At 46.2% G+C, this 72,089-nt stretch overlaps 2 protein-coding genes and 1 long non-coding RNA gene across 3 annotated transcripts; all 3 read right to left on the bottom strand.

The window, feature by feature from the left end:
• Nucleotides 1-25,718: 25,718 nt before the first annotated feature.
• On the bottom strand, nucleotides 25,719-27,248 carry LOC121545685. Its single transcript, XR_005996284.2, has 2 exons — nucleotides 27,066-27,248; nucleotides 25,719-27,028 (listed from the first exon to the last, which is right to left on the bottom strand). It is a non-coding gene; the product is annotated as an uncharacterized LOC121545685 (long non-coding RNA).
• Nucleotides 27,249-27,616: 368 nt separating this feature from the next.
• Nucleotides 27,617-51,145, bottom strand: LOC121545677 (coiled-coil domain-containing protein 69-like). The gene is made up of 9 exons (XM_041856430.2): nucleotides 51,041-51,145; nucleotides 43,143-43,209; nucleotides 41,348-41,532; nucleotides 32,553-32,640; nucleotides 32,263-32,336; nucleotides 32,026-32,127; nucleotides 31,567-31,686; nucleotides 29,543-29,640; nucleotides 27,617-28,927 (listed from the first exon to the last, which is right to left on the bottom strand). Exons 1-9 carry the CDS (start codon nucleotides 51,059-51,061, stop codon nucleotides 28,759-28,761), a joined length of 924 nt encoding a protein of 307 aa, XP_041712364.1. The 5' UTR covers nucleotides 51,062-51,145; the 3' UTR covers nucleotides 27,617-28,758.
• A 10,035-nt stretch (nucleotides 51,146-61,180) lies between these two features.
• Nucleotides 61,181-69,327, bottom strand: LOC121538819 (ganglioside GM2 activator-like). Its single transcript, XM_041846990.2, has 5 exons — nucleotides 68,893-69,327; nucleotides 68,635-68,787; nucleotides 63,815-63,997; nucleotides 62,608-62,769; nucleotides 61,181-62,169 (listed from the first exon to the last, which is right to left on the bottom strand). Exons 1-4 carry the CDS (start codon nucleotides 68,989-68,991, stop codon nucleotides 62,611-62,613), a joined length of 594 nt encoding a protein of 197 aa, XP_041702924.1. The 5' UTR covers nucleotides 68,992-69,327; the 3' UTR covers nucleotides 61,181-62,169; nucleotides 62,608-62,610.
• Nucleotides 69,328-72,089: the final 2,762 nt, after the last annotated feature.

Genomic DNA, 72,089 nt, shown 5'->3' with positions numbered 1-72,089 from the left:
CACCTCTCTACAGTAGGTCTGTGGTCCCCTCCACCTCTCTACAGTAGGTCTGTGGTCCCCTCCACCTCTCTACAGTAGGTCTGTGGTCCCCTCCACCCTCTCTACAGTAGGTCTGTGGTCCCCTCCACCCTCCACGTCTCTACAGTAGGTCTGTGGTCCCCTCTACCCTCCACGTCTCTACAGTAGGTCTGTGGTCCCCTCCACCTCTCTACAGTAGGTCTGTGGTCCCCTCCACGTCTCTACAGTAGGTCTGTGGTCCCCTCCACCTCTCTACAGTAGGTCTGTGGTCCCCTCCACCTCTCTACAGTAGGTCTGTGGTCCCCTCCACCTCTCTACAGTAGGTCTGTTGTCCCCTCCACCTCTCTACAGTAGGTCTGTGGTCCCCTCCATCTCTCTACAGTAGGTCTGTGGTCCCCTCCACCCTCCACGTCTCTACAGTAGGTCTGTGGTCCCCTCCACGCTCTCTACAGTGGGTCTGTGGTCCCCTCCACCTCTCTACAGTAGGTCTGTGGTCCCCTCCACCCTCCACGTCTCTACAGTAGGTCTGTGGTCCCCCTCCACGTCTCTACAGTGGGTCTGTGGTCCCTCCACCTCTCTACAGTAGGTCTGTGGTCCCTCCACGTCTCTACAGTAGGTCTGTGGTCCCCTCCACCTCTCTAAGGTAGGTCTGTGGTCCCCTCCACCTCTCTACAGTAGGTCTGTGGTCCCCTCCACCTCTCTACAGTAGGTCTGTGGTCCCCTCCACCTCTCTACAGTAGGTCTGTGGTCCCCTCCACCTCTCTACAGTAGGTCTGTGGTCCCCTCCACCCTCCACGTCTCTACAGTAGGTCTGTGGTCCCCTCTACCCTCCACGTCTCTACAGTAGGTCTGTGGTCCCCTCCACCTCTCTACAGTAGGTCTGTGGTCCCCTCCACCTCTCTACAGTAGGTCTGTGGTCCCCACTCCACCTCTCTACAGTAGGTCTGTGGTCCCCTCCACCCCCGTCTCTACAGTAGGTCTGTGGTCCCCCTCCACGTCTCTACAGTAGGTCTGTGGTCCCCTCCACATCTCTACAGTAGGTCTGTGGTCCCCTCCACCTCTCTACAGTAGGTCTGTGGTCCCCTCCACCCTCTCTACAGTAGGTCTGTGGTCCCCTCCACCTCCACCTCTCTACAGTAGGTCTGTGGTCCCCTCCACCTCTCTACAGTAGGTCTGTGGTCCCCTCCACCTCTCTACAGGTAGGTCTGTGGTCCCCTCCACCTCTCTACAGTAGGTCTGTGGTCCCCTCCACCTCTCTACAGTAGGTCTGTGGTCCCCTCCACCCTCCACCTCTCTACACTAGGTCTGTGGTCCCCTCCACCTCTCTACAGTAGGTCTGTGGTCCCCTCCACCTCTCTACAGTAGGTCTGTGGTCCCCTCCACCTCTCTACAGTAGGTCTGTGGTCCCCTCCACCTCTCTACAGTAGGTCTGTGGTCCCCCACACTGTAGCAGTCACACCTGGAGAGAGGAGACTCTGACGCTGAAGCAGCTCTCCTATGTGTGAAGCCTACTGTATTAGGATAATTGTGACCCATGGGCACTGTGTGAAGGCTTGGTATAATTATCCCTGTAATTGTCTCGTTTTTTGTAAAGTGCCAGATCATTTAATTCAGGATTAACACTTCTCACCTCCAACGGCTGAAGGTTTAGTCAAGCTCACCCCTGATTCCCTGTGGGGCTGTGAGGGACTCAACAAGGTTGCGCGCCAAATGGCATCCTATTTCACTATGTAGTGCACTGCTTTTGACCAGGGCCCGAATGTCTCTCTCTCTCTCTCTCTCTCTCTCTCTCTCTCTCTCTCTCTCTCTCTCTCTCTCTCTCTCTCTCTCTCTCTCTCTCTCTCTCTCTCTCTCTCTCTCTGATTGACACAGCTAAAGGGGAAGAAATCACTCTCCCATCTGTGGCTTCAGTCTGTGTGGAGTCTGTAGACTATAGCTTGCCACGGATACCGGCAAATGCACGCACGCACACACACACACACACATTCACACACCATTACCACATTCCATTACTATGGTTTCTGTTTAGCGTTGCTGATGTTTGCAGAGAGAGTCGACAGAGTTGCTTTCATTTCAGCCGGAGTCAGTTCTCACATGCTTGATTCCTTAATCCTCCCTGTGTTTGCAGACGTGACGGGCGTGATGACTTCCCACTGTCTGTGCTCAATAGGGCCTGCTGGTTTCTAGTGAGGCTTGTAGCGTAACCACAAATGAAAGCATTATACTGAGCCGGATCTCACAGCTCTCTCCTCTGACCTTTGTTTTACTGTGCTCATCCAAGGTGAAGCAGCCAGCCAGACACCCAATCAAAATCCAACAGCTATGACAGGAAACTAGGAGGTGGTGTGTGTTGTATTGTCTCCGCCCCATCTCAACCTGTTTGTCTAACCTGTCTGCCTGTCACAGTGTAATAGTTCATTACTGTTGGCATTACTTCAGTGTCAAGATGAGGGCAAGGACAATGCAGTCTAACCGACAGCTCAATTTGTTGTCAGATCATTTAGTAGACAGTAGCAAATCAAGATATCACACATCCTTATCCCAACAAATGACTAAATGATGATGAGGGTATCATACAGCCAGAGAGACATACTGACAGATGATGATGAGGGTATCATACAGCCAGAGAGTTGTACTGACAGATGATGATGAGGGTATCATACAGCCAGAGAGTTGTACTGACAGATGATGATGAGGGTATCATACAGCCAGAGAGCTGTACTGACAGATGATGATGAGGGTATCATAAAGCCAGAGAGTTATACTGACAGATGATGATGAGGGTATCATAAAGCCAGAGAGTTGTACTGACAGATGATGATGAGGGTATCATACAGCCAGAGAGTTGTACTGACAGATGATGATGAGGGTATCATACAGCCAGAGAGTTGTACTGACAGATGATGATGAGGGTATCATACAGCCAGAGAGTTGTACTGACAGATGATGATGAGGGTATCATACAGCCAGAGAGTTGGACTGACAGATGATGATGAGGGTATCATACAGCCAGAGAGTTGTACTGACAGATGATGATGAGGGTATCATACAGCCAGAGAGTTGTACTGACAGATGATGATGAGGGTATCATACAGCCAGAGAGTTGTACTGACAGATGATGATGAGGGTATCATACAGCCAGAGAGTTGTACTGACAGATGATGATGAGGGTATCATACAGCCAGAGAGTTGTACTGACAGATGATGATGAGGGTATCATACAGCCAGAGAGTTGTACTGACAGATGATGATGAGGGTATCATACAGCCAGAGAGTTGTACTGACAGATGATGATGAGGGTATCAAACAGCCAGAGAGTTGTACTGACAGATGATGATGAGGGTATCATACAGCCAGAGAGACGTACTGACAGATGATGATGAGGGTATCATACAGCCAGAGAGTTGTACTGACAGATGATGATGAGGGTATCATACAGCCAGAGAGTTGTACTGACAGATGATGATGAGGGTATCATACAGCCAGAGAGTTGTACTGACAGATGATGATGAGGGTATCATACAGCCAGAGAGTTGTACTGACAGATGATGATGAGGGTATCATACAGCCAGAGAGTTGTACTGACAGATGATGATGAGGGTATCATACAGCCAGAGAGTTGTACTGACAGATGATGATGAGGGTATCATACAGCCAGAGAGTTGTACTGACAGATGATCACTCTCAGGTTCCATCCGTTGCTGTCGTGTCACCCATCACTATGTTACTATCTCTTTACTTGACATATGTACAGTTTCTGCCGTCATACGTTGCTTCATTGGCCATTAGGAACCATCCAAGTTACAACTGACATTTTCCTTTTGGGATGGTGAATGTGATCCTGTCTAAATGCATACTTAGAACCTCCACTAGTCAATCAACGTGACAAATGATGTCTCGGCTCATAGAGTAAAAACACACACGTTTGCATCCCAAATGGCACCCTATTTCCTATGTAGTGCACTACTTTAAACCAGGGCCCATAGGGTCCTGGTCAAACGTAGGGAATAGGGTGCCATTTGGAAAGCACACAGTAACCAACGTGTGCTTCTACTGGTGTCTCTTGATCTTAGATGAGGCGCTATTGACTTTCAAAACGTCATTTGGACCACGACTGGGTGCAGTTGAAAGGAGCTACAGCAGCATCACTGATGGGTTTTAAAGTGCTCCATTTTCAGCTGCCGTCACAGAATATGCAAATGTTGAGTGGCATCAGCCGATGTTTAAACAAATGCATTGTCGTCATGTCTCGTTAAGAACTGCTGCATGGGATCAACATCCTCTCAACCCAATGTCTTTCTGCTGCATGGGGTCAATATAATCTCAACCCAATGTCTTTCTGCTAGTTGGGATCAATATAATCTCAACCCAATGTCTTTCTGCTGGATGGGATCAACATCCTCTCAACCCAATGTCTTTCTGCTGGATGGGGTCAACATCCTCTCAACCCAATGTCTTTCTGCTGGATGGGGTCAACATCCTCTCAACCCAATATCTTTCTGCTGGATGGGGTCAATATAATCTCAACCCAATGTCTTTCTGCTGGATGGGGTCAATATAATCTCAACCCAATGTCTTTCTGCTGGATGGGGTCAATATAATCTCAACCCATGTCTTTCTGCTGGATGGGATCAATATAATCTCAACCCAATGTCTTTCTGCTGCATGGGGTCAATATAATCTCAACCCAATGTCTTTCTGCTGCATGGGGTCAATATAATCTCAACCCAATGTCTTTCTGCTAGATGGGATCAATATAATCTCAACCCAATGTCTTTCTGCTGGATGGGATCAACATCCTCTCAACCCAATGTCTTTCTGCTGGATGGGGTCAACATCCTCTCAACCCAATGTCTTTCTGCTGGATGGGGTCAACATCCTCTCAACCCAATATCTTTCTGCTGGATGGGGTCAATATAATCTCAACCCAATGTCTTTCTGCTGGATGGGGTCAATATAATCTCAACCCAATGTCTTTCTGCTGGATGGGGTCAATATAATCTCAACCCATGTCTTTCTGCTGGATGGGATCAATATAATCTCAACCCAATGTCTTTCTGCTGCATGGGGTCAATATAATCTCAACCCAATGTCTTTCTGCTGCATGGGGTCAATATAATCTCAACCCAATGTCTTTCTGCTGCATGGGGTCAATATAATCTCAACCCAATGTCTTTCTGCTGGATGGGGTCAATATAATCTGAACCCAATGTCTTTCTGCTGCATGGGGTCAATATAATCTCAACCCAATGTCTTTCTGCTGCATGGGGTCAACATCCTCTCAACCCAATGTCTTTCTGCTGGATGGGGTCAATATAATCTCAACCCAATGTCTTTCTGCTGCATGGGGTCAACATCCTCTCAACCCAATGTCTTTCTGCTGCATGGGGTCAACATCCTCTCAACCCAATGTCTTTCTGCTGCATGGGGTCAATATATTCTACTATCATGGTATATAAATGTTGAGGTCTTAAATTCTTCAATTTAGATAGCATATACAGTGGGACGCGAGATCAAATACAACACCAATATGTTCTTATCATTGTAAATACAATACCGAGATGTTCTTATCATTGTAAATACAATACTAAGATGATCCAATCATTGTAAATACAATACCAAGATGTTCCTATCATTGTAAATACAATACCAAGATGATCCTATCATTGTACAGTGGCTTGTGAAAGTATTCACCCCCCTTGGCATTTTTCCTATTTTGTTGCCTTACAACCTGGAATTAAAATTGATTTTTTTGGTGGTTTGTATCATTTGATTTACACAACATGCCTACCACTTTGAAGATGCAAAATATTTTTTGGGTGAAACAAACAAGAAATAAGACAAAAAAACAGAAAACTTCAGCGTGCATAACTATTCACCCCCCAAAAGTCAATACTTTGTAGAGCCACCTTTTGCAGCAATTACAGCTGCAAGTATCTTGGGGTATGTCTCTATAAGCTTGGCACATCTAGCCACTGGGATTTTTGCCCATTCTTCAAGGCAAAACTGCTCCAGCTCCTTCAAGTTGGATGGGTTCCGCTGGAGTACAACAATCTTTAAGTCATACCACAGATTCTCAATTGGATTGAGGTCTGGGCTTTGACTAGGCCATTCCAAGACATTTAAATGTTTCCCCTTAAACCACTCGAGTGTTGCTTTAGCAGTATGCTTAGGGTCATTGTCCTGCTGGAAGGTGAACCTCCGTCCCAGTCTCAAATCTCTGGCAGACTGAAACAGGTTTCCCTCAAGAATTTCCCTGTATTTAGCGCCATCCATCATTCCTTCAATTCTGACCAGTTTCCCAGTCCCTGCCGATGAAAAACATCCCCACAGCATGATGCTGCCACCATGATGCTGGTGTTCTCGGGGTAATGGGAGGTGTAGCGTTTTCCTTGATGGCCAAAAAGCTCAATTTTAGTCTCATCTGACCAGAGTACATTCTTCCATATTTGGTGAGTCTCCCACATGCCTTTTGGCGAACACCAAACGTGTTTGCTTATTTTTTTCTTTAAGCAATGGCTTTTTTCTGGCCACTCTTCTGTAAAGCCCAGCTCTGTGGAGTGTATGGCTTAAAGTGGTCCTATGGACAGATACTCCAATCTCCGCTGTGGAGCTTTGCAGCTCCTTCAGGGTTATCTTTGGTCTCTTTGTTGCCTCTCTGATGAATGCCCTCCTTGCCTGGTCCGTGAGTTTTGGTGGGCGGCCCTCTCTTGGCAGGTTTGTTGTGGTGCCATATTCTTTCCATTTTTTAATAATGGATTTAATGGTGCTCTGTGGGATGTTCAAAGTTTCGTATATTTTTTTATAACCCAACCCTGATCTGTACTTCTCCACAACTTTGTCCCTGACCTGTTTGGAGAGCTCCTTGGTCTTCATGGTGCCCCTTGCTTAGTGGTGTTGCAGACTCTGGGGCCTTTCAGAACAGGTGTAAATATACTGAGATCATGTGACAGATCATGTGACACTAATTATGTGACTTCTGAAGGTAATAGGTTGCACCAGATCTTATTTAGGGGCTTCATAGCAAAGGGGGTGAATACATATGCACGCACCACTTTTCCATTATTTATTTTCTAGAATTTTTTGAAATAAGTTCTTTTTTTCATTTCACTTCACCAATTTGGACTATTTTGTGTATGTCCATTACATGAAATCCAAATAAAAATCCATTTAAATTACAGGTTGTAATGCAACAAACTAAGAAAAACGCCAAGGGGGATGAATACTTTTGCAAGGCACTGTAAATACAATACCAAGATGATCATTGTAAATACTTCCTAAGTATGACGTGTGTAATGCAATCCTCCATTTAGACTAGTACCTTGGAATTAGCCGGTTGCTCAACCATGTCACCATGTTATCTTAACTAAGCTGACAAGTGAGAAGTCTGGGAGAAAACGATGATTGAGCCTTGAGCAAGAGAATGGAGACATGTGTTTTCTTCTCAAGCTAATCTGTCAGTTATGAATTGTCAGACGCCAAACCACCTGACATTGAAGGGTTTTTAAGTTTAAACATTACTTGCTAAATAGCCGATAGTCTGTTGATGTTGAGGTAAATAGTGCAAGTTTGGGCCTGGGATGAGAGCTTGACAAGCCAGCCAAAGTATTCATGATACAACTGTATTTAAGACAATCTCAGTGTGACTAAGATCCCTTCTGGCTAAATAACATCTAGGTTTCCGTGAAATCTGTGGCTGGATTTATTCAGCAGTCATTTCACGTTTGACCAAACGTCAGAGCTTTGGCGTCATACAATTAACAACAGCGGAGATTTAACAAAGTGAGAAAATGCCTTAATCATTCCCAATCTTCCTCAGAGTTATGATTCTACAATGAAACTACGCCACTAGACGAGAATTTGAATACATACATCCTAATAGAATGCTTCATTCTAGGTAGTGTGGTCTTTGGAACAGAGTTCCAGTCTATCTAAAGGTATACTGGGGTGGCAGGTAGCTTAGTGGGTAAGAGCGTTGTGCCAGTAACCGAAAGGTTGCTGGTTCTAATCCCCGAGCCGACTAGGTGAACAATCTGTCGATGTGCCCTTGAGCAAGGCACTTAACCCTAATTGCTCATATAAGTTGCTCTGGATAAGAGTGTCTGCTAAATGACGTAAATGTAATACTGTTGCTTCATTAAGACAGATGAATGACAGGTGTGATCAAAAGCTAGGTTCAACAAAGTCTCAAGTCAACATCATTTGTGGTAAATGTTTTATTGTGTTCATTGATGCCTAAATGACATCTTGTTATCCCGTTCTGTCAAAAGGTTTTGACACAATGATTTTCTTTGGGTTGGGTTCACTCCAGAACACAGTTTAGTGTTGGTCTAGATAGATGATTGACACCTGGCATACTACCATCTCTGCTAAAGGTTCTAAAAACATGCTATTGACTCACAACATGGCATCTTAGGGCAGAGTTAGACACACCAAGGTATTGGTGTTAGTGTACACCAGCAAGTTTTCCAACCAGAGCCTGTTGAATAAAGTATGCAGATCTGCCCACAATGTCGAAATCTACATTAACAACAAGATATTATGCTAGTGGTTGTGACGAGTATTGAGTATACGAAGAAGCAGGATGCAGATGCAGGAATTAACAAAGTAAAAGGTTTACTTAACAATGAGAAAGAGAATAAAAAGAGTGCATAAACGACACAACAATGATGTTCTCCAGGAAAGCTTTCCACACTCGGGAGGTGAATTGGGGGCCACGGTCTGAGACGATGTCCTCTGGAAGTCCATAGTGCTGGAAGACCTGCTGGAACAGGACGTCAGCGACCTGGAGAGAAGGAAGGAAGGCCAGTTAGTGGCAAAAAACAGCATGATTTTGAGAACCGATCTACGACCACTATGACTGTGGTGAAGCCGTCAGACCGTGGGAGGTCGGTGACAAAGTCTATGGACAGGTGTGACCAATGTCTCTGAGGCACTGGTAGGGGAACTAGTTTGCCTGCTGGGGCAGGCGTTGACATAGCGAGAGACATCAGAAGCCAAGGTGGGCCACCAGTATTTTTGTGCTAGAGAATGCAGGGTGCGTGTAATACCAGAGTGCCCTGTCGTAAGGGTAGTGTGCGCCCAGATCTGCAGGTGGTCACGGACACTGGTGGGTACATACACACGCCCCGGAGGGGCGTTGGCAGGCGCTGGGTCCTCCTGAGCCGCCAGGCGGATGTCTTTGTCCACAGCCCAAACGACAGGAGCAACGATGAGAGACGGGGGGGCAGGATAGGACCCCCCAGATCCTTCCTCTCTCCGGTATGGTGCATCCTGGAGAGTGCGTCGGCTTTCACATTCTGGGATCCTTGGCGGTAGGACATAATTAATTGAAAGCTAGTAAGAATTTGGGCCCACCTGGCTTGACGAGAGTTCATCCGTTTCGCTGCCCGTATGTGCTCCAAATTCTGGTGGTGCGCCCTCCAGCCAGTGTCTCCATTCCTCCAGAGCGAGGACCACCGCCAACAGCTCCCTGTCTCCAACTCCATAGTTCCTCTCTGCGGGGGTAAGCTTTTTCGAGAAAAAGTCACAGGGATACATTTTCTCTGGCTTACCGTGCCGCTGGGAGAGGACCGCACCCACGCCCTCCTCTGATACGTCCACCTCCAGGATGAAAGGACAAGATGGATCTGGGCATTTTAGGATGGGTGCTGTGGTGGACCTCTCCTTCAGCCTCTTGAAGGCAGCGTCAGCCTCAGGGTTCCAGGCCAGCTTCAAAGACCTACCCTTAAGGAGAGAGGTGAGCGGGGCGACTATGGAGCTGAAGGACCTGATGAATTTGGCGAAGCCCAGGAAGCTCTGTAGGCCCTTGATGATGGTGGGGACTGGCCATGACCTGACGACGTCTGTCTTCGCTCTTTCCATGAACACCCCCTGAGGACTGATCCTGTTTCCCAGGAAGGAGATGGCCTGTTGGTGGAATTCACATTTCTCCCCCTTCACCAACAGGCTGTGTTCCTGGAGGCGGAGTAGGACAGCTCGGACGTCCCTGACGTGCTCCTCGAACGTAGCCGAGTAGATCAGGATATCGTCGATGTACACCACCACCTGTCTACTCAGCATGTCTCGGAACACGTCATTGACGAAGGACTGGAACACAGAAGGTGCGTTGGCTAGGCCGCAGGGCATGACACAGTGTTCATAGTGGCCTGAGGTAGTGCTGAATGCCGTCTTCCACTTGTCTCCTTCCCGGATTCGGATCAGGTTGTAGGCACTCCTCAGGTCCAACTTGGTAAAGTACCGGGCCCCTCGTAGCTGCTCGATGCCCGACGGAACCAGAGGGAGGGGGTACCGGTACTTGGTGGTGACTGCGTTCAGCCTCCTGTAGTCAATGCACGGCCTCAGTCCTCCGTCTTTTTTGGCCACGAAGAGGAAGCTGGCGGAGGCAGGAGAGGTAGAGCATCTGATGAACCACTGTTTCAGTGTCTCCGCCACATACTTCTCCATGGCCTCAGTCTCCGCCATGGAAAGGGGGTAAATGCGACTCGTCGGGGGGTGTTGTCCCTCCAGCAGGTCAATGGCGTAGTCCCAGGGAGACACGTAGCCTTTGATGAAGAGAAGACATCGGAGAGATCTGCGTACTCACATGGAATGTTGGGCTGGAGGGAAGACTCCGGACTCTCCACTGACGTGGAACAACAAACCACCGGCAGGCAGGTCTTCCGGCATGAGGTGGACCAGGCTGTGATCCTCTTGGTGATCCAATTTTTGGTGGGGTTGTGTAGTCTGAGCCAGGGCAATCCCAAGACGATCCGGTGAAGAGGTGACGTGACGATGTGGAACGACAGCTCCTCGTGGTGCTCAGGTAGTGTGGGAATGGTGGTGGTAATGGGGAGAGTGACGTGCATAATGGTGCCTGATCCAAGTGGTTTATTGTCCAGCGAGGTGACGTGTAGCGGAGAAGGCAGGACACAGACGCAGGAATTAACAAGGTAAAGGTTTACTTAACAATGCAGGTGCGCTGGAGGTGATTAGGGTGCGTTGGGTTTCCATTCCTGTGTTTGCCGAGGTGGTGTGTTCAGACCGGTGGCTCAGTAGACTGGCGAATCAGAGTGCTGGATGGGAGCAACGGGAGGAGACGTGACAGTGGTTCCCAAACTGTGGATCACATATATTTTTCAATAACAGCCTATAATCTTTGAGAATTTACAATCAACAAAATAAAAGCTAGACAATCAGGCCCCCATTTATGTTTTTATAATGTTTGAGCATAAAGAACACAGCATTAGCCATGTCAAAATGTGTAGAATTGTAGGGAATTGGCTGTAAAACTGCAACATTTTATCTCAGCAAACATGGCAAAATGTATAGAATTGTAGGACATTGGATTTAAAACTGCAACATTTTCTTTCAGCTCCATGGCAGGATGTGTAGAATTGCAGAAGGTTAGCTTTCAAACTGCAAAATTGTTCATTCGCTGCCAAGATAATATTTTCTACTTTGTTTTTTTTCCACCGCTCAACTCAAAAGACACCCCAGGTGGGGGGAACCCCTGCATTATGCTAACATAACATTTGTATCTGTTTTGATTAGTGGCAAGTGGCATCCATAGTCTATATCAGATATGTGTATCCTGAGGTACATGTGATCGCTACTACATGAATTTAGGGATGCTAGCTAGGTTTCCATCCAATTGGCGAAAGAGTTTCATGCGAATATTCAAATTCTGCATAAAAATAATATGTGCATTTTCCCACCAGACATGTGTTTCCATCAAATTGACTTGTTACGGATAAAAATCAGTGATGACGTAGTGCACACAAAAGTATGACTTTACTCAGATAAAAACGGTGAATGTAATTGTGGTTATTGTCACTGAAATATGTTGATTGGGCACAACAACAGTAAAAATGCATCTCAAATGGCACCCTATTCCCTATATAGTGCACTACTTTTGAACAGGACTCATAGCGCTCTGATCAAAAGTAGTGCATTATGTAGGGAATAGGGTGCAATTTGGGATGTAGTAATCTGTCTAAAAATAACAACCACGGGTAAATAGACTTCTTAGGAAAATATTTGAAACCACATCATGTCGCAACTGGCATATGCTTCAGTAAATGTCATGCGGCCTGCCTCCCCCTCCAATACCTTTCACTACAATCATCAACTCGTCACTGTAAAATACCTGTCATTAAAGCGTAAAGGTATGAAGAAAGACCCACCTACCTACAACCTAGTTTCTGTTGCTGTCTCTGCACTATTGGGTCACTTCCATACTTCTGTAAAACCACACCGCCTCTAATGGACCAGCTGGAGGTGCTGTCTGTGGCTGCGTCTCAAATGGTAACCTATTACCTGTATAGTGACTACTCTTGACCACTGCCCTATGGGCCCTGATCAAAAGTAGTGCACTACATAGGGAATAGGGTGCCATTTGGGGCACAATCATGTGTCTGTGGATTTATAGGAAAGTGTCTGACTGTTAAATACATCATTATTTACACATTTCCTTCCTGACTGATACTACCTCTCTCTCTCCACACAGCTAGGCCTGGAGCAGGGAGCAGGGGGCAGGGAGCAGGGGGCAGGGGACAGGGGGCAGGGAGCAGGGGGCTGGGGGCAGGGGGCAGGGGGCAGGGAGCAGGGGGCTGGGGGCAGGGGGCAGGGGGCAGGGGACAGGGGGCAGGGAGCAGGGGGCTGGGGGCAGGGGGCAGGGGGCTGGGGGCAGGGGGCTGGTGCAGGGAGCAGGGGGCAGGGGGCTGAGAGCAGGGGGCAGGGGGCTGGTGCAGGGGCACGGGACTGGGGCGGAGAGCAGGGGGCAGGGAGCAGGGGGCAGGGAGCAGGGGGCAGGGGGCTGGTGCAGGGGCACGGGACTGGGGGCGGAGAGCAGGGGGCATGGGGCAGGGGGCAGGGGGCAGGGGGCTGGTGCAGGGAGCAGGGGGGCAGGGGCTGGTGCAGGGGCACGGGGCTGGGGCGGAGAGCAGGGGGAAGGGAGCAGGGGGAAGGGGGGAAGGGGGCAGGGAGCAGGGGGCAGGGGGCAGAGAGCAGGGGGCAGGGGGAAGGGAGCAGGGGGCAGGGGGGAAGGGAGCAGGGCGGGGGCAGGGGGAAGGGGAAGGGAGCAGGGGGCATGGGGCACAGGGGCTGGAGCAGGGGGCAGGGGAGCAGGGGGAAGGGAGCAGGGGGCTGGGACTGGGGCGGAGAGCAGGGGGCAGGGGGCAGGGGGCTGGGACTGGGGCGGAGAGCAGGGGGCAGGGGGCAGGGGGCATGGGGCTGGGGCGGAGAGCAGGGGGCAGTGGGCAGGGAGCTGGGGCAGAGAGCAGGGGGCAGTGGGCAGGGGGCACGGGGCTGGGGCGGAGAGCAGTCACTGATGGTGCGCGTGTTTGTGTTGTGCGTGTTGGAGGGCGGAGAGCAGAGGGACTGGCTGGGAGAGAGGCCTTATCTGATCCAGACCACTTTGGGAAGGGAAGAGACACCTGTGGAATTCTGCAACGATATATTACCACCTAAGTAGCCATAAACCCAGAGTTAGTGTCATACCTGACTGGGCAATCTGTGACGGCTTCAGGCATCATCCCCTCAGCTCCTCAGAGTGTAGAAGAGGGTTTTTATGTGGCAGACGTGAGGAAGCTGCTTAGTTTAAATGGCATTTAGACAAACAGTCAAATGCATATTTTACAAATAAATACTGGACTGAGAGACAGGAACATTATGCAAGAGACCTATTAAAAAAAATTATGGTAACACATTCTTGTACATTATAACTATAATGAATAACTATTGTGCTGCAGTTGTCATGGCGCCTTGTGGGAGGCTAGGCAGAGAGCTCGTGGCAATTCTGTACATTTTTAATCATATTTAAGAATTTCTATGTAGATAGTTTTACATAATTTTTTTTTTTCAATAGCTAAATGAGTGCAGATCATGTCTTATATCATGAATTGGATTCCTGCCTGTAAATGTATGAAAATCAGTGTTGTCAACAAGCTAGCTAATGCTAGCTAGCCGGTGTGTGTTTTCATTTGAATTACAGTGGCTTGCGAAAGTATTCACCCCCCTTGGCATTTTCCCTATTTTGTCGCTTTACAACCTGGAATTAAAATTGATTTTTTCGGGGTTTGTATCATTTGATTTACACAACATGCCTACCACTTTGAAGGTGCAAAATATTTTTACTTGTGAAACAAACAAGAAATAAGACAAAAAAACTGAAAACTTGAGCGTGCATAACTATTCACCCCCCAAAAGTCTATACTTTGTAGAGCCACCTTTTACAGCAATTACAGCTGCAAGTATCTTGGGGTATGTCTCTATAAGCTTGGCACATCTAGCCACTGGGATTTTTGCCCATTCTTCAAGGCAAAACTGCTCCAGCTCCTTCAAGTTGGATGGGTTCCGCTGGTGTACAACAATCTTTAAGTCATACCACAGATTCTCAATTGGATTGAGGTCTGGGCTTTGACTAGGCCATTCCAAGACATTTAAATGTTTCCCCTTAAACCACTCGAGTGTTGCTTTAGCAGTATGCTTAGGTTCATTGTCCTGCTGGAAGGTGAACCTCCGTCCCAGTCTCAAATCCCTGGCAGACCGAAACAGGTTTCCCTCAAGAATTTCCCTGTATTTAGAGCCATCCATCATTCCTTCAATTCTGACCAGTTTTCCTTCAGGGTTATCTTTGGTCTCTTTGTTGCCTCTCTGATTAATGCCCTCCTTGCCTGGTCCGTGAGTTTTGGTGGGCGGCCCTCTCTTGGCAGGTTTGTTGTGGTGCCATATTCTTTCCAATTTTTAATAATGGATTTAATGGTGCTCCGTGGGATGTTCAAAGTTTCAAATATTTTTTTATAACCCTGATCTGTACTTCTCCACAACTTTGTCCCTGACCTGTTTGGAGAGCTCCTTGGTCTTCATGGTGCCGCTTGCTTGATGGTGCCCCTTGCTTAGTGGTGTTGCGGACTCTGGGGCCTTTTAGAACAGGTGTATATATACTGAGATCATGTGACACTTAGATTGCACACAGGTGGACTTCATTTAACTAATTATGTGACTTCTGGAGGTAATTGGTTGCACCAGATCTTATTTAGGGGCTTCATAGCAAAGGGGGTGAATACATATGCACGCACCACTTTTCCGTTATTTATTTAGTAGAATTTTTTGAAACAAGTAATTTTTTTCATTTCACTTCACCAATTTGGACTATTTTGTGTATGTCCATTAAATTATATCCAAATAAAAATCTGTTTAAATTACAGGTTGTATTGCAACAAAATAGGAAAAACGCCAAGGGGGATGAATACTTTTGCAAGGCGCTGTACACCTACTGACTTGGGGTTGGTTTTCACCAACAGTGATCCAAGATGAGGCTATGCATGTAGAGTTGGAAGCTTTTCCATTGCCCAGGAGGATACTTCTAAAGTAAGGAGTGGGCTGTACTCTGCGGGGAGCTCAAACTTCATCACAGTGTGTCAATACAGAGAATCTGCAGAGGGGGGAGACGCCCTGATGACATCGAGCTTCCTGCCTGCCCTTGGACATGCTGACCGGACCACCACCTCCGACCACCATCTCCATCTAGCTATGAGCTTCCAGATCCTCTCGTATCCGCGGCTGCCCATCTGGAGGATTCAAGAAGCACTCAAACAGACTTGATCTAGCTGATCTGGCTACTGTTGTAGCCTATATATATATATCTTATTGTTTCTTGTTGTGTATTATTCTTAACAAGAGCTTTGAGATTGTGTCTGTAATGAAAAGTGATAATATAAGTTTAATAAGTTATTTATTATTATTATTAGAACATTATTTTAATGCATTGTAACACTTGCCATGAGCGTTGTCTTATGATAATCTCATAATGATTTTGACTAAATAACAGCTATTTGGAGTAAGTCAAACATGCTCTGTTCTACTATTCATTCTCTATGGGCCTGTCTCCTGCTACCAGTCTCTATGGGCCTGTCTCCTGCTACCAGTCTCTATGGGCCAGTCTCCTGCTACCAGTCTCTATGGGCCAGTCTCCTGCTACCAGTCTCTATGGGCCAGTCTCCTGCTACCAGTCTCTATGGGCCAGTCTCCTACTACCAGTCTCCTGCTACCAGTCTCTATGGGCCTGTCTCCTGCTACCAGTCTCTATGGGCCAGTCTCCTGCTACCAGTCTCTATGGGCCTATCTCCTGCTACCAGTCTCTATGGGCCTATCTCCTGCTACCAGTCTCTATGGGCCAGTCTCCTACTACCAGTCTCTATGGGCCAGTATCCTGCTACCAGTCTCTATGGGCCAGTCTCCTGCTACCAGTCTCTATGGGCCTGTCTCCTGCTACCAGTCTCTATGGGCCAGTCTCCTACTACCAGTCTCCTGCTACCAGTCTATATGGGCCTGTCTCCTACTACCAGTCTCTATGGGCCAGTCTCCTGCTACCAGTCTCTATGGGCCTGTCTCCTGCTACCAGTCTCTATGGGCCAGTCTCCTGCTACCAGTCTCTATGGGCCAGTCTCCTGCTACCAGTCTCTATGGGCCAGTCTCCTACTACCAGTCTCTATGGGCCAGTCTCCTGCTACCAGTCTCTATGGGCCAGTCTCCACTACTACCAGTCTCCTGCTACCAGTCTCTATGGGCCTGTCTCCTGCTACCAGTCTCTATGGGCCAGTCTCCTGCTACCAGTCTCTATGGGCCTGTCTCCTGCTACCAGTCTCTATGGGCCTGTCTCCTGCTACCAGTCTCTATGGGCCTGTCTCCTACTACCAGTCTCTATGGGCCTGTCTCCTGCTACCAGTCTCTATGGGCCTGTCTCCTGCTACCAGTCTCTATGGGCCTGTCTCCTGCTACCAGTCTCTATGGGCCTGTCTCCTACTACCAGTCTCTATGGGCCAGTCTCCTACTACCAGTCTCTATGGGCCTGTCTCCTACTACCAGTCTCTATGGGCCTGTCTCCTACTACCAGTCTCTATGGGCCGTCTCCTGCTACCAGTCTCTATGGGCCTGTCTCCTACTACCAGTCTCTATGGGCCTGTCTCCTGCTACCAGTCTCTATGGGCCTGTTCTCTACATCTCTATGGGCCAGTCTCCTACTACCAGTCTCTATGGGCCTGTCTCCTGCTACCAGTCTCTATGGGCCTGTCTCCTACTACCAGTCTCTATGGGCCTGTCTCCTGCTACCAGTCTCTATGGGCCTGTCTCCTACTACCAGTCTCTATGGGCCTGTCTCCTGCTACCAGTCTCTATGGGCCAGTCTCCTGCTACCAGTCTCTATGGGCCAGTCTCCTGCTACCAGTCTCTATGGGCCAGTCTCCTACTACCAGTCTCTATGGGCCAGTCTCCTGCTACCAGTCTCTATGGGCCAGTCTCCTACTACCAGTCTCCTGCTACCAGTCTCTATGGGCCTGTCTCCTGCTACCAGTCTCTATGGGCCAGTCTCCTGCTACCAGTCTCTATGGGCCAGTCTCCTACTACCAGTCTCTATGGGCCAGTCTCCTGCTACCAGTCTCTATGGGCCAGTCTCCTACTACCAGTCTCCTGCTACCAGTCTCTATGGGCCTGTCTCCTGCTACCAGTCTCTATGGGCCAGTCTCCTGCTACCAGTCTCTATGGGCCTATCTCCTGCTACCAGTCTCTATGGGCCTATCTCCTGCTACCAGTCTCTATGGGCCAGTCTCCTACTACCAGTCTCTATGGGCCAGTATCCTGCTACCAGTCTCTATGGGCCAGTCTCCTGCTACCAGTCTCTATGGGCCTGTCTCCTGCTACCAGTCTCTATGGGCCAGTCTCCTACTACCAGTCTCCTGCTACCAGTCTATATGGGCCTGTCTCCTACTACCAGTCTCTATGGGCCAGTCTCCTGCTACCAGTCTCTATGGGCCTGTCTCCTGCTACCAGTCTCTATGGGCCAGTCTCCTGCTACCAGTCTCTATGGGCCAGTCTCCTGCTACCAGTCTCTATGGGCCAGTCTCCTACTACCAGTCTCTATGGGCCAGTCTCCTGCTACCAGTCTCTATGGGCCAGTCTCCTACTACCAGTCTCCTGCTACCAGTCTCTATGGGCCTGTCTCCTGCTACCAGTCTCTATGGGCCAGTCTCCTGCTACCAGTCTCTATGGGCCTATCTCCTGCTACCAGTCTCTATGGGCCTATCTCCTGCTACCAGTCTCTATGGGCCAGTCTCCTACTACCAGTCTCTATGGGCCAGTATCCTGCTACCAGTCTCTATGGGCCAGTCTCCTGCTACCAGTCTCTATGGGCCTGTCTCCTGCTACCAGTCTCTATGGGCCAGTCTCCTGCTACCAGTCTCTATGGGCCAGTCTCCTGCTACCAGTCTCTATGGGCCTGTCTCCTGCTACCAGTCTCTATGGGCCTGTCTCCTACTACCAGTCTCTATGGGCCTGTCTCCTGCTACCAGTCTCTATGGGCCTGTCTCCTACTACCAGTCTCTATGGGCCTGTCTCCTGCTACCAGTCTCTATGGGCCTATCTCCTGCTACCAGTCTCTATGGGCCAGTCTCCTACTCCACTCTATCAGTATCCTGCTACCAGTCTCTATGGGCCAGTCTCCTGCTACCAGTCTCTATGGGCCTGTCTCCTGCTACCAGTCTCTATGGGCCAGTCTCCTGCTACCAGTCTCTATGGGCCAGTCTCCTACTACCAGTCTCTATGGGCCAGTCTCCTGCTACCAGTCTCTATGGGCCAGTCTCCTGCTACCAGTCTCTATGGGCCTGTCTCCTGCTACCAGTCTCTATGGGCCTGTCTCCTACTACCAGTCTCTATGGGCCTGTCTCCTGCTACCAGTCTCTATGGGCCAGTCTCCTGCTACCAGTCTCTATGGGCCTGTCTCCTACTACCAGTCTCTATGGGCCTGTCTCCTGCTACCAGTCTCTATGGGCCTGTCTCCTGCTACCAGTCTCTATGGGCCTGTCTCCTGCTACCAGTCTCTATGGGCCTGTCTCCTACTACCAGTCGCTATGGGCCTGTCTCCTACTACCAGTCTCTATGGGCCAGTCTCCTACTACCAGTCTCTATGGGCCAGTCTCCTACTACCAGTCTCTACGGCCTGTCTCCTACTACCAGTCTCTATGGGCCAGTCTCCTGCTACCAGTCTCTATGGGCCTGTCTCCTACTACCAGTCTCTATGGGCCTGTCTCCTACTACCAGTCTCTATGGGCCTGTCTCCTACTACCAGTCTCTATGGGCCAGTCTCCTACTACCAGTCTCTATGGGCCAGTCTCCTACTACCAGTCTCTATGGGCCTGTCTCCTACTACCAGTCTCTATGGGCCTGTCTCCTGCTACCAGTCTCTATGGGCCAGTCTCCTGCTACCAGTCTCTATGGGCCTGTCTCCTACTACCAGTCTCTATGGGCCTGTCTCCTGCTACCAGTCTCTATGGGCCTGTCTCCTACTACCAGTCTCTATGGGCCTGTCTCCTGCTACCAGTCTCTATGGGCCTGTCTCCTACTACCAGTCGCTATGGGCCTGTCTCCTACTACCAGTCTCTATGGGCCAGTCTCCTACTACCAGTCTCTATGGGCCAGTCTCCTACTACCAGTCTCTACGGGCCTGTCTCCTACTACCAGTCTCTATGGGCCAGTCTCCTGCTACCAGTCTCTATGGGCCTGTCTCCTACTACCAGTCTCTATGGGCCTGTCTCCTACTACCAGTCTATATGGGCCTGTCTCCTACTACCAGTCTCTATGGGCCAGTCTCCTACTACCAGTCTCTATGGGCCAGTCTCCTACTACCAGTCTCTATGGGCCAGTCTCCTACTACCAGTCTCTATGGGCCAGTCTCCTACTACCAGTCTCTATGGGCCTGTCTCCTACTACCAGTCTCTATGGGCCTGTCTCCTACTACCAGTCTCTATGGGCCAGTCTCCTGGGCTCTCTCTTCAGAGACTGAATCTGAACAGAACACACCTTATCACAGCTCTTCTGTCTCTCTGGCACGCTCTCTAGGCCAGATCATCGTTCTTCAACCTGGTCTTGGAGCGGGATCTACCAGACCCAGCCAGATCATCGTTCTACAACCTGGTCTTGGAGCGGGATCTACCAGACTCAGCCAGATCATCGTTCGTCAACCTGGTCTTTGAGCGGGATCTACCAGAACCAGACAGATCATCGTTCTACAACCTGGTCTTGGAATGGGATCTACCAGACCCAGCCCAGCCTGTCAGGAGCCTGGCCCTTTCATCTACTGAGCTTACCTGCTGGCCCAGGTTGAAAGGCTGTTTATTTGACACCTAATGTGTTGACAGGTGTCAGGGCCATCAGGGCCTAGAAGACCGCACTCCCTTTGTCTTCCCCCAGCCAGAGGGAAGGAGTGAAGGAGGGAAGGATGCATCTCCTCCTCCTCCTCCTCCATCTACTAAAGGCCCTAGGGTGTTCCTGTGGTGGCGTATGTTTCCAGTGCTCTCCCAGGAGGTGGTGGGGCTTTAACCAGCCCAAACGGGTCCCTGGGGAACAACATTAAGCCTTAAACACCTCAGTGCTCCTGCTCTATTTGTTTTGCAGCTGGTCTTCATGTTGATGACTTGTTTGTCTGTCTGTCTGTCTGTCATCTCGCTTGTTTAATGCTGTTGTATTTGAAGGAAGGAAATGTATTTTGTTCGATGAATTAGAAAAACCTAAATGCTTAAAAGCTTAGTTATCTTTTCTTCTTTTGTTATTATGTTTAATAACGTTTTATGTCTTGTAATTGGCATTACAAAATGTAATTGCAATTTCTCATAATGTCAAATGTCTAGCATAATGTCACATTATAGTGCATCACTAAATGCAATTGTCATGATCTAATAACCTATAACGTAATGCTCTATGTCAATCCTATGCAGGTGTTCATATCAATTGTCACAGAAAAAAAAATACCCTAAATTTCTCATTGACGGAATGACGGTTTACTTCCAAATGGTTTCTAATGCCTGGGAGATGAAAAGCGTCTGACAGAGTGAGTGAAAGACGTGACTCTGTGATGTTGTGCACGGACGGAATGTGGTCAGGCCACGTCTGTCACTGTTCTGAGGGAAGGGTCACTTATACACACTGATTTACCCACAAGGCCGCAGGCAGGCCAGTCCCTTCAGATGACAGCTTTTCATTTTCAAAATGACATTCAGTATCAGTATCTACATCTGTGATAGACTAGTGGGGAGGAAACCTCTGTATACGTGTGAGTGAGTGATGGGAAATATGTTGTGACATGGTTTAGACACCGCCTGGGAATCAACGTGAAAGGTCACACCACACCACTGTCCTCTCCACTATCTGACTGCAGTCACTATGGTGCAAAGGTCAGAGGAGGGTTCTCTTCAGTCACTATGGTGTTAGAGGCAGAGGAGGGTTCTCTTCAGTCACTATGGTGTTAGAGAAGGAGGGTTCTCTTCAGTCACTATGGTGTAAAGGTCAGAGGAGGGTTCTCTTCAGTCACTATGGTGTTAGAGGCAGAGGAGGGTTCTCTTCAGTCACTATGGTGTTAGAGAAGGAGGGTTCTCATCAGTCACTATGGTGTAAAGGTCAGAGGAGGGTTCTCTTCAGTCACTATGGTGTTAGAGGCAGAGGAGGGTTCTCTTCAGTCACTATGGTGTTAGAGAAGGAGGGTTCTCATCAGTCACTATGGTGTAAAGGTCAGAGGAGGGTTCTCTTCAGTCACTATGGTGTTAGAGGCAGAGGAGGGTTCTCTTCAGTCACTATGGTGTTAGAGAAGGAGGGTTCTCATCAGTCACTATGGTGTAAAGGTCAGAGGAGGGTTCTCTTCAGTCACTATGGTGTTAGAGGCAGAGGAGGGTTCTCTTCAGTCACTATGGTGTTAGAGAAGGAGGGTTCTCATCAGTCACTATGGTGTAAAGGTCAGAGGAGGGTTCTCTTCAGTCACTATGGTGTTAGAGGCAGAGGAGGGTTCTCTTCAGTCACTATGGTGTTAGAGAAGGAGGGTTCTCATCAGTCACTATGGTGTAAAGGTCAGAGGAGGGTTCTCTTCAGTCACTATGGTGTTAGAGGCAGAGGAGGGTTCTCTTCAGTCACTATGGTGTTAGAGAAGGAGGGTTCTCATCAGTCACTATGGTGTAAAGGTCAGAGGAGGGTTCTCTTCAGTCACTATGGTGTTAGAGGCAGAGGAGGGTTCTCTTCAGCGTTGTGTGTGAGACATAAGTCAGCTCAGACACTCCTTCTGAGTAGATGAGATTTGATTAGATACACTCCATTATCCCCGTGGGGAGATTCTTCTTGCAGTGTTGTGAAACAAAACAGGACAATACAGGACATAAACAATCAAACAGGACAATAATCAGAATTAAAAACCACACAGTTCATCGTTGTGTATTGTCTTATTCCTCTTACATAAGAGCTCATAGTCCATAAAAACCACGAGGAGGAAGACCTCTGCTGGAAAAGTCATAATGGGCTCATGGACTTCCTGTTTCCGTAATAATTAGCCCCTATCCAGAATAGATCTAGAAAAGTCAGAAGGTGCCATTTAACTATAATACGTCATTATAGTGACATAAGTAATGTTAGATTACATATAACTTCTACAGTAAATTAGCGGATACCTGACATGTCTTATTCAATGTAGCTTTTAGTTTAAAGTCTACTTGTAGGAATAGGTACTGTAGGGTTATCATTGACAATGCAGATAGTATTGGTGTCTAATAGTCTATATTTTGAGAATAGGGTCCATTCAATTGACGACACCCCACAGACTGTATGTATTTGATCCAGACCCCAAACCAACTGAAATTAGCCAAGGGGCTCTTAGTGAGGCCTACTCAACACGTGTTGTCAAGGACAAACTGCTCCAGGAGATGCACTAACATTAGCTAGACTCTATTTCTCCGACATGTTTTCACCTGTATGAGAGCTATGCCAAAAAATGTCATAACTCACTCTATCCCAGGGATAAACCGAAGACATAGTGTTATATCAGGGATGAGGCAGTCGGCAGATAAGGGAGACTGATAGGTTTTACCCGTACATGAAACAGACACAAATAACTCACGTTCAGGATCTAATCTACACTGTTAATCTGTGTGCGTAATGAATGTGTCATTAAATTGTGTTTCATGGCGTCTCCAGTGATAGGCAGAACAGTAGAAGTGTTGGCAGGTTATTCTGGCAGACAAATGAGAGGGTAAATATAATTAATCATTGTTGTCTCCAGTTTGAGGGCTTTTACAGTAACAGTAATAGGATAATAACAGAATCCTATCTATGAGATCAATTTTAGGCATGTAACAAAAGCTGTAAACTAATGGCATATTAGTTTGGCCCTAATGTCAAGGTTCAAATCTGATTTGCATTTCTGTAACTACCTATTTGTATGTGTATTTGTATTTCTGTATAGAAACTGGGATTAAACAAATATGACATTTTGAACATCTATATCAGTTATTCTGTGCAAGTTTTCTTCTTGTGATTAATTAATATGACATCCTAATAATGTGACATATCCATAAATCCAAACCCCCAAATCATCTTCATGAGTGTTACAGTATCTGTTCGGTTCGGTCCAGTCGTAGGACTGACGTACAGATGCAGACTTGAGTGACGTGCACCTGGGACAGAGAGGGATTGGGTTTCAGTGGCGGGCAGGCAGCGCTGCCTCCCAGCCTGTTGATTTATATACACAGTGTAAGTGACTTGTTTTAAGCCATGAATCTGCCTCATTTGATGGGACGGCTGAACAAACAACACCACAGGCTCTTAGCCGATGGAAGCAAACTACGACCACAAGACAAGACTCCAGTTCTAATACCCTCAGGAGCAACACTGAGACCCCTAGTGTTTTATCTCAGAAACTCACTTTAACTCATGCTGCAAGGACAAACAGTACATACCTGTATATACAAATACTGTATGTATATTAACAAATATTAACTATATACATTGTATACAACACATATGAACATGAATATATTGAACAAAGTATGCAGATCTAAATCAAATTTGGATAAACAAAATATGAGACGTTAAAATCTAAAAGGCCCGTATGTCCAAAGCCTTGTGTACATTTCCATGTGAGTAATTTGTAAATGTAGAAAGCAGAAGATGGGGACGGACAGGAGGGTGCAAAGCAGGCCATCTGTACATGGAGCCCTGCCTACAGAACCACTTGGCTCTGGGTGAGGTGGTATAGTAGGACCCGGTGCTGCTGAATGGCTGGTCATGTCTGGACAGGGTTGGTGCTGCTGAATGGCTGGTCATGTCTGGACAGGGTTGGTGCTGGTGAATGGCTGGTCATGTCTGGGTTGGTGCTGGTGAATGGCTGGTCATGTCTGGGTTGGTGCTGTTGAATGGCTGGTCATGTCTGGGTTGGTGCTGTTGAATGGCTGGTCATGTCTGGGCAGGGTTGGTGTTGGTGAATGGCTGGTCATGTCTGGACAGGGTTGGTGCTGGTGAATGGCTGGTCATGTCTGGACAGGGTTGGTGCTGTTGAATGGCTGGTCATGTCTGGGTTGGTGCTGCTGAATGGCTGGTCATGTCTGGACAGGGTTGGTGCTGGTGAATGGCTGGTCATGTCTGGACAGGGTTGGTGCTGTTGAATGGCTGGTCATGTCTGGGTTGGTGCTGGTGAATGGCTGGTCATGTCTGGGTTGGTGCTGCTGAATGGCTGGTCATGTCTGGACAGGGTTGGTGCTGGTGAATGGCTGGTCATGTCTGGACAGGGTTGGTGCTGGTGAATGGCTGGTCATGTCTGGACAGGGTTGGTGCTGGTGAATGGCTGGTCATGTCTGGACAGGGTTGGTGCTGTTGAATGGCTGGTCATGTCTGGGTTGGTGCTGTTGAATGGCTGGTCATGTCTGGGTTGGTGCTGTTGAATGGCTGGTCATGTCTGGACAGGGTTGGTGCTGGTGAATGGCTGGTCATGTCTGGACAGGGTTGGTGTTGGTGAATGGCTGGTCATGTCTGGGTTGGTGCTGGTGAATGGCTGGTCATGTCTGGGTTGGTGCTGCTGAATGGCTGGTCATGTCTGGACAGGGTTGGTGCTGCTGAATGGCTGGTCATGTCTGGGTTGGTGCTGTTGAATGGCTGGTCATGTCTGGACAGGGTTGGTGCTGTTGAATGGCTGGTCATGTCTGGGTTGGTGCTGTTGAATGGCTGGTCATGTCTGGACAGGGTTGGTGCTGCTGAATGGCTGGTCATGTCTGGACAGGGTTTCCCTCGACTCACTCTTCAGTGTTTTTCTCACAGAAGTTTATCTGGATATACAGTGTAACATAAACAGGTCAAATGTATATTTACATTTACATTTACGTCATTTAGCAGACGCTCTTATCCAGAGCGACTACATGTGCTTTTAATTAATTTGTGATGTGTTTTTCACTGTATGTATTGGCCATCAATTCCTAAGACGAAACACATGGGAGAGAATGGAGAGAATTACTTGCCAAGTTGCATTTTTGTCTGAATTTAAAACGGTTAAGGTAAAATAACGATTAGGATGTTGCCAGAATCGACTAGGCGCGTTGAGAACACGCAGAATACAGTGTGTGAGAGAGAGATGGTGGGGGTGATTACACCTTCTTTCCCTCAAAGCTGTTTTCCCCAGGGTGCAATTTTCACCTTTTTTTGTTCTAAGCAAACGGGAAGAAAACACCTCAGTTGCCACAAATAGCAGTTGGCAATAAAACCTACAGAAATCTGCATGAGATTTTTAATTCCCCACTTGGTAATTTAAGGGGTTATCGTTGCCTGTAATAAAATTATGGAAATGATCATAAATAAAGACACTAGGAGTGTCATGAAGACACCAAGCAGAGGTAACGGAAACAATATTTTCAGTAGTCTGTTAATGAATATGGGGATCTGTTTTTATTCCTGAGCAATTAGCAAATTATGATGAGACAGGGTCAGGTATTGTAGTAAATTCACACAGCTAATAATACACAGAGGGACTAAGACAATTCAGGTGTTCACAACACGATCATGACACCAGACACCTCCTCCCTCTTTCTTCTCCACCGCCCAGGAAATATTAACGGTAGAGCAGAGCTGTGCGTCTCTGTCGAGACTCCGTTTCACCGCTAAGCATTGTGGGTGTTTGGCTTGGTAGTAATAGTGAATCAGACTTAAAAAATGTTATTAACCTCTATCAATCAACAAAGAAAAGGCAATTAATAGGAAAAATATAATAGTAAAAAAATGAAAAGTGAGAAGGAAGTAACTCTTAGACAAAGGACAGGTCACCGTTTCAGCATTCACAGGTTCAGCCTCCAGTCTAGGGTTAGTTGTCATGCTAGCCAGGCTGTCTCTGTCTGTGTGCAGGTGGGGTTGACATGCTCCTCGTTGAGACTGGGAGTTGTAACAGGATGCTGCAGTGCTGCATAGGGTGCCATTTGGGACGCAAACGTAGAAAGGTGTTCCTCCAGTCCTCCCAGGTGGCTGTGAAATGCCCTGGGAACTGGGTGACATCACACCCGGGGGTTTGACCTGCAGTTAGCGTGGAGCCCCACCAGGTATTGTCCTGGCTTGTCAAACATCCATTGACATAGTGATCCTTTTTACATCCGCTGAGCAAATGGTTCCGCTGCCGGCCGCAACAAAACAGAGGGGGGTGAGAGGGGTGAGGGTTGTCCCACTTTCACCCCCTCTGCTACCCATCTGCCCTGAGCAAAGCACCGGGACGGGACGGGGGTTCAAGCACCAGGGTGCAAAAGTCACCAATGAATGTGTCAATCAGCTTCACGTTTGTGGTCGTTGTTAGTCACGTCTGACACCTTCTCAAATTACCTCATTATAACACACAGTGGGTGGATGAGGAGGTCATGACTGCAGGGTAAATTAGCGATGAACTAATTAACAGTTAATTAACAGTTTCTAAACTACTTATAAACCTTTTCTACATTAGAAAGTACACCCTAACGCATTAACAAACATTGTCAGCATCTTTTCTGCACTTTCACATTGATTAGACAAATACACAATGTTCATTATTTCATTGTGACAACCTTTTTCTTTCAGTGAAAACATACTGGAGAAATAAAATAAGTTGACAGTAGACAAGATAAAAGGACAAAGCCAAAGCGATACTCATCAACCCATTCCAACCAACTGGCCTGTTCTGCCCCCTAGCGTTTATCACATTTGACACGTTTCACACAACCTGCCCCCTAGTGGATCACTGACACATTTCACACAACCTTCCCCCTAGTGGAGACGCTGACACATTTCACACACACACTTGAAGTCAAACGGTTCAGATGCAGCTGTTTATTGTGACTCATGCACTCCCTTTCTCCTCTGTTCCCATCCTCCTAGATCCAGCTCTCTCCTCTGTTCTCATCCTCCTAGATCCAGCTCTTTCCTCTGTTCTCATCCTCCTAGATCCAGCTCTCTCCTCTGTTCTCATCCTCCTAGATCCAGCTCTCTCCTCTGTTCTCATCCTCCTAGATCCAGCTCTCTCCTCTGTTCTCATCCTCCTAGATCCAGCTCTCTCCTCTGTTCTCATCCTCCTAGATCCAGCTCTCTCCTCTGTTCTCATCCTCCTAGATCCAGCTCTCTCCTCTGTTCCCATCCTCCTAGATCCAGCTCTCTCCTCTGTTCTCATCCTCCTAGATCCAGCTCTCTCCTCTGTTCTCATCCTCCTAGATCCAGCTCTCTCCTCTGTTCCCATCCTCCTAGATCCAGCTCTCTCCTCTGTTCTCATCCTCCTAGATCTATCCGCTGCCTTCGGGGAAAAGCGTCGGCTAAATGATTAAAATGTAAATGTAAACAAACAAAAATGTAAAACAAAAGGAGTAAACGCAAGAGTAACAAAAAAACTACTTCAACGACCTCTCACATTTAGTACTAGTAAAAATACTGATTAAAAGTGCTAGTGCATCAGAAGAAAAAATATATAAAAATAAAAACACAGAAATGCTTTTGGTTCTTTAGAAGTTAATAACAATCTATTTCCATACTCTATGAAACAAAAAGGTTAAACACATCCCAATACAAAAGCAGTTGCCTTTAGCAACTGTTTAAATTGTATTACTGCATTATATTCTGTAACGTTTATTCCATATCGAGTGACGTAAAACCTTTTTTGACAGACGTAATAGTTTTCTCAGGAGGAAGGTAGATCCAAAACACTTTGTAGCTACTAGCTATGTACCACACGATTGAACATCTGCAAGTTAAACCATCAACGTGAACACTGTCACGTTCACCTAGAATATTCTCAGTTGAACAGTAACACAACTGTGAGAATGTCAGTTGAATAAGAATCTCAGTTGAACAGCTGGTGTCAGTTAAGTCCAACAGCCCGTGGCTATGCCCACCCCCTAAAAAACAGTCCTGTTGTATGAACACCATACTGCTATAGAAATATTAGGTACTTTAAAGGCACAGCAGGTATAAAACTGGACAATAACACAAATAAAAAAACATTAATTTGGCATCATGTTCCATCAAACATGTGACTATAGCCCTTTGTAAAGATACCTGGACTTTGGTTGTCAAAAGTAGGATTAGGGTTGCAAAAGTAAGTCCCAAAACATTCCCAAAATCCCCTGCTTTTTCAGAAAGTAAGTATTTCAGGTTGGAGGAATCCCTCCTTACGTATTCCTTCCTGATTCTTGGAATCCACCAAGCAGGGATTTCTGAAAAAAATACTTTCAGAATTTGGGGAAAGTTTCTGGATTCAGGCTCCATGCTTGCAACCCTAGACAGGATTAAGAGAAAGGTCACTGATTGCCCTGTTCGGTCTGGGTGGATCAGATACTATGGGTAAGGAAGGACACGAGTCTCTGTGCTTCAGTTTAAACATGGGTGGATCAGCTGGGGAAGACCTCAGACACTATGGGTAAGGAAGGACAGGAGTCTCTGTGCTTCAGTTTAAACACGGGTGGATCAGCTGGGGAAGACCTCAGACACTATGGGGAAGGAAGGGAAGGTAGGACAGGAGTCTCTGTGCTTCAGTTTAAACACGAGTTGCTCTTTCTCCTGGGTGAGCCTCTGACTGAGACCTGTCTGCCTGTCTAACGCCCCCTGGAGGTCCTGGTGCTCCTTGGAGAGCTGCCTACAGACAGGAGCACAGGGAAGGGTAGATAATAGAAGAGAACACATATAACAACATTGATAGTTTAGGACAGAAATACATTTATAATGAGCTACAAAGCAAAGCACTTTTTAAATCAATCCTTTGCTGACCTAAAATCACTATTCTTCATCAAAATCCTACATGTGTAGAAGTAGCACCAACAAGCCATCCAGCAGCTATAGAAATTACACAAGTTCGGATGATTGAATTTAACTTTTACACTAAAGTAAACAGCCATAACTGGCTTCCTTTAAGAAATATCCCTACCACTTTCTCCACCAAGTGGCGCCACATTCACATCTTATGTAAATGCCATTGCCGTTTCCTACATTTGAGTTTGCTTGAACAGAACTTGTTAAGTTTGTTCATCTATTTACAGCCTTGTTGCCATGTATTCTACAATGTGACTTCCTGGTACAGACCTAACAACATTAACTCCAGGGTAACTGACTGTTACCAACAACTCCAGGGTAACTGACTGTTACCAACAACTCCAGGGTAACTGACTGTTACCAACAACTCCAGGGTAACTGAATATTCCAACAGAGACAGAGATGGTGTGGATATCATATGATAAGCAGCAGCAGGTCTTACTGTACAAGGCTTTGATAGTTGTCGATCCGAACCCTCAGGTCCTCATTCTGCTGTAGAACATTTATGACCTGGTCTTCTAGAGAGAGATTCTTCTCCACCTGAATTGGTAGAAATAAAAAAGTAAGGACCCTATCAGCAATCAGGGTGGTGAAGACGACATGTTGAAATTCACAGACTTCGTGAAACTATAACACAGAGTACAGTTGAAGTCGGAAGTTTACATACACTTAGGTTGGAGTTATTAAAACTTGTTTTTCAACCACTCCACACATTTCTTGTTAAATTATAGTTTTGGCAAGTCGGTTAGGACATCTACTTTGTGCATGAAACAAGTAATTTTTCCAACAATTGTTTACAGACAGATTATTTCACTTATAATTCACTGTATCACAATTCCAGTGGGTCAGAAGTTTACATACACTAAGTTGACTGTGCCTTTAAACAGCTTGGAAAATTCCAGAAAATGATGTCATGGCCTTAGAAGCTTCTGATAGGCTAATTGACATAATTTGAGTCAATTGGAGGTGTACCTGTGGATGTATTTCAAGGCCTACCTTCAAACTCAGTGCCTCTTTGCTTGACATCATGGGAAAATCAAAATAAATCAGCCAAGACCTCAGAAAAAAAATTGTAGACCTCCATAAGTCTGGTTCATCCTTGGGAGCAATTTCCAAACGCCTGAAGGTACCACGTTCACCTGTACAAACAATAGTACGCAAGTATAAACACCATGGGACCACGCAGCCGTCATACCGCTCAGGAAGGAGACGCGTTCTGTCTCCTAGAGATGAACGTACTTTGGTGCGAAAAGTGCAAATCAATCCCAGAACACCAGCAAAGGAACTTGTGAAGATGCTGGAGGAAACAGTTTAAAAGTATCTATATCCACAGTAAAACAAGTCCTATATCAGCATAACCTGAAAGGCCACTCAGCAAGGAAGAAGCCACTGCTCCAAAACCGCCATAAAAAAGCCAGACTACGGTTTGCAACTGCACATGGGGACAAAGATCGTACTTTTTGGAGAAATGTCCTCTGGTCTGATGAAACAAAAATAGAACTGTTTGGCCATGATGACCATCGTTATGTCTGGAGGAAAAAGGGGAATGCTTGCAAGCCGAAGAACACCATCCCAACTGTGAAGCACAGGGGTGGCAGCATCATGCTGTGGGGGTGCTTTGCTGCAGGAGGGACTGGTGCACTTCACAAAAAAGATGGCATCATGAGGAAGGAAAATTATGTGGATATATTGAAGCAACATCTCAAGACATCAGTCAGGTAGTAGAAGCTTGGTCACAAATGGGTTTTCCAAATGGACAATGACCCCACGCATACTTCCAAAGTTGTGGCAAAATGGCTTAAGGACAACAAAGTCAAGGTATTGGAGTGGCCATCACAAAGCCCTGACCTCAATCCTATAGAACATTTGTGGGCAGAACTGAAAAAGCGTGTGCGAGCAAGGAGGCCTACAAACCTGACTCAGTTACACCAGCTCTGTCAGGAGGAATGGGCCAAAATTCACCCAACTTATTGTGGGAAGCTTGTGGAAGGCTACCCGAAACGTTTGACCCAAGTTAAACAATTTAAAGGCAATGCTACCAAATACTAATTGAGTGTATGTAAACTTCTGACCCACTGGGAATGTGATGAAAGAAATAAAAGCTTAAATAAATAATTCTCTCTACTATTATTCTGACATTTCACATTCTTAAAATAAAGTGGTGATCCTAACTGACCTAAGACGGGGAATTTTTTACTAGGATTAAATGTCAGGAATTGTGAAAAACTGAGTTTAAATGTATTTGGCTAAGGTGTATGTAAACTTCCGACTTCAACTGTATTTATTGACAGCGCAGAGCACCTCAGATTTCTTGTTTCTGTTTTATTTCCTCTGTAAAGTGTATTGAGACCGTGATGATGGACTTTAAATAAAGTTTGACTTGAATTTGACTAGGAGAAATCTCTAAGAGACAGGTGCCTGGACTAGACTGTCAGCCAGTCCCCAGTCCCAGTCCCTGTTCCCTACCAGAGACTGCATCTGGAGCAGTCTGTTCCCCTGCTCCTGAATACGCTCACTCTTCATCTCAATGACAAACAGCAGACTCTCTTGCTCCCGCTCCCAGAACGGCCCAGGACTGCCATGGGACTGGAGAGAGAGGTAGGGAGGGGAGAGAGAGGGAGGGAGAGGAGGGAGGAGAGAGAGGGAGGGGAGCGGAGGAGAGAGAGGGAGGGGAGCGGAGGAGAGAGAGGGAGGGGAGAGAGGTAGGGAGGAGAGAGAGGGAGGGAGGGGAGAGAGAGGGAGGGAGGAGAGGGAGGAAAGAGGGGGAGGGGAGGAAGAGTAAAAAAATGAACAGCATACTAATGAGACCTGGAGACCAGATGTCTAAAGCAACAGTCCAACTAAGTGAACTGGTTATGGGATCATGCACACACACCATGTAGAAACAGACCCACCGTGCAGACACACACACACACACACACACACCTGAATGTTCCGCTGCAGGTCCTTCTTGAAGGTAGACTCCTCAACTCTCTTCTTTAACTCGTTGTACACATGGAGCTCTGCAGTCAGCTCTTCTACCTCGTCCTTCAAAAGAAAACCTACTGGTCAGTACTGTACTTCCTATTACACAGTTTGTAGGTAAGGGACCACAGTAAATAAAAAAAAGGATCAAAATGGATAAAATGCTGAATAAGTTAAAAAAGACAACTAAACACACACCTTCAACACTTTCTCAGCTGCCTGGTGGGTGGCTGTTAGCCGTGTCGTCTCTTCACTGTGAATCCCCTGCAGTTCTGTGGGGGATAACAGGGATTCTATATGTAATTCTACGGGCCGGGATAACATCAGTCAATGATTACTCATTCTAGAACCAACAGAAAAAAAACATTCCAGTTCCAACACAACAGAATCAACATTGTTATTAGATCTAGATCCAGAAGTTATTTCACAGCTCTAGTCTTTGGTTATTAGATCTAGATCCAGAAGTTATTTCACAGCTCTAGTCTTGCCTTCCAGCTGTCTCTCGTGCTGCTCTGTGGTCCTCTGGCTCGCCTCCCCATGTAGAACAGTCAGGTCAGCAGCCGTCTCTGTCTTCACCTGGAGATCAGCAAGAACATAAGGACAGGGTTTAGCCATGTACATCCACACTTGTCATAGGAGCTAAACAAAGTGAATATCAAATATAAAACAACAGTGAGATATTTATGTTATATAAACAAAACAAGTGTATAATACCAGGTGACCCAGCCATACCTCGCTGCTCTACCAGGTGTATAATACCAGGTGACCCAGCCATACCTCGCTGCTCTACCAGGTGTATAATACCAGGTGACCCAGCCATACCTCGCTGCTCTACCAGGTGTATAATACCAGGTGACCCAGCCATACCTCGCTGCTCTACCAGGTGTATAATACCAGGTGACCCAGCCATACCTCGCTGCTCTACCAGGTGTATAATACCAGGTGACCCAGCCATACCTCGCTGCTCTACCAGGTGTATAATACCAGGTGACCCAGCCATACCTCGCTGCTCTACCAGGTGTATAATACCAGGTGACCCAGCCATACCTCGCTGCTCTACCAGGTGTATAATACCAGGTGACCCAGCCATACCTCGCTGCTCTACCAGGTGTATAATACCAGGTGACCCAGCCATACCTCGCTGCTCTACCAGGTGTATAATCCAGACCAGGTGACCCAGCCATACCTCGCTGCTCTACCAGGTGTATAATACCAGGTGACCCAGCCATACCTCGCTGCTCTACCAGGTGTATAATACCAGGTGACCCAGCCATACCTCGCTGCTCTACCAGGTGTATAATACCAGGTGACCCAGCCATACCTCGCTGCTCTACCAGGTGTATAATACCAGATGACCCAGCCATAACTCGCTGCTCTACCAGGCCATGTCAAGATGAGGACAGACAACACTTAACAATCCAACTGGCTGCTACCAACCCATCACTTAATACACAATAAATCAACATGCCTCCCAAGACTTCTCACTTCTTGTTCTTACTTTGTCAACGATTTTTGAACAATTTCCATTCTGATGCCAAAGCAGCCAAACAGATCTATGTCTGCATCCCAAATTACACCCTATTCCCTACATAGTGCACTACTTTTGATCAGAGCCCTATGTGATAGGGTGCCAATGGGAAAACAACCTTGCTCTGCTGACAGGAGGATTACAAATCCATGGCCAGAGAGCTATGCAGGCAGTCACACAGGGCATCACAACACACACACACCAAATAGGTAGTGTTCCCAAAGATTGTGTAATGGAAAAGCATGTGTTTATCATCTCTGACAGCTGTATAATATATGACTTGTGTTTCTGTGCTGCTCTGGTTATTGTGTATTCAGTCGCTCCGACTTGAAGCTGCACGTCCTGGAAACATGGGGCGACGTCCCAAATGGCACCCTATTCTCCATGTAGTGCACTACTTTTGACCAGGGCCCACAGGGACTATATAGGGAATAGGGTGCCATTTGGGACGCAGCTACTATGAGACCTCAATTCGAAAGGCTAACCAGGCTCTATTGTGTCAGACACTTTGTGTCAATAAAATACAAAAATCACAATGCAATCCTGTAGGAAGAGCAGATGGACTTTCTGCTTAGTAATAACCATACCCACGCATGCTGTAGTAGTGGCTCTGTGGTTCACACTGATTCATACGAATGCCCTTTTCGTGCCAACCCCGTGCCAACCCTGTGCCAACTGTGCTGTGTTGGCATGGACATTTTGTTTTCACGTTGTCCTCTCCAACCCGGTTCCGGCAACTATGGTGGATATGCTGTATAACCAGGCCAGCACCAGTACAGTTGGCTCTGCTCAGCAGTGTGGAAAGGGTATATGGTGAATAAAAATATAAAAACGTAACATGTATAGTGTTGGTCCCATGTTTCGTGAGCTGAAATAAAAGATCCCAGAAAATGTTCCACACGCACAAAAAGCTTATTTCTCTCAAATGTTGTGCACAAATTTGTTTACATCCCTGTTAGTGAGCGTTTCTCCTTTGCCAAGATAATCCATCCACCTGACTGGTGTGGCATATCAAGAAGCAGATTAAACAGCATGATCATTACACAGGTGCACCTTGTGCCGGGGACAATAAAAGGCCACTAAAATGTGCAGTTGTCGTCACACAACACAATGCCACAGATGTCTCAAGTTGAGGGAGCGTGCAATTGGCATGCTGAGTTCAGGAATGTCCACCATAGCTGTTGCCAGATAATTTAATGTTAATTTCTCTACCATAACCCGCCTCCAACGTTGTTTTAGAGAATTTGGCAGTACGTCCAGCCGTCCTCACAACTGCAGACTACGTGTATGGCGGTTTGCTGACTTCAACGTTGTGAACAGAGTGCCCGATGGTGGCAGTGGGGTTATGGTATGGGCAGGCATAAGCTACAGACAACGAACAGAATTTAATTTCATCGATGGCAATTTTAATGCACAGAGATACCATGACGAGATCCTGAGGCCCATTGTCGTGCTATTCATCCGCCGCCATCACATCATATTTCCGCATGATAATGCAAGGATCTGTATAAAATTCCTGGAAGCTAAAAATGTCCCAGTTCTTCCACGGCCTGCATACCCACCAGACATGTCACCCATTGAGCATGTTTGGGATGCTCTGGATCTGTGTGTACGACAGCGTGTTCCAGTTTCTGCCAATATCCAGCAACTTTGCACAACCTTTGAAGAGGAGTGGGACAACATTCCACAGGCCACAATCAACAGCCTGATCAACTGTATGCGAAGGAGATGTCGTGCTGCATGAGGCAAATGGTGGTCACACCAGATACTGACTGGTTTTCTGATCCACGCCCCTACCTTAAAAAAAAAAAAGGTATCTGTGACCAATATCTGTATTCCCAGTCGTGTGAAATCCATATATTAGGGCCTAATTTATTTATTTTAATTGACAGACTTCCTTATATGAACTGTAACTCAGTAAAATCTTAGAAATTGTTGCATTTCTGTTCAGTCTAAATGGTACAGGTATATAGTATATGGTAAAGGGTATATGGTGAACGTAAATGGTACAGGGCATAGGTATATAGTATATGGTAAAGGGTATAGGTATATAGTATATGGTAAAGGGTATATGAAGGGCTGGAGGTAAAACTCCAGCTGGGGTTACTTGGAAAAGAGGTTTGGGAAACACTAGTGAGCTGAGGGTTAGGGCTAGGGTGAGGGGTTGGGGTTAGGGAAGTGGGCTAGCAGTTACTACCTACCTTCTCAGCAGGGCCGGCCCTTACCGTTCTGCCGCCCTAGGCAAGACCAAATGCCACAACTAGAATAGTCCCAGTAATCAAAATTACGTTGAAAAGACAGGCGAAAAATGTATTTTCCAGACGTTGAAGTTAGGTTCAATTTAGGTTCTGAATGAAAGGTGAAAATACATATTTTCTGTACATTTTAAATACATATTTTCCGGACGTTGAAAAATTATTCTTTTCTGGACGTTGAAATCGGGTTGAAAATACTTATTTTCCAGATGTTGAAAATACGTATTTTCCCGATGCTGAAATCAGGCACATTTTTGGTTCTGAATGAAAGTTGAAAATAAATGCAGGTTTTCATCAAGGATATCTCTGTACTTCATCTTTGCCTCGATCCTTACTAGTCCCTGTCACTGAAAAACATCCCCACAGCATGATGCTGCCACCACCATGCTTCACCGTAGGGATGGTGCCAGGTTTCCTCCAGACGTGACGCTTGGCATTCAGGCCAAAGAGTTCAATCTTGGTTTCATCAGACCAGAGAATCTTGTTTCTCATGGTCTGAGAGTCTTTAGGTGCCTTTTGGCAAACTCCAAGCAGGCTGTCATGTGCCTTTTACTGAGGAGTGGCTTCCGTCTGGCCACTACCATAAAGGCCTGATTAGTGGAGTGCTGCAGAGATGGTTGTCCTTCTGGAAGGTTCTCCCATCCCCACAGAGGAACTCTGGAGGTCTGTCAGAGTGACCATCGGGTTCTTGGTCACCTCCCTGACCAAGGCCAGCTCTAGGAAGAGTCTTGGTGGTTCCGAACTTCTTCCATTTAAGAATGATGGAGGCCACCGTGTTCTTGGGGACCTTCAATGCTGCAGACATTTTTTGGTTCCCTTCCCCAGATCTATGCCTCGATACAATCCTGTCTCGGAGCTCTACGGACAATTCCTTCGACCTCATGGCTTGGTTTTTGCTCTGACATAAACTGTCAACTGTGGGACCTTATATAGACAGGTGTGTCTTTCCAAATCATGTCCAATCAATTGAATTTACCACAGGTGGACTCCAATCAAGTTGTAGAAACATCTCAAGGATGATCGATGGAAACAGGATGCACCTGACATCAATTTCACGTCTCATAGCAAAGGGTATGAATACTTCTGTAAATAAGGTATCTGTTTTCTACAAACCTGTGTTCGCTTTGTCATTATGGGGTATTGTGTGTAGATTGCTGAGGATTTGACATTTATATAATGAATTTTAGAATAAGGCTGTAACGTAATTTATTTTTCAAGGGGTCTGAATACTTTTCGAAGACACTGTAGCTTCTCAGTGATGTTATGGACCAGGGAACAGAGCTCTCTATGGGGTTAACTACCTTCTCAGTGATGTTGTGGACCAGGGCACAGAGCTCTCTATGGGGTTAACTACCTTCTCAGTGATGTTGTGGACCAGAGAACAGAGCTCTCTATGGGGTTAACTACCTTCTCAGTGATGTTGTGGACCAGGGCACAGAGCTCTCTATGGGGTTAACTACCTTCTCAGTGATGTTGTGGACCAGGGAACAGAGCTCTCTATGGGGTTAACTACCTTCTCAGTGATGTTGTGGACCAGGGCACAGAGCTCTCTATGGGGTTAACTACCTTCTCGGTGATGTTGTGGACCAGAGAACAGAGCTCTCTATGGGGTTAACTACCTTCTCAGTGAAGTTGTGGACCAGGGCACAGAGCTCTCTATGGGGTTAACTACCTTCTCAGTGATGTTGTGGACCAGGGCACAGAGCTCTCTATGGGGTTAACTACCTTCTCAGTGATGTTGTGGACCAGGGCACAGAGCTCTCTATGGGGTTAACTACCTTCTCAGTGATGTTGTGGACCAGGGCACAGAGCTCTCTATGGGGTTAACTACCTTCTCAGTGATGTTGTGGACCAGGGCACAGAGCTCTCTATGGGGTTAACTACCTTCTCAGTGATGTTGTGGACCAGGGAACAGAGCTCTCTATGGGGTTAACTACCTTCTCAGTGATGTTGTGGACCAGGGAACAGAGCTCTCTATGGGGTTAACTACCTTCTCAGTGATGTTGTGGACCAGGGCACAGAGCTCTCTATGGGGTTAACTACCTTCTCAGTGATGTTGTGGACCAGGGAACAGAGCTCTCTATGGGGTTAACTACCTTCTCAGTGATGTTGTGGACCAGGGAACAGCGCTCTCTATGGGGTTAACTACCTTCTCAGTGATGTTGTGGACCAGGGAACAGAGCTCTCTATGGGGTTAACTACCTTCTCAGTGATGTTGTGGACCAGGGAACAGCGCTCTCTATGGGGTTAACTACCTTCTCAGTAATGTTGTGGACCAGGGCACAGAGCTCTCTATGGGGTTAACTACCTTCTCAGTGATGTTGTGGACCAGGGCACAGAGCTCTCTATGGGGTTAGCTACCTTCTCAGTGATGTTATGGACCAGGGCACAGAGCTCTCTATGGGGATAGCTACCTTCTCAGTGATGTTGTGGACCAGGGAACAGAGCTCTCTATGGGGTTAACTACCTTCTCAGTGATGTTGTGGACCAGGGCACAGAGCTCTCTATGGGGTTAACTACCTTCTCAGTGATGTTGTGGACCAGGGAACAGAGCTCTCTATGGGGTTAACTACCTTCTCAGTGATGTTGTGGACCAGGGAACAGCGCTCTCTATGGGGTTAACTACCTTCTCAGTGATGTTGTGGACCAGGGAACAGAGCTCTCTATGGGGTTAACTACCTTCTCAGTGATGTTGTGGACCAGGGAACAGCGCTCTCTATGGGGTTAACTACCTTCTCAGTGATGTTGTGGACCAGGGCACAGAGCTCTCTATGGGGTTAACTACCTTCTCAGTGATGTTGTGGACCAGGGCACAGAGCTCTCTATGGGGTTAGCTACCTTCTCAGTGATGTTATGGACCAGGGCACAGAGCTCTCTATGGGGATAGCTACCTTCTCAGTGATGTTGTGGACCAGGGAACAGAGCTCTCTATGGGGTTAGCTACCTTCTCAGTGATGTTGTGGACCAGGGAACAGAGCTCTCTATGGGGTTAACTACCTTCTCAGTGATGTTGTGGACCAGGGAACAGAGCTCTCTATGGGGTTAACTACCTTCTCAGTGATGTTGTGGACCAGGGCACAGAGCTCTCTATGGGGTTAACTACCTTCTCAGTGATGTTGTGGACCAGGGCACAGAGCTCTCTATGGGGTTAGCTACCTTCTCAGTGATGTTGTGGACTAGGGCACAGAGCTCTCTATGGGGTTAACTACCTTCTCAGTGATGTTGTGGACCAGGGCACAGAGCTCTCTATGGGGTTAGCTACCTTCTCATTGATGTTGTGGACCAGGGCACAGAGCTCTCTATGGGGTTAACTACCTTCTCAGTGATGTTGTGGACCAGGGAACAGAGCTCTCTATGGGGTTAACTACCTTCTCAGTGATGTTGTGGACTAGGGCACAGAGCTCTCTATGGGGTTAACTACCTTCTCAGTGATGTTGTGGACCAGGGCACAGAGCTCTCTATGGGGTGAACTACCTTCTCAGTGATGTTGTGGACCAGGGCACAGAGCTCTCTATGGGGTGAACTACCTTCTCAGTGATGTTGTGGACCAGAGCTCTCTCTGGGGTTAACTACCTTCTCAGTGATGTTGTGGACTAGGGCACAGAGCTCTCTATGGGGTTAACTACCTTCTCAGTGATGTTGTGGACCAGGGCACAGAGCTCTCTATGGGGTTAACTATCTTCTCAGTGATGTTGTGGACCAGGGCACAGAGCTCTCTATGGGGTTAACTACCTTCTCAGTGATGTTGTGGACCAGAGCTCTCTATGGGGTTAACTACCTTCTCAGTGATGTTGTGGACCAGGGAAAAGAGCTCTCTATGGGGTTAATTACCTTCTCAGTGATGTTGTGGACCAGGGCACAGAGCTCTCTATGGGGTTAACTACCTTCTCAGTGATGTTGTGGACTAGGGCACAGAGCTCTCTATGGGGTTAACTACCTTCTCAGTGATGTTGTGGACCAGGACACAGAGCTCTCTATGGGGTGAACTACCTTCTCAGTGATGTTGTGGACCAGGGAACATAGCTCTCTATGGGGTTAGCTACCTTCTCAGTGATGTTGTGGACCAAAGCTCTCCATGGGGTTAACTACCTTCTCAGTGATGTTGTGGACCAGGGAACATAGCTCTCTATGGGGTTAGCTACCTTCTCAGTGATGTTATGGACCAGGGCACAGAGCTCTCTATGGGGATAGCTACCTTCTCAGTGATGTTGTGGACCAGGGAACAGAGCTCTCTATGGGGTTAGCTACCTTCTCAGTGATGTTGTGGACCAGGGAACAGAGCTCTCTATGGGGTTAACTACCTTCTCAGTGATGTTGTGGACCAGGGAACAGAGCTCTCTATGGGGTTAACTACCTTCTCAGTGATGTTGTGGACCAGGGCACAGAGCTCTCTATGGGGTTAACTACCTTCTCAGTGATGTTGTGGACCAGGGCACAGAGCTCTCTATGGGGTTAGCTACCTTCTCAGTGATGTTGTGGACTAGGGCACAGAGCTCTCTATGGGGTTAACTACCTTCTCAGTGATGTTGTGGACCAGGGCACAGAGCTCTCTATGGGGTTAGCTACCTTCTCATTGATGTTGTGGACCAGGGCACAGAGCTCTCTATGGGGTTAACTACCTTCTCAGTGATGTTGTGGACCAGGGAACAGAGCTCTCTATGGGGTTAACTACCTTCTCAGTGATGTTGTGGACTAGGGCACAGAGCTCTCTATGGGGTTAACTACCTTCTCAGTGATGTTGTGGACCAGGGCACAGAGCTCTCTATGGGGTGAACTACCTTCTCAGTGATGTTGTGGACCAGGGCACAGAGCTCTCTATGGGGTGAACTACCTTCTCAGTGATGTTGTGGACCAGAGCTCTCTCTGGGGTTAACTACCTTCTCCAGTGATGTTGTGGACCAGGGCACAGAGCTCTCTATGGGGTTAACTACCTTCTCAGTGATGTTGTGGACCAGGGCACAGAGCTCTCTATGGGGTTAACTATCTTCTCAGTGATGTTGTGGACCAGGGCACAGAGCTCTCTATGGGGTTAACTACCTTCTCAGTGATGTTGTGGACCAGAGCTCTCTATGGGGTTAACTACCTTCTCAGTGATGTTGTGGACCAGGGAAAAGAGCTCTCTATGGGGTTAATTACCTTCTCAGTGATGTTGTGGACCAGGGCACAGAGCTCTCTATGGGGTTAACTACCTTCTCAGTGATGTTGTGGACTAGGGCACAGAGCTCTCTATGGGGTTAACTACCTTCTCAGTGATGTTGTGGACCAGGACACAGAGCTCTCTATGGGGTGAACTACCTTCTCAGTGATGTTGTGGACCAGGGAACATAGCTCTCTATGGGGTTAGCTACCTTCTCAGTGATGTTGTGGACCAAAGCTCTCCATGGGGTTAACTACCTTCTCAGTGATGTTGTGGACCAGGGCACAGAGCTCTCTATGGGGTTAACTACCTTCTCAGTGATGTTGTGGACCAGGGAACATAGCTCTCTATGGGGTTAGCTACCTTCTCAGTGATGTTGTGGACCAGGGAACAGAGCTCTCCTTGGGTTGGCTCTTTTAGTAGCTCCTCCCTCTCCTGGGTCCCAGAGGCAGACAGCACCTCCCGTAGGATCTTCAGCTGCCACGCATACTGACCCGGCTGCTTCTCTGTTTCTAGACCCACGTTCAGCTCCTCCAGAGGGACTTTACCTGGAGGAGGGGATAACAGGGTTGTACTCAGTAGGTAACAAACAGAAGAAAACAGAAACAGGGAGGGACTTGTCCAATAACAAATGCTTGTTTTACATGGCAAAATCCTACATTTGCTACGTTACAATGTGCGCTGAATACGACCCAGGGCTGTGGTTATCAAGGCAAAAACTTTGCTGGAATGCTCAGATAGAAATCTATTATGTAGACATGTAGGATAAGAAATCATGTCAGCTCTATTCACAACATTTCTATCTTGTACAGTATGTTGCACAGTGGGCAGAGGGTTTGAACCAAACCAGACCTGGCTGCAACATTTACTGGTCTGACTAGACTCACTACAACACCAGTACAATATACTAACTCAATCTGTCGCCTATAAATACTCATAGCTACTCTGATATGTGTCTGGGGGAAAAAGCTCCGGTCCAACTTCTGAGGAACTCATGTAATGGAGAAGTTTGGTGAACCAAGTTCCTGAGTGATGATTGACCTTCCTGAGACATGGAGACTTGTGCTAGCTCCCCTAGCTAATGCCTAGGTTTTTAGCTCAGCAGGCTAGGCTAACACAGTCTTGTTCACTCAGGCGGTTGTTGAAGGCATGACCCTGAGACCCATAATTACATGGCAACAGAGAACACAAGACAGTACCTGTTGAGTATTCTAATGCAGACAGCACAGTGTTGACACATCAGTGTTTACCAGGGCCATCTCAGCATCCAAAACTGACTGGTTGAAATTAGGTCATTATGATGTCACTTTAAAAATCAGTAATTCCAACCAGTTTCTGGGTGTAGTGACATCATTTCAACCCACCTCGGGATCATGACAAAGTCTGTGTCATTTAAAACATTCAGTTATTTTATGCCATTTAGCAGACGCTTTTATCCTAAGCAACTTACAAGTCACGCCCGCATACATTGTTACATATGGGTGGACCCGGGAATCGAACCCACAATCCTGGAGTTGCAAGCCGACTGAGCTATACAGGAGCAAATATATGATGTACTGGTTATTAGCGAGCCTAATTATAAAGAGGATACATGTTAGTATGGGCGCCTAGCTTTTATGATGGTGGTCCTCTGTAGCTCAGCTGGTAGAGCACGGCGCTTGTAACGCCAAGGTAGTGGGTTCGATCCCCGGGACCACCCATACACAAAAAAAATGTATGCATGCATGACTGTAAGTCGCTTTGGATAAAAGCGTCTGCTAAATGGCATATTATTATATATTTTTTATATGATTTTATAATGAGTGAAAAGAGGCAGTGTGATGTGTAAAACCCTCTCAATCAGAGATGTAGTAAAGACAATCTGACAAGCAGTAGGAGAGGGGTAGTCACAGTGTCTGTCTACAACACAACAGGAAACCACACCACTCACCTCCTCCATCTTGATGGTTGTTGAGCTCCCTCACCGTTTTCTGTCTGTCTACAACACAACAGGAAACCACACCACTCACCTCCTCCATCTTGATGGTTGTTGAGCTCCCCCACCGTTTTCTGTCTGTCTACAACACAACAGGAAACCACACCACTCACCTCCTCCATCTTGATTTTTACTCCTCCACCTTCGTCTGTCTACAACACAACAGGAAACCACACCACTCACCTCCACCATCTTGATGGTTGTTGAGCTCCTCCACCGTTTTCTCCACCACTTTCGCTTTGTTTTTCCTCTAAAAAAAGACAAGAGAAAAGAGAATGTTGTCATTGATCAACTCTGGTCTAGTTCACACGATATTAAACATGTCTGGGTAAAGTAGATGAGATTACTAACATGACCTAAAAACCGTTCTCTCACCCCCTTTCACTTAGTTTTTCCTCTACAAGGAGAAAAGTGTGTCTTCTGATGTGGGAAACACATTATGACAATCTCTCAACATATTACAGATTTACTAAAAAGCACTAAGAATACCTAAACACTATTTTAGACGTTTTGAAGTCACCAGGGAAACCAGAACTTGTTCTTAGTAAACTGAAGCAGGGTAGGAGCTTATGTAAAGCGTCTGATGGGTGCTTGACCCATTTTACTCTCTCATAGGGAGTGATTAGTACGCACCTGACTGGAAATGAATAATTCATTTGTTCAAAGTTACATAACGTGTCCATGCTACAGGGTTAGGATTCAACAGCTGACCTGGTCTTCATACTATTTGTACAATGGGATACACTGGTGATTTACTTCAAACTGATCATACCAGTACTTATGGAGTCTTACTAAACATTTCTGCATTAGATACATTACGTTGTTGTAGAATAACCTATATTAGGTGAGACTAACCACTACACTAAGGAGTTACTGTGAGGTCAATCATAACAGATTTTGTAATAGGGCAATTCAATGGTAACGGAATGATGCTGAGACTCTGATTTTGTTTTGTATTTAAAATGCATACCAAAAAAGCAAAACATTGATTTCAAAGTTTAACAAACCATGGAACTCTATGCACAAGGACCACTTTTTACATGGAACATTTTTACAAAAACACATTTACAGGAAGAACAACATTTGGTAACAATAAAACTGAGGGAGATTTTACCGAAAATTCTGTTACCAAACTTTGCATCTGTTTTTCCAGTAAACGTTTTATTTTTTTTACTGTGTAAATTGTTCAAAGTAGTCATTGTGCATAGAGTTGTATTGTTTGTTAAACTCTGAAATCAATGTTTTTCGATTGGCATACATTTTAAAGTGAAAAAACTGAGTTTCCATGGAATTGCCCATTACCAAATATTAGCCAAGCTTGAAACAAAAAACCTGTTTGCCGCATAGGTCACTACTCTATACCAACCTATTCCTAAACTGTCAAACAAGATCAAGGTTCCTGACATTACTAGGGAGTCCAGATCACACAACTTTACATTGAGTCCTCACTGTGTAGACTGTAAAAAAAATACAAATAAAGTTGTATTGCCACAAACACCAGATAGGTGGAGTGAAATGTGTTGTTTTACAGGGTCAGCCATAGTAGTATGATAGGTGCAGTGTAATGTGTTGTTTTACAGGGTCAGCCATAGTAGTATGATAGGTGCAGTGTAATGTGTTGTTCTACAGGGTCAGCCATAGTAGTATGATAGGTGCAGTGTAATGTGTTGTTCTACAGGGTCAGCCATAGTAGTATGATACTATGGCTGACCCTGCTCTTGTCCTTCTAGACCTGTCTGCTGCCTTTGATACTGTGAACCATCAGATCCTCCTCTCCACCCTCTCCGAGCTGGGCATCTCCGGCGCGGCTCACTCCTGGATTGCGTCCTACCTGACCGGTCGCTCCTACCAAGTGGCGTGGCGAGAAGCTGTCTCCGCACCACGTGCTCTCACCACTGGTGTCCCCCAGGGCTCAGTTCTAGGCCCTCTCCTTTTCTCCCTATACACCAAGTCACTTGGCTCTGTCATATCCTCACATGGCCTCTCCTATCATTGCTACGCTGACGATACACAACTAATCTTCTCCTTTCCCCCTTCTGATAACCAGGTGGCGAATCGCATCTCTGCATGTCTGGCAGACATATCAGTATGGATGACGGATCACCACCTCAAGCTGAACCCTGGCAAGACGGAGCTGCTCTTCCTCCCGGGGAAGGACTGCCCGTTCCATGATCTCGCCATCACGGTTGACAACTCCGCTGTGTCCTCCTCCCAGAGTGCGAAGAGCCTAGGCGTGACCCTGGACAACACCCCTGTCGTTCTCCGCCAACATCAAGGCGGTGACCCGCTCCTGCAGGTTCATGCTCTACAACATTCGGAGAGTACGACCCTGCCTTACACAGGAAGCGGCACAGGTCCTAATCCAGGCACTTGTCATCTCCCGTCTGGACTACTGCAACTCGCTGTTGGCTGGCCTCCCTGCCTGTGCCATTAAACCCCTACAACTCATCCAGAATGCCGCAGCCCGTCTGGTGTTCAACCTTCCCAAGTTCTCTCCACGTCACCCCCCTCCTCCGCACACTCCACTGGCTTCCAGTTGAAGCTCGCATCCGCTACAAGACCATGGTGCTTGCCTATGGAGCAGTGAGGGGAACGGCACCTCTGTACCTTCGGGCTCTGATCAGTCCCTACACCCAAACGAGGGCATTGCGTTCATCCACCTCTGGCCTGCTGGCTCCCCTTCCTCTGCGGAAGCATAGTTCCCGCTCAGCCCAGTCAAAACTGTTCGCTGCTCTGGCACCCCAATGGTGGAACAAGCTCCCTCACAACGCCAGGACAGCGGAGTCACTCACCACCTTCCGGAGACATTTGAAACCCCACCTCTTTAAGGAATACCTGGGATAGGATAAAGTAATCCTTCTACCCCCCCAAAATTGTAAAGTGGTTATCCCACTGGCTATAGGGTGAACGCACCAATTGGTGAGTCGCTCTGGATAAGAGCGTCTGCTAAATGACGTAAATGTGCCCCTGAGCAAGGCACTTAACCCTAATTGCTCCTGTAAGTCGCTCTGGATAAGAGCGTCTGCTAAATGACTAAAATGTAAATGTAATGATAGGTGCAGTGTAATGTGTTGTTTTACAGGGTCAGCCATAGTAGTATGATAGGTCCAGTGTAATGTGTTGTTTTACAGGGTCAGCCATAGTAGTATGATAGGTCCAGTGTAATGTGTTGTTTTACAGGGTCTGCCATAGTAGTATGATAGGTCCAGTGTAATGTGTTGTTTTACAGGGTCAGCCATAGTAGTATGATAGGTCCAGTGTAATGTGTTGTTTTACAGGGTCTGCCATAGTAGTATGATAGGTGCAGTGTAATGTGTTGTTTTACAGGGTCTGCCATAGTAGTATGATAGGTCCAGTGTAATGTGTTGTTTTACAGGGTCAGCCATAGCAGTATGATAGGTGCAGTGTAATGTGTTGTTTTACAGGGTCTGCCATAGTAGTATGATAGGTGCAGTGTAATGTGTTGTTTTACAGGGTCTGCCATAGTAGTATGATAGGTCCAGTGTAATGTGTTGTTTTACAGGGTCAGCCATAGTAGTATGATAGGTCCAGTGTAATGTGTTGTTTAACAGGGTCAGCCATAGTAGTATGATAGGTGCAGTGTAATGTGTTGTTTTACAGGGTCAGCCATAGTAGTATGATAGGTCCAGTGTAATGTGTTGTTCTACAGGGTCAGCCATAGTAGTATGATAGGTCCAGTGTAATGTGTTGTTTTACAGGGTCAGCCATAGTAGTATGATAGGTGCAGTGTAATGTGTTGTTCTACAGGGTCAGCCATAGTAGTATGATAGGTGCAGTGTAATGTGTTGTTCTACAGGGTCAGCCATAGTAGTACGGCGCCCCTGGAGCACATTAGAGTTGAAGGCACAGAAATAATTGTCACTTTGACGTCTCCGATTTTCAAACCAGCGACTTTTCGGTTACTGTCCCAACGTTCTGACCGCTAGGCTACCTGCCACCATGCAGTACGGCCGTCCGTGGAGACCAGCCACCTCCTGACCTCCTACCATAACACAACGTTCTGACCGCTAGGCTACCTGCCACCATGCAGTATGGCCGTCCGGTGGAGACCAGCCACCTCCTGCTCCCATAACACAACGCTCTGACCGCTAGGCTACCTGCCACCATGCAGTATGGCCGTCCGTGGAGACCAGCCACCTCCTGACCTCCTACCATAACACAACGTTCTGACCGCTAGGCTACCTGCCACCATGCAGTATGGCCGTCCGTGGAGACCAGCCACCTCCTGCCATAACACAACGTTCTGACCGCTAGGCTACCTGCCACCATGCAGTATGGCCGTCCGTGGAGACCAGCCACCTCCTGCCATAACACAACGTTCTGACCGCTAGGCTACCTGCCACCATGCAGTATGGCCGTCCGTGGAGACCAGCCACCTCCTGCCATAACACAACGTTCTGACCGCTAGGCTACCTGCCACCATGCAGTATGGCCAGTCCGTGGAGACCAGCCACCTCCTGCCATAACACAACGTTCTGACCGCTAGGCTACCTGCCACCATGCAGTATGGCCGTCCGTGGAGACCAGCCACCTCCTGCCATAACACAACGTTCTGACCGCTAGGCTACCTGCCACCATGCAGTATGGCCGTCCGTGGAGACCAGCCACCTCCTGACCTCCTGCCATAACACAACGTTCTGACCGCTAGGCTACCTGCCACCATGCAGTACGGCCGTCCGTAGAGACCAGCCACCTCCTGCCATAACAACGTTCTGACCGCTAGGCTACCTGCCACCATGCAGTATGGCCGTCCGTGGAGACCAGCCACCTCCTGACCTCCTGCCATAACACAACGTTCTGACCGCTAGGCTACCTGCCACCATGCAGTATGGCCGTCCATAGAGACCAGCCACCTCCTGCCATAACAACGTTCTGACCGCTAGGCTACCTGCCACCATGCAGTATGGCCGTCCGTGGAGACCAGCCACCTCCTGCCATAACACAACGTTCTGACCGCTAGGCTACCTGCCACCATGCAGTATGGCCGTCCGTGGAGACCAGCCACCTCCTGCCATAACACAACGTTCTGACCGCTAGGCTACCTGCCACCATGCAGTACGGCCGTCCGTGGAGACCAGCCACCTCCTGACCTCCTGCCATAACAACGTTCTGACCGCTAGGCTACCTGCCACCATGCGACCTCCTGACCTCCTGCCATAACACAACGTTCTCCCACCACCACTACCGCTGTATAAACACGCCAAACAACATGGCGTCCCAGCTTCATTTGTGCCTGGAAAACAGGGCGTGTCCCAAACAGCACCCTATTCCCTATATAGTACACTACTTTAGACCAGAGAATGGCACCCTATTCCCTATATAGTACACTACTTTAGACCAGAGAATGCCACCCTATTCCCTATATAGTACACTACTTTAGACCAGAGAATGCCACCCTATTCCCTATATAGTACACTACTTTAGACCAGAGAATGCCACCCTATTCCCTATATAGTACACTACTTTAGACCAGAGAATGCCACCCTATTCCCTATATAGTGCACTACTTTAGACCAGAGAATGGCACCCTATTCCCTATATAGTACACTACTTTAGACCAGAGAATGCCACCCTATTCCCTATATAGTACACTACTTTAGACCAGAGAATGCCACCCTATTCCCTATATAGTGCACTACTTTAGACCAGAGAATGGCACCCTATTCCCTATATAGTACACTACTTTTGACCAGAGCCCCATGGACCCTGGTCTCACAGGAGCTCACGACAAAGGGAAGAGTGTCATATAGGACGCAGCCCCAATAAATACCATCATATCTAATATTCCAATAAGACAATATCTAATATTCCAATAAGTTACATCTAATATTCCAATAAGACAATATCTAATATTCCAATATCATAATACCTAATATTCCAATAACACAAGTGACTCCAGGAAGACAATGTCGAGACCATTACAGCATGATGTGATGGACATGTGTTTAATGACATGCTTTAAATCTCAGTAAAGGATCTTAAATACACAAGTCCAGGAGCATATGTTGAAGAGGGGTTGGAAAGGCTCTCTTTAACACGGCCATAAATCACATCTTCTCTTCCTTCTCTGGGAACACGTCCCAAATGGCACCCTATTCCCTATATAGTGCACTGCTTTTGAACAGGGGCCATAGGCCAGGGCCCAAAGTAGTGCACTACAGAGGGAATAGGGTGCCATTTGTGACAGAGGGCCAGTCTCCACAGTCCTTTTAAACATAGGAGAAACTGCAACGTGGAGGTATGTCTTCACTGACTAAACTCACAGGGAACATCCTAGCCCTATGGCAGAATGTAGCCTACACCGGACTCCTAATGGTTACAAGTTCCTCCTGGCCCTAGAGTACAAGGTTAAGATTGAATGTTTTGTGACTTTGAGAAATATCTAGTCCAGGTATGCTCTCACAAGAGTTGAAAGAAACTTTCCAAGAAGAGCGCAAAATGTCACATTTTCTTGTAGAATAAAGAAGTGGCCTGTCAAAGGTGCAAGCATAGAAGACACAGAAATGTACCCTAGGTTGATAGAACTAGAAAAACAGCCCCGCCAATCAAAAGGAAATTCAGAAAAATAAAACCACATCTTCAACACAGCAAAGAACATTCAGACTTAGTTAAGGGACATTTATTTTAGACTGTGATTAAGTCTTTCAAGCGGAGAAACAAATGTTCCTTGAGATTTCATTAACACCGAGGCTCTTCATGTGGTATTTTCATCATGGTCCATATGGAGCCATAGTGTGTGTGTCTCCAGGCTTCTCTTGTCGAGCCCTCTCTAGCAGACCTTCACACTTCTCCAGTTGCCTGCGCCAACCAGGCAAACAGATGGTTTTGTGATCTGCTATGCAGAAGCTGCTATGCAGCTTGCCAGCGGCTTGGTTTGCAGTACCTCTAAGTGCTTACTTACTTTGTGTAGAATAAAATTAATTTTCCATCTCAAGGAGAGTTGGGAGTGTTAATATCAAGCACCACCTGGTCCCATTGATACATGAAGGAATCCACTAAGAGAATATTGGCTAATCAATCAAAGAATTCACCCTGCTTTTAACTGTGTAAGTGGTCTCAATGTGTCTGTTTGACAGATAAGTGAAATGATATCCCCTTCAACTTAACGATTTATCCATGTAGTATCTCTCCTCTATGCCTCCTAGAAGTGGTACAATCTGGGGTAAAATGTCTGGATAATCCATATCTGGGGTATAATTTCTGGATGTAATATAAGCCTGTGCCACTGGTTGTAAATGTCAAAGAGGCAGTACTAGTACATCTAATTAACTGTAGCCTAAAAAAATACATTTAATTGCATATGTAATATTACAATTTTCATATCCTCAAGTCACTTCCGTTCTATCACAAACAGTGCAGCAGTTTGTAGTTATCGGTAGTTGTCACAGAAAACATGAACTGATTTTGTGAACCATGTAGAAAAACCCAACAACTCATATGATCAGAAAGTAGAAACTTTGACAGATGTAATTCACTGACTACGTAGGCTATAGGGTGTCAATCAATGAATACAATGTATAATTTACTGGTGATGATGATACATTGTATCAATGATCTCAACCTTCAGTGTCATTGTATCAGCAGTGACTGTCAATGTCTGGCCAACCTGCAACTTCTTATAATTAATGCGGAAGATTTACATCAGATTAGTTCCCTGCACCGCTACATTTGACAAGTAGGTTTCAAACTCGTGGGAAAAAAGTCAGTATCTGAGGATAGACTACATTTCTGAAGTTATTTGCAGCACATCTGTTTCCAATCAAAACTTAGAAAACGTTGCACAAATTCACTGATAGCCTACATCACCCGTTGCAAAGCACTGATGTTAATGAACGTGTTATCTCGGTTGTAAAATCCACGTGGGAAATTAGGCTATAAACTAACAAACAGTTTTGTTTGATCGATTTAAAAAGTGATCAACACGCCTGTGTTGTGCCAGGAATCGGTGCGACAATGGCAGCTACAATAACAAAACTCCACTCGGTTCGCTAATTAACTTCCTAGATGATTTCACAACAAATATGAATAAATACATTTTTCTTGCAAATTCCGCCACACACCTTGCTGTGTCTGCAACCCATGCTTGCCCCGCGTCCACTCGCCAACCCTACCAGTCCTTGTCTAGAGTTACAAACTCTTCTGAACAACGCGCCTCGCTGGGCTGGGCTGTGGTCGGGTCTCTCAAGAGGTCTGTGCCGCTCTCTCACTCACAACAACTCGCTCAACTCGACCAGATGGGCAGTTATTTTTCAAAATCAAAAACACTGATCTTAAAACAATCTGGACCGACCTAAATATCCACGTTCTAGAAGGGGAAACACTGAAGATCAGTGGATTGCCCATCCTGTGTCGCAAAATTTAGGCTTGTGGGTGTTTCTAGTCTATTGATTTGACATTTTACCGTAATACACCGAAGACACGACCCATCAGACAATACAATGATTTACAAAACAAATATTAGGTTATCTAATCATGGGTTTCATACATGGAAAATGTTTCCTATTGCCTTGGCTATTTAATCATAGCAGGCCTATAATGTGCCCCAGAATATTGAATTCTCACTGTAATAAGATACAAATAAAGAATTGTATGGGTTGATCTGAATCTGCGATTTTGTTTATAATACATGTTGGGGAACAGTCCATGTGAAAAACACACAAAAAAGTCAATGGAAATGTAAAAGACACACAGTAGAGCCATCGCCCATCCATCCATCCATCCATCCATCCATCCATCCATCCAGGGAGGGAGGGCTGTCAGAAGGACATGGGACATGGACCTTCATGTTTTTACTTTACAGACTAATTCCTTCTCTGAGGAGGAGGCCATGTTTATTTTATTTATTTATTTCACCTTTATTTAACCAGGTAAGCCAGTTGAGAACAAGTTCTCATTTACAACTGCGACCTGGCCAAGATAAAGCAAAGCAGTGCGATAAAAACAACAACACAGAGTTACATATGGGGTAAACAAAACATAAAGTCAAAAATACAACAGAAAATATATATACAGTGTGTGCAAATGTAGCAAGTTATGGAGGTAAGGCAATAAATAGGCCATAGTGCAAAATAATTACAATTTAGCATTAACACTGGAATGATAGATGTGCAAAAGATGATGTGCAAATAGAGATACTGGGGTGCAAATATGCAAAATAAATAACAATATGGGGATGAGGTAGTTGGGTGGGCTAAATTCAGATGAGCTGTGGACAGGTGCAGTGATCGGTAAGGTGCTCTGACAACTGATGCTTAAAGTTAGTGAGGGAGATAAGAGTCTCCAGCTTCATGTTGATCTTGCAGGGAGGGGTAGCCAGCTGTAAAGACTCCATATCATAGCTTTACCCCTGTAGGCTGCACACAGCCCTCTGGGATAACTTACCAACCTGCAACATTTCATCATGTCCCATAGTTAAGAATGATCGTTGCCCTCATGACTTACAAATCAAATCACACCGAATTGTATTTGTAACATGCTTCGGTGTAGACTAACAGTGAAACGCTTACCTACATTCCCAACAACGCAGAGAAAGAAAATAATGAAATAATAGAAAAGTAAAACACGTAATAATAAAAGTAATAATAAAATGTATTTAATACATAATGAGTAACGATAACTTGGCTATATACACAGGGTACCAGTACTGAGGCTATGTGCAGGGGTATGAGGTAATTGAGGTAGATATGTACATAACTAGGAATAAAGTGACAGATAATTAACAACAGAAGCAGCGTATGTGATGAGTCAAAAAAGTTAGTGGCTGTTAGTTTACAATCACATTTCCCAAAGGTGACATCATGGGCTCCCGAGTGGCGCAGTGGTCTAAGACACTGCATCTCGGTGCTGGAGGCGTGCTACAGACCCCCCTGGTTCGATTCCAGGCTGTATCACAACTGGCCGTGATTGGGAGTCCCATAGAGCAGCGCGCAATTGGCCCAGCATCCGGGTTTGGCCGCTGTAGGCCGTCATTGTAAATAATAATTTGTTCTTAACTGACTTGCCTAGTTAAATAAATTTAAAATGGGTTAAATTCAAAACTACAAGAGGTTAAACAGATATGACTGTGATATGCGCGGCAGGTAGTTTAGTGGTTAAGTATCCGAAAGGTCGCTGGTTCTAATCCCCGAGTTGACTAGGTGAAAAATCTGTTGATGTGCCCTTGAGCAAGGCACTTAACCCTAATTGCTCCTGTAAGTCTGCTAAATGACATAAATGATATGGCCGTCTTACAAAATTACCTTTCCCTGCAATTAACATTCAATAATTTCAACTGTGAACAAAGAGATTTTATCTCTCAGATACGACTCTGAAAGTTGGCCCCCTTACAAAAATATCTATATTATCAACATTACATTATTTCAACTTTGAACATATTAGCGACAAAGTCCTCTATCTTGTAAAATAGAGGACAAACTAAAAGTTGTATAAAAACAATACAAGCAGAACAATGTATTCAAGTGTCGCTCTTTACTCTGACACACCAGCTGTCTTCCCCACAACCCGGCAATGAGTTCACTGAAACACTGAGTCTATTTTTGGCCTTGGTCTCTGTTTAGTTTATACTAAGCATCTACAGTACTAGGGTCAGATTAATCCGTGGAATCCCAAACGCTTTCATTTTTTGTCAAAAACTCGGTCTATTTATAGGTTAGTGAGCTCTAATCCCACATTAAATGATGGAGCAGTTGTTCGTTGAGAACTGTGTGTGAACAGTGGAACTTTCCATAGCAGTAGCAGCTGCAGTGTCTCAGTTACCCCCTGGGCCCATAAGGCCCCGTATACACTTAGGTTATACATCTGACGTGCGACGCATTTGTAACAATGGTTGTGACACAACTTATGTGCTTGAAAAATGTTTACACAGCGCTTGTGTGATTAGTTTTGTTGCATCACAACCATTGTGCCGAATGTGTTGCAGATCAGTTGCACAACCTAAGTGTGTACAGGGCCATACGTTCCCTTTGTTGCGATCAGAGTGACAAGCTGTCGGATGCAATGTCGAGTTTGCACTGCCATCTAAAGGATAAACAATATGTCAACGTCATTCTAACATTTATTCAACACAATCTGACTAAACACAGGGATAATCTGGAAGGGTCATTGTCATTGGTAGGTCATTTATCTGAGAAAGAGGGCCTCATTGGACACTGGAAAGAGGGAGGAGAAAGGAGGTGACATCCTTCCTTTTTGTTACCAGGCACTAGGATAGGAAATGATGACTTTCTCAAAGTGAGGGTGGAAAGGAAGGATAAGATTATAGGGCCATGACTTTTTAATACCAATCCTATAATCATATGCTACAGTGCTGATCACTTTGAAGACCAGGTGTATTAGGCTAGACGACCAAAGACTGAAGGAACAGCAGGCTAAGCAGGCTAAGACTTTGGAGGTCATTGTATGTGTGAATAGGGGATTATACGTAAGAGACAATAACGGGGGGTTAGCCCTATTTGGTAAAAGACCAAGTTCATATTACGGCAAGAACAACTCAAATAAGCAAAGAGAAACGCCAGTCCCATCATTACTTTAAGACATTAAGGTCAGTCAATACGAAAAAATGTCAAGACCTTTGAAAGTTTCTTCAAGTGCAGTCGCAAAAACCATCAAAACGCTATGATGGAACTGGCTCTCATGAGGACCGCCACAGGAATGGAAGACCCAGAGTCACCTCTGCTGCAGAGGATACGTTTATTAGAGTTACCAGCCTCAGAAATTGCAGCCCAAATAAATGCTTCATAGAGTTCAAGTCACAGACACATCTCAACATCAGCTGTTCAGAGGGGACTGTGTGAATCAGGCATTCATGGTCGAATTGCTGCAAATAAACCACTACTAAAGGACACCAATAAGAAGAAGAGACCTGCTTGGGCCAAGAAACACGAGCAATGGACATTAGACCAGTGGAAATCTGTCCTTTGGCCTGGAGTCCAAATTTGAGATTTTTGGTTCCAACTGCCGTGTCTTTGTGAGACGCGGTGTGGGTGAACGGATGATCTCCGCATGTGTGGTTCCCACCGTAAAGCATGGAGGAGGAGGTGTTATGGTGTGGGGGTGCTTTGCTGGTGACACGGTCTGTGATTTATTTAGAATTCAAGGCACACTTAACCAGCATGGCTACCACAGCATTCTGCAGTGATACGCAATCCCATCTGGTTTGCGCTTAGTGGGACTATCATTTGTTTTTCAACAGGACAATGACCCAACACACCTCCGGGCTGTGTAAGGGCTATTTTACCAAGAAGGAGAGTGATGGAGTGCTGCATCAGATGACCTGGCCTCCACAATCCCCACGACCTCAACCCAATTGAGATGGTTTGGGATGAGTCGGACGGCAGAGTGAAGGAAAAGCAGCCAACGAGTGCTCAGCATATGTGGGAACTCCTTCAAGACCGTTGGAAAAGCATTCCAGGTGAAGCTGGTTGAGAGAATTCCAAGAGTGTGCAAAGCTGTCATCAAGGCAAAGGGTGGCTATTTGAAGAATCTCAAATATAAAATATATTTTGATTTGTTTAACACTTTTTTGGTTACTACATGGTTCCATATGTGTTATTTCATAGTTTTGATGTCTTCACTATTATTCTACAATGTAGAAAATAGTAAAAATAAAGAAAAACCCTTGAATGAGTAGGTGTGTCCAAACTTTTGACTGGTACTGTATGTGTAACAGTTTATTTGAAACTCCATATCCATCATGCATGAACAGTTATTAGTTCTTAAGGAGGATCAGACATCAGCAGGGTAGGAGGGTAGGAGGACCAGACATCAGAAGGGTAGAGGGTAGGAGGACCAGACATCAGCAGGGTAGGACAGTAGGAGGACAAGATATCAGCAGGGTAGGAGGAACAGACATCAGGAGGGTAGGAGGACCAGACATCAGCAGGGTAGAGGGTAGGAGGACCAGACATCAGCAGGGTAGAGGGTAGGAGGACCAGACATCAGCAGGGTAGAGGGTAGGAGGACCAGACATCAGCAGGGTAGAGGGTAGGAGGACCAGACATCAGCAGGGTAGGAGGGTAGGAGGACCAGACATCAGCAGGGTAGAGGGTAGGAGGACCAGACATCAGCAGGGTAGAGGGTAGGAGGACCAGACATCAGCAGGGTAGAGGGTAGGAGGACCAGACATCAGCAGGGTAGAGGGTAGGAGGACCAGACATCAGCAGGGTAGAGGGTAGGAGGACCAGACATCATCAGGGTAGAGGGTAGGAGGACCAGACATCAGCAGGGTAGGAGGAACAGACATCAGCAGGGTAGGAGGGTAGGAGGACCAGACATCAGCAGGATAGAGGGTAGGAGGACCAGACATCAGCAGGGTAGGAGGAACAGACATCAGGAGGGTAGGAGGACCAGACATCAGCAGAATAGGAGGACCAGACATCAGCAGGATAGGATGACCAGACATCAGCAGGGTAGGAGGATAGGAGGACCAGACATCAGGAGGATAGGAGGGTCAGACATCAGCAGGGTAGGAGAATAGGAGGACCAGACATCAGGAGGATAGGAGGACCAGATATCAGGAGGATAGGAGGACCAGACATCAGGAGGATAGGAGGGTCAGACATCAGGAGGATAGGAGGGTCAGACATCAGCAGGGTAGGATGACCAGACATCAGGAGGGTAGGATGACCAGACATCAGGAGGGTAGGAAGACCAGACATCAGCAGGGTAGGAATAACAGACATCAGCAGGGTCGGACCAAACATCAGCAGGGTAGGAGGACCAGACATCAGGAGGATAGGAGGACCAGACATCAGGAGAATAGGAGGACCAGACATCAGCAGGATAGGATGACCAGACATCAGCAGGGTAGGAGGACCAGACATCAGCAGGGTAGGAGGACCAGACATCAGGAAGATAGGAGGACCAGACATCAGGAGGGTAGGAGGACCAGACATCAGCAGGGTAGGAGGACCAGACATCAGGAAGATAGGAGGACCAGACATCAGGAGGGTAGAAGGACCATACATCAGCAGGGTAAGAGGATAGGAGGACCAGACATCAGGAGGATAGGAGGACCACACATCAGCAGGGTAGGAGGACTAGACATCAGGAGGATAGGAGGATAGGAGGACCAGACATCAGGAGGGTAGGAGGACCAGACATCAGCAGGGTAGAGGGTAGGAGGACCAGACATCAGCAGGGTAGAGGGTAGGAGGACCAGACATCAGCAGGGTAGAGGGTAGGAGGACCAGACATCAGCAGGGTAGGAGGGTAGGAGGACCAGACATCAGCAGGGTAGAGGGTAGGAGGACCAGACATCAGCAGGGTAGGAGGGTAGGAGGACCAGACATCAGCAGGGTAGGAGGAACAGACATCAGGAGGGTAGGAGGATAGGAGGACCAGACATCAGGAGGATAGGAGGGTAGGAGGACCAGACATCAGCAGGGTAGGAGGAACAGACATCAGGAGGGTAGGAGGACCAGACATCAGGAGAATAGGAGGACCAGACATCAGCAGGATAGGATGACCAGACATCAGCAGGGTAGGAGGATAGGAGGACCAGACATCAGGAGGATAGGAGGGTCAGACATCAGCAGGGTAGGAGAATAGGAGGACCAGACATCAGGAGGATAGGAGGACCAGATATCAGGAGGATAGGAGGACCAGACATCAGGAGGATAGGAGGGTCAGACATCAGGAGGATAGGAGGGTCAGACATCAGCAGGGTAGGATGACCAGACATCAGGAGGGTAGGATGACCAGACATCAGGAGGGTAGGAAGACCAGACATCAGCAGGGTAGGAATAACAGACATCAGCAGGGTCGGACCAAACATCAGCAGGGTAGGAGGACCAGACATCAGGAGGATAGGAGGACCAGACATCAGGAGAATAGGAGGACCAGACATCAGCAGGATAGGATGACCAGACATCAGCAGGGTAGGAGGACCAGACATCAGCAGGGTAGGAGGACCAGACATCAGGAAGATAGGAGGACCAGACATCAGGAGGGTAGGAGGACCAGACATCAGCAGGGTAGGAGGACCAGACATCAGGAAGATAGGAGGACCAGACATCAGGAGGGTAGAAGGACCATACATCAGCAGGGTAAGAGGATAGGAGGACCAGACATCAGGAGGATAGGAGGACCACACATCAGCAGGGTAGGAGGACTAGACATCAGGAGGATAGGAGGATAGGAGGACCAGACATCAGGAGGGTAGGAGGACCAGACATCAGCAGGGTAGGAGAATAGGAGGACCAGACATCAGGAGGGTAGGAGGACCAGACATCAGGAGTATAGGAGGATAGGAGGACCAGACATCAGGAGGGTAGGAGGACCAGACATCAGGAGGGTAGGAGGACCAGACATCAGCAGGGTAGGAGGACCAGACATCAGCAGGGTAAGATGATAAGAGGACCAGACATCAAGAGGGTAGGAGGACCAGACATCAGCAGGGTAGGAGGACCAGACATCAAGAGGGTAGGAGGACCAGACATCAAGAGGATAGGAGGACCAGACATCAGGAGGGTAGGAGGACCAGACATCAGGAGGGTAGGAGGACCAGACATCAGGAGGGTAGACGGACCAGACATCAGCAGGGTAAGAGGATAGGAGGACCAGACATCAGGAGGGTAGGAGGGTAGGAGGACCATACATCAGGAGGATAGGAGGACCAGACATCAGGAGGGTAGGAGGACTAGACATCAGGAGGATAGGAGGATAGGAGGACCAGACATCAGGAGGGTAGGAGGACCAGACATCAGCAGGGTAGGAGGATAGGAGGACCAGACATCAAGAGGATAGGAGGATAGGAGGACCAGACATCAAGAGGATAGGAGGACCAGACATCAGGAGGGTAGGAGGACCAGACATCAGCAGGGTAGGAGGACCAAACATCAGCAGGGTAAGATGATAAGACGACCAGACATCAGGAGGGTAGGAGGACCAGACATCAGGAGGGTAGGAGGACCAGACATCAGGAGGATAGGAGGACCAGACATCAGGAGGGTAGATGGACCAGACATCAGGAGGGTAAGAGGATAGGAGGACCAGACATCAGGAGGATAGGAGGATAGGAGGACCAGCCATCAGGAGGGTAGGATGACCAGACATCAGCAGGGTAGGAGGATAGGAGGACCAGACATCAGGAGGGTAGGAGGACCAGACATCAGGAGGATAGGAGGATAGGAGGACCAGACATCAGGAGGGTAGGAGGACCAGACATCAGCAGGGTAGGAGGACCAGACATCAGCAGGGTAGGAGGACCAGACATCAGCAGGGTAAGAGGATGAGAGGACCAGACATCAGGAGGGTAGGAGGACTAGACATCAGGAGGATAGGAGGATAGGAGGACCAGACATCAGGAGGGTAGGAAGATAGGAGGTCCAGACATCAGGAGGGTAGGAGGATAGGAGGACCAGACATCAGGAGGATAGGAGGTTCAGGCCACAGGAGGGTAGGACGACCAGACATCAGCAGGGTAGGAGGATAGGAGGACAAGACATCAGCAGGGTAGGAGGATAGGAGGACCAGACATCAGGAGGGTAGGAGGACCAGACATCCGAAGGGTAGGAGGACCAGACATCAGGAGGGTAGGAGGACCAGACATTAGCAGGGTAGGAGGACCAGACATAAGCAGGGTAGGAGGACCAGACATCAGCAGGGTAGGAGGACCAGACATCAGCAGGGTAGGAGGACCAGACATCAGCAGGGTAGGAGGACCAGACATCAGCAGGGTAGGAGGACCAGACATCAGGAGGGTAGGAGGACCAGACATCAGCAGGGTAGGAGGACCAGACATCAGCAGGGTAAGAGGGTAGGAGGACCAGGCATCAGCAGGGTAAGAGGATAAGACGACCAGACATCAGCAGGGTAAGAGGGTAGGAGGACCAGACATCAGGAGGGTAGCTGTCCATCCAGCTGGCCAACATATAACATTGTTAACATTGCATGAGTCCCAAATGGCACCCTATTCCCTATATACTGCACTACTTTTGACCAGTGCCCATCGGGGAATAGGGTGCCATTTGGGACGCATCCATTGCCCTCTGAGACTGAGTGAGAACTCTCTGGAAGGGTATACACAGTGCTTTATATTTCTCTCTAGCCACAACAGAGGACAGTAACATACACAGTGACATAAAATATTAACGGTATGTTCTATTTCCACTCACCTCGTCCCCAGGCTCAATTCAGAGAGAGCCCGCTGGGGACGAGGTTATATTTGCACCTAAATTGCCCCTGGCTTAAGTGTATAGACATGAGGGGAGGGTACGTACAGGAAGTTTATAGACATGAGGGGAGGGTACGTACAGGAAGTTTATAGACATGAGGGGAGGGTACGTACAGGAAGTTTATAGACATGAGGGGAGGGTACGTACAGGAAGTTTATAGACATGAGGGGAGGGTACGTACAGTAAGTTTATAGACATGAGGGGAGGGTACGTACAGGAAGTTTATAGACATGAGGGGAGGGTACGTACAGGAAGTTTATAGACATGAGGGGAGGGTACGTACAGGAAGTTTATAGACATGAGGGGAGGGTACGTACAGGAAGTTTATAGACATGAGGGGAGGGTACGTACAGGAAGTGTATAGACATGAGGGGAGGGTACGTAGGCCTCTTAACTTAGACATCTGCTCTGAGACATTTTGAGAGAGACAGAGAGAGACACAAGAACACCTGGACATCTGTTAGTGCAAAGTGAATTGGAGTACACCCTGGACATCTGTTAGTGTAAAGTGAATTGGAGTACACCCTGGACATCTGTTAGTGTAAAGTGAATTGGATTACACCCTGGACATCTGTTAGTGTAAAGTGAATTGGAGTACACCCTGGACAATCAGAAATGAGGAGAATGTTGTCAAGTTGAGAAGAAGAGTGATCTGGACTCTGGACTGAGCAGCATTGTACCAGGACTGGGTTTCCATCTGCAGACTGACTGGTCAACACATCAGACAGATTAGTACTAAGATATCCATAACAATCCCCACTCCATTATCTTGCACCATGATGTTAAAGTAAGTAATCAAATTACAGTACTTCACATAGAACTACACATAATCTGCATGGCATCTTTTCAATAAACTACCAAAGAAGTTGGTAGACTGAAACCAGGAATAAGTCTCAGAATCTCCCATGACCCACTGTCAAGTAATCAACATTTAACCACTAGTGCTTTCCTGTGGCCATCCTGGGGAACTGCAGAGGTTCAAATCCTGATCGCACAATACAGTAATTCATTTCAGAAAACAAAGACTTACCAACATATAGGATATTATTTTATTTAAAAAATAATAATAATTACAGTGAAATATTGACCAGCATAATGGTGATTTGTTACAATAGTAAGCACGTCATTTCTAAATAATCAAGGTGCAAAACTTATATAGTTGATTACCATTTCATTAGAATTTTTATTTAAGATAGGAAGTGCATTTACATTTCTTAGATCACTTTAATTGGTTATAGAATGGGATTAGCCTATTGCTATTATACGAGGGAGGGAATTGATTGCCTGTGTTAATGCCATTTCCCTTTGAAACGTCACAAAGTCGCACTGGATCCGTAGACGCCAATTCCAGCAGGTCTATTTAGGCACTTTGAACATGTCAACAATAAAACACCTTCAGAAAAAAACAGATCAATGCACAATCAAACAGGAAGAACAACATATTCCCATGGGTTGTAAAATAATTAGCGTCACACTAGCAAACAGAAGTAGCAATACGATCCGTAGAAAACTACTAGTCATGTGACCAGTACCATGCCTAGGGTAAAAGCAACTGAGCAATAGAAGCATACCCACGGTCATTCACCCTTGACAAGAAATCGAATAAAAAGCATTCCGTATAAAAAATAAAAAAAAAGACAGTGTAAAACATTATGACAAATAATCATACTAGTTATGGCAAGTTCATAGCAGTACAGTAGGGAGCCTGTACGTAGCCTGTACGTAGCCTGTACGTAGCCTGTACGTAGCCTGTACGAAGCCTGTACGAAGCCTGTACGTAGCCTGTACGAAGCCTGTACGTAGCCTTGCAAATCACTCAACTGTTTTCCCTGAAAGTGAGTCTACTGAATCGTGTCCTAAACTACAGTAGTAGTTCAGTTACTGCTTGTTTGGGCCAGTATCCACAAAGCGCCTCAGACCGTAAAGGTCAAACTGATCCTAAGTCAACACTCCTGTGTATACAGGCCCAGTTCTCAATCGACGGTTTGATGAGAAGAGATGAAAGCCGAAGTTCCCTTGAGAATAAAGAAGACAGAAGTGTCAGTACACCAGTTCACTGAATGGTACATTACGTTCCCTGTATCCACCATTTAATTAGAGTGGATAGAGAAGGACATTTACCCACCGTTTAGTTATTAGAGTGGATAGAGAAGGACATTTACCCACCGTTTAGTTATTAGAGTGGATAGAGAAGGACATTTACCCACCGTTTAGTTATTAGAGTGGACAGAGAAGGACATTTACCCACCGTTTAGTTATTAGAGTGGACAGAGAAGAACATTTACCCACCGTTTAGTTATTAGAGTGGACAGAGAAGGACATTTACCCACCGTTTAGTTATTAGAGTGGATAGAGAAGGACATTTACCCACCGTTTAGTTATTAGAGTGGACAGAGAAGGACATTTACCCACCGTTTAGTTATTAGAGTGGACAGAGAAGGACATTTACCCACCGTTTAGTTATTAGAGTGGACAGCGAAGGTGATTTTGAGGCAGCCCAGTTCTTTCCCCACAGCTCCCAGCACTCCCTGTACTCTGTAGTGTCCGTTGGTCAGCCAGTAGGGAAGGTCAATGTCAGGGAGGTAGAAATCTGACTCTGGTAGTGTGTACACCCCCTTAGAACAGACAGGAAATAGAGGTTCAACCAATACACTTTCTCTGTGTCCCAAATATCACCCTATTCCCTATATAGTGCACTACTTTTGACCAAGGCCCATTGGGCTCTTTTCAAGGGTAGTGCACCTTGGTCAAAGTACTATATATATATATATATATATATATATAGTATAGGGAGCCATTTGGGATACAGCCTCTGAGTAAAGCATGCTTTACTGTATAGAAAGGTATGCACCCTTAGGAGAGAGAAAATAGGTCATTTGAACACAAAAGACATTGAGTAAACAGAAAAACGTATCCTTGAGAAAAACAGAATGAGTACTGAGCAACAGAACGTTCAGTGCAAATGTTCAGAACATTCAGAGAACGTTTTTAACTTTGTTGTTTGGCTAGCTGCTGTACAACAAAGAGTGCTGTCAACGGACATTCACTACATTGCACTGAACAGGATATGAAAGAGGGAAGTAGCCTAAGCGTTAACCACTGGAGGAACACGTTCTTTCTACATCACATATCTAGACTCACAGCTTTAAAGGGACAGTGGCAGGGGATGAACTACAGTATAGACTCACAGCTTTAAAGGGACAGTGGCAGGGGATGAACTACAGTATAGACTCACAGCTTTAAAGGGACAGTGGCAGGGGATGAACTACAGTATAGACTCACAGCTTTAAAGGGACAGTGGCAGGGGATGAACTACAGTATAGACTCACAGCTTTAAAGGGACAGTGGCAGGATATGAACTACAGTATAGACTCACAGCTTTAAAGGGACAGTGGCAGGATATGAACTACAGTATAGACTCACAGCTTTAAAGGGGCAGTGGCAGGATATGAACTACAGTATAGACTCACAGCTTTAAAGGGGCAGTGGCAGGATATGAACTACAGTATCTAGACTCACAGCTTTAAAGGGGCAGTGGCAGGATATGAACTACAGTATAGACTCACAGCTTTAAAGGGGCAGTGGCAGGATATGAACTACAGTATAGACTCACAGCTTTAAAGGGGCAGTGGCAGGATATGAACTACAGTATAGACTCACAGCTTTAAAGGGGCAGTGGCAGGGGATGCCGTAGGTGTGTAGAGGTTCAGGACAGTCCGTTCCGGGCGGTATCAGTTGGTTGAGCAGGTCACAGCCGTCTGTGTAGTGGCAGCTCCCTATCTCTTCCAGACACGGGACCTTGACCCAGAACCCTGCCACCTCCTTCTCCAGCGTCACGTTCACCTAAGAGGAGAGAAATATATAGGGCCAGTTAACTGGGTTGTCTGGAAAAACAGTGGGCTACAGTAACAGTGGGCTACAGTAACAGTATGCCTATCCACCAGGTAGGCCAGCACAAGGACAAAACGCTGGTATTCAACTACTCTACAACGTTTGATTGGCCAATTTGCATCCTAAATAGTTAAACTGGGATGTTATGAAAAACAAAGTATATAATCCATGGGTTATGACAATAAAACTATCTTGACAGACGTACCGCCAGGCTTGGTCAAGTTACCTAAGAGGAGAAAATAGGTCCAGTACTGTGGTGTAAAAAAAAAAAAGAATGTCAGGCTATTCTTGACTTGTACAATGCACCCTAGTTGTTTCCAGCAAAGCAGAAACGGTTCTATTCTTCCCTTGCAATGATGTCACCAATGTTAAGAGAGAATCAGGGGTAGGCTATTGCCATGGAAGGAAAGGAATAATCTGACACTGATCTAGGTGATTGATTTCCAGGAAGAACAGTCAAGTCAGTCTTCTCTGCATTGCATCAACTAAACCAATAGAAGTTGGGAACAACTGAATGTCCAGTATGTGAAAGCTGTCTGTTGCAAAAACGTTCATAACGCAACATTACATTGGCGCATTCTTGAACAGAACACTGCCATCACCACTGCAAATGCCATTCCTTCTCTTGTGAACTCTGCATTGTAAGGGTGAGCATTGAATCAGGAAGTCTACTGTACATTTCATATCTATTTGGGCCACCGGTGCAGCAGAGCAGAGGTTTATGTGGTGAGCTGCTCACATGAAGCTCATCCGTGAGTCAGACAAACCTCCCCACAGGCAAGTTTCTACCTGTTTAACAACACAGCACCCAGAAGCACCCAGAAGCACCCAGAAGCACCAACAGACAAAGTGGAATAGGCTCTCACATGTCTGAATAGGCCTACAGACTGATGTGGCAAAGTAACAGCTTTCAATTCCCTGTTGGTAAGTTTTTCAGGAGGAATTGATGGTCTCTTATTTAGTAGGACTATAGTGTGTCAAACTAGCTTTGATTGTGACCATTTTTATACACAAAGAGCCTATTCATTCGGAAAGTATTCAGACCCCTTGACTTTATCCACATTTTGTTACGTTACAGCCTTATTAAAAAATGTATTACATTGTTTCTCACCTCATCGATCTACACACAATACCCCTAATGAAAAATAAAAAACAGGTTTAGACATTTTTGCATATTTATTAAATACAAAAAACGGAAATATCACATTTAAACCCTTTACTTCTCTTCAGACCCTCTTAAGCTCTGTCAGGTTGGATGGGGAGCGTCGCTGCACAGCTATTTTCAGGTCTCTCCAGAGATGTTCGATCAAGTTCAAGTCCGGGCTCTGGCTGGGCCACTCAAGGACATTCAGAGACTTGTCCAGAAGCAACTCCTGCGTTGTCTTTGCTGTGTGCTTAGGGTCATTGTCCTGTTGGAAGGTGACATTCAGGCCAAAGAGTTCAAGCTTGGTTTCATCATACCAGAGAATCTTGTTTCTCATGGTCTGAGAGTCCTTTAGGTTCCTTTTGGCAAACTCCAAGCGGACTGTCATGTGCCTTTTACTGAGGAGTGGCTTCCATCTGGCCACTCTACCATAAAGGTCTGATTGGTGGAGTGCTGCAGAGATGGTTGTCCTTCTGGAAGGTTCTCCCATCTCCACAGAGGAACTCTGGAGCTCTGTCAGAGTGACCATCGGGTTCTTGGTCACCTCCCTGACCAAGGCCCTTCTCCCCGATTGCTCAGTTTGGCCGGGCAGTCAGCTCTAGGAAGAGTCTTGGTGGTTCCAATCTTCTTCCATTTAAGAATGATGGAGGCCACTGTGTTCTTGTGGACCTTCAAAGATGCAGACATTTTTTGATACCCTTCCCCAGATCTGTACCTCGACACAATCCTGTCTCGGAGCTCTACGAACAATTTTGTTTGACCTCATGGCTTGGTTTTTACTCTGACATGAACCGTCAACTATGGGACCTTATATAGACAGGTGTGCACCTTTTCAAATCATGTCCAATTAAATGAATTTCTCACAGGTGGACTCCAATCAAGTTGTAGAAACATCTCAAGGATGATCAATGGAAACAGATGCACCTGAGCTCAATTTCGAGTATTTACATTTACATTTTACTCATTTAGCAGATGATCTTATCCAGAGCGACTTACAGTTAGTGAGTGCATACATTTTCATACTGGCCTCCCGTGGGAATCGAACCCACAACCCTGACGTTGCAAGCGCCATGCTCTACCAACTGAGATACACGGGGCCCATAGGGTCTGAATACGTATGTAAATAAGGTATTTCTGTTGATGTTTTTAGCAAACATTTCAAAAAACCTGTTTTCACTTTGTCATTATGGGGTACTGTGTGTAGATTGAGGAGAAAACAAATAATTTTAATCAATTTTAGAATAAGGCTGTAACGTAACAATATGTGGAAAAAGTCAAGGGGTCTGAATACTTTCCAAAGGCACTGAATATGCCTAGTAGTTAAGAGCGTTGGGCCAGTAACTGAAAGGTCGCTGGTTCGAATCCCCAAACCAACTAGGTGAAAAATCTGCCGATGTGCCCTTGAGCAAGGCACTTAACCCTAATTGCTCCTGTAAGTCGCTCTGGATAAAAGCTAAATGACAAAAATGTATATTTCTTTATGTATTGTATAGTCGCGGGAAGTAGTTTTGGGGTGGTGCTTAATTATACAACTACCCTGTTTGCCCCCAGACGTCTATATCGGTCCGTTAATAAAGGACTAGTAAAGGCCCAGTGCACTGCTTTGGTAAAAAATAAATAAAAATGTTTTGTAATATACAGTACCATTCAAAAGGTCTTTCTTTATTTTTACTATTCTCTACATTGTAGAATAATAGTGAAGACATCAAAACTATTAAAATAACACATGTGGAATCATGTAGTAACCAAAAAAAAGTGTTAAACAAATCCAAATATATTTTATATTTGAGATTCTTCAAAGTAGCCACCCCTTTTGCCTTGATGACAGGTTTGCACACTCTTATGTCTCATTCTCTCAACCAGCTTCATGAGATAGTCACCTGGAATGCATTTCAATTAACAGGTGGGCCTTCTTAAAAGTTAATTTGTGAAATTTCTTTCCTTTTTAATGCGTTTGAGCCAATCAGTTGTGTTGTGACAAGGTAAGGGTGGTATACAGAAGATGGCCATATTAAGTAAAAGACCAAGTCCATATTATGGCAAGAACAGCTCAAATAAGCAAAGAGAAATGACAGTCCATCAAGACATGAAGGTCAGTCAATACGGAACATTTCAAGAACTTTGAACGTTTCTTCAAGTGCAGTCGCAAAAACCATCAAGCGCTATGATGAAACTAGCTCTCATGAGGACCGCCACAGGAAAGGAAGACCCAGAGTTACCTCTGCTGCAGAGGATAAGTTAATTAGAGTTAACTGCACCTCAGATTGCAGCCCAAATAAATGCTTCACAGAGTTCAAGTAACAGACACATCTCAACATCAACTGTTCAGAGGAGACTGCGTGAATCAGGCCTTCATGGTCGAATTGCTGCAAAGAAACCACTACTAAAGGACACCAATAAGAAGAAGAGACTTGCATGGGCCAAGAAACACGAGCAATGGACATTAGACCAGTGGAAATCTGTCCTTTGGTCTGGAGTCCAAATTTGAGATTTTTGGTTCCAACCGCCGTGTCTTTGCGAGACGCAGAGAAGGTGAACGGATGATCTCCGCATGTGTGGTTCCCACAGTGAAGCATGGAGGAGATATGATGGTGTGCGGGTGCTTTGCTGGTGACACTGTCAGTGATTTATTTAGAATTCAAGGCCCACTTAACCAGCATGGGTACCACAGCATTCTGCAGTGATACGCCATCCCATCTGGTTTGGGCTTAGTGGGACTATCATTTCTTTTTCAACAGGACAATGACCCAACACACCTCCAGGCTGTGTAAGGGCTATTTTACCAAGAAGGAGAGTGATGGAGTGCTGCATCAGATGACCTGGCCACCATAATCCCCTGATGGTTTGGGATGAGTCGGACGGCAGAGTGAAGGAATAGCAGCCAACAAGTGCTCAGCATATGTGGGAACTCCTTCATGACTGTTGGAAAAGCATTCCAGGTGAAGCTGGTTGAGAGAATGCCAAGAGTGTGCATAGCTGTCATCAAGGCAAAGGGTGGCTACTTTGAAGAATCTCAAATATATTTTATTTTATTTGTTTAACACTTTTTTGGTTACTACATGATTCCATATGTGTTATTTCACAGTTTTGATGTCTTCACTATTATTCTACAACACAAAAAAATAGTAAAAATAAAGAAAAACCCTTGAATGAGTAGGTGTGTCCAAACTTTTGACCAGTAGTATATATATATTTTTTCTGATTTTTCAGGGGGTGCTGCAGCACCCTTAGCACCCCTATATCCTGCGGCTATGGTAACAGAGGAGTATGTATATACATGTGTTAAAGACAGGCAATACCATATGCCTACCTCGAAAGCTAATGGTTGGTTAATTCAATTCACTAGCTACTTTAACAAATCAGTAGTACTTCGTTAGTAATCGAATAGCATTCAAGATCTCATTTGAGCATTTGAGGAGACCCTTGGTGCATGCCTTGTACTCACAGCTAGGGGAGCGGCCAGCTCGACCGTTGTGGTCCCGGATGCACTGGCCGTCAGGTCCCCTGGAACTGTGATGGGGTCCGGGGACAGGGCTAGGGTCTTCAGAACCGCTGGGTCGTCTGGCTTACCGCAGTTCTCCCATGAGAACCCAAAGATCTGTGCAAGAATATTGAATAGTCTATGTTACTGTACTATACATAATGAATTGATAGAGTAGGTTAATGAACAACATTTGAATAAATGTAAAGATATTTCACTCACCTTCGCAGAATATGTCGTGCGCGTTTTGTCGAAATCCAAAGCGCAATTCACCTGCATTACAATGCATAGTGTTATCACATTAACGATACAGTTGTTCATTGTGCTCAACTAGTCTACAGCAGAGCTAGAAAGAATTACGGTTAATTCAAGATAACAGAATGCGCGTAAACTAAGACTGTGCACGGTTGAAACGAATCGGTAATGACTGTCTTAACACGTTGAGGCGGTGCTTTAAAGATTTGTTTTCCCATCCCATGAATTCCAGTATCACTTCCGTGTTCATCAAATCAAACCCGAGGCTCGTTACAGACTTCTTCTTCTGTGGGTTTTATGGCGGACTACAACCCATTTTTGGGTGTATTTTGCCGTCACCAACTGGACGGGTTGAAACCAAAACAATGTAAAAACAAAATCCAGACGTAATAGGGAAACTAACTTAATCCACCCAAATAAAAATAGTACAATAACAAAACAAAACTCCCACTTCTTCCTTCTTTCAGTTCTCCATATCTCTCTTTTCAGGCTCTAGGGCCTGAGAGGGTGGTACAGCTTGTGACAATATTCCATGTAACTCCTCCGCCAAGAAATCTTTCAGCCCCAGGAACTGCTCAGCTGCTTCCACAATGATTTCTATCTTCCTGGACCTTCTCCCCACCTTGGCAGTGCCATTTATCACCATAGCTATAAAGGCCACAAAGTCCACCTTCTTAACCTTTAAAATGTCAGTATCCTGCTGGTGAAAGGCAACCCCTGCAGCCTGCAGTGAAGGCCTATCCACCACCATGGACTCTTCAACATCTACTTCCCAAGAGACTCCAGATATAACCCCCTTGAGGGGTGCCCTGTCCCTAAGACACACAGGACACTTCAAACGTATCAAATCGGGTGAGACGCAACACATGTTTCTTCTGATCCTCAGAAGCACAAAACATCAAAACCAGCCCGCTTCTCGTGATCATCACAGCTTTCACTCTCACCAGGACTCTCTCCACCAGTTTGGATATCTCAAATGGATTCCTCAAGATTGGTAATTCGATCAGCTGGCCCTCAATTACAAACCGTACTCCTACAAGATACGACGTGACATTCTCATCACTGTACTCTCCTTTGCTACGTTTTCCTTTCTTTTGGACAATATTTCAATTCTCCTTGGTTCTACCGCCATTAGATTCAGAATCCACTTCCGCTATCTTTTTTCCGTCCGACATTCTCCTGCAACTCTCGAAAAAAAAAAACTCAGTCTTCCTCACATTGTCTAGTGACAGACTTCTATAAAGTAGACGCAAATGACAATGGGAGAATCTCAATACTTTCTCCTCGCGTCCTCTCTCCTCGCCTCCTTCTCAAAATCCATTGGAGAAGAAGGTCAGATGGGTGGGACCTCTGGCTCTCTAATCCAATGGAGTTTGAGAAGGAGGCGAGGAGGTCGAGAAGAGAGGACGCAAGGAAATCTTCCACAGTCAGAAGCATATTTACCAGATGCATTAGAAGCTTACTTAACATATGTATTAGTTTTGGTAATACATGTAATACATCACTTGATACCTCCAATCAGGAAATTGGTCTTTAATCTTTAGATTGACAAATTGTGATACAGGTTTTTGTGAACAAATCTAATCCATAGTCTGTCACCAGCATAAAGAAAATTCAGTGGTTGCCAGAATTGATCATACCTTCAGTAAGTAGCCACACATCTCAGCAAAAACTGCCATCCATTAGTATCCCATCCAAGTTCCAAAACAAGCATTGCAGTTAAACCCATGGGATAGGGTTAATTGGTTGCTTGCCTGAGGCACTGTATTTTGAAGACGATGCCTACACTCTGGCCTTCTCGCCCATAGTAGTAGACTTGCCTATGGGCCATCTCACTCGTTCTACAGTGCTGTTGATCTGCTACCCACCACAAGATGGCGATACTGTCTTTATTTCCTCTCCCTGTGAACAGCATGGCATGGCCTACTCTCGGAGCTTTGGCCTTGTAGACAATGTTGAAGGCAAAGTCCAGCTGTACAGTGTCTTGCACAAGTTGTTTTGAATTGAAATGTTGAAGTGGCATTTTCAAATCCTTCAGGTGTTATAACACTATAGTAGTGTTGTAGTCAGTCATATAGCCTATACCTAGTCAGTCATATAGCCTATACCTAGTCAGTCATATAGCCTATACCTAGTCAGTCATATAGCCTATACCTAGTCAGTCATATAGCCTATACCTAGTCAGTCATATAGCCTATACCTAGTCAGTCATATAGCCTATACCTAGTCAGTCATATAGCCTATACCTAGTCAGTCATATAGCCTATACCTAGTCAGTCATATAGCCTATACCTAGTCAGTCATATAGCCTATACCTAGTCAGTCATATAGCCTATACCTAGTCAGTCATATAGCATATACCTAGTCAGTCATATAGCCTATACCTAGTCAGTCATATAGCCTATACCTAGTCAGTCATATAGCCTATACCTTCGGAATGTATTCAGAGACCCTATTGACTTTTTCCACATTTTGTTGGTGGCCTTATTCAAAAATGGGTTAAAACGTTTTTATTTTTCTCATCAATCTTCATACAATACCCCATAATGACAAAGCAAAAACTGGTTTTTAGAAACGTTTGCAAATGTATAAAAAAATAAATAAAAAAAACGTTCTTTACATAAGTATTCAGAACCTTTGCTATGAGACTAGAAAATGAGCTCAGGTGCATTCTGTTTCCCTTGATCATTGTTGAGATGTTTCTACAACTTGATTGGAGTCCACCTGTTACAAATTCAATTGATTGGACATGATTTGGAAAGGCACACACCTGTCTATATAAGGTCGCACAGTTGACAGTGCATGTCAGAGCAAAAACCAAGCCATGAGGTTGAAGGAATTGTCCGTAGAGCTCAGAGACATGATTGTTTTGAGGCACAGATCTGGGGAAGGGTACCAAAAACTTTCTGCAGCATTGAAGGTCCCAAAAACACAGTGGCCTCCATCATTCTTAAATGGAAGAAGTTTGGAACCACCAAGACTCTTACTAGAGCAATTGGGGGAGAAGGGCCTTGGTCAGGGAGGTGACCAAGAACCCGATAGTCACTCTGACAGAGCTCCAGAGTTCCTCTGTGGAGATGGGAGAACCTTCCAGAAGGACAACCAACTCTGCAGCACTCCACCAATCAGGCCTTTATGGTAGAGTGGCCAGACGGAAGCCACTC

The sequence above is a fragment of the Coregonus clupeaformis genome, chromosome 3, assembly GCF_020615455.1.
Source record: "Coregonus clupeaformis isolate EN_2021a chromosome 3, ASM2061545v1, whole genome shotgun sequence".
Lineage (NCBI taxonomy): Eukaryota > Metazoa > Chordata > Actinopteri > Salmoniformes > Salmonidae > Coregonus > Coregonus clupeaformis.
Note: the sequence above shows the minus strand (reverse complement) of the source record. Positions and strands in the feature narration are given on the sequence as shown.

Bases quoted from the DNA above. Each gene is read 5' to 3' on its own strand.
- LOC121545677 (XM_041856430.2), bottom strand. From the start codon at position 51,061: ATGGGTTGCAGACACAGCAAG. The intron at 31,687-32,025 runs GTGTGTGTGTGT...CTCTCTCTCCAG, and splicing joins ACCTGCAGCGGAACATTCAG to TCCCATGGCAGTCCTGGGCC. The intron at 29,641-31,566 runs GTAGGGAACAGG...CTACCAATTCAG, and splicing joins TGCTCCAGATGCAGTCTCTG to GTGGAGAAGAATCTCTCTCT.
- LOC121538819 (XM_041846990.2), bottom strand. From the start codon at position 68,991: ATGAACAACTGTATCGTTAATGTGATAACACTATGCATTGTAATGCAG. The intron at 63,998-68,634 runs GTGAGTACAAGG...CTCTCCTCTTAG, and splicing joins AGCTGGCCGCTCCCCTAGCT to GTGAACGTGACGCTGGAGAA. The intron at 62,770-63,814 runs GTGAGTCTATAC...GTCTGTTCTAAG, and splicing joins GCCACTGCCCCTTTAAAGCT to GGGGTGTACACACTACCAGA.